Consider the following 72,089-nt stretch of genomic DNA (forward strand, 5'->3'; position numbering starts at 1 on the left):
TATACAGCAGCAAACTGGGAAAGCAATGGGCTCTAAAGTTAATGGTGCTAGGTATAAATCAATAAAACTGAAATAAAATAATAATAATAAAAAAGCACAGTTAATATGTATTCATCTGGAAACCGCTTTTATCCAAAGCAAAAAAAAACCCCCAAAAAAACATGTGTTACAATTCAGAAGTGATGTACAAGTCAGGAAACATTTAGCCTCCGTGACCATTAGCCTATATCTCATTGCATAACATTTAGTCATTTGGCAGATGCTTTTATCCAAGTAAGGTTTGACACAGTGCAGACAGACCTTTTTAAGAGTGCAGAGCTCCCTGGGTAAATAACTCATGACCTTGTCCTGGGGTTGTTGTGGCCTACTGGTTAAGGCTTCGGGCTTGGAACCGTAGGGTTGCCGGTTCAATCCCCAACCAGTGGGAAAGGCTGAAGTGCCCTTGAGCCAGACACCTAACCCCTCACTGCTTCCCGAGCACCGCTGCAGCAAGGCAGCTCACTGCTCCGGGTTAGTGTGTGCTTCACTTCACTGTGTGCTCTGTGTGTTCACTAATTCACAGATGAGATAAATGCAGAGACCAAATTCCTTGTATATACGCAAGTGTACTTGGCCTACATACCTGATTTACATTTACATTTATATTGCTGTAGGGAACTCAATGCTCCAGCTGTATTTTTTCTGAGATGTTTCCAACATGGGGGACATTAGGACATTCTCAGACCAAAGCATCAGTACCCAGACATCTTGTTTCTCACCACAAATCAGGGACAGGGTAACCACATCTTACGTCCGCTACTGCTGACTCACCATGGCAACAAATGCTTGGCATTATGATGAGAGTAAGTCAGACTCAGATGCAGATTGTAAAGACAGAAGTTTCACTTCACATAATCACAGGCAAATCCAGCAACGAAATGTTAACTAAGTCAAACAGCTGTAGGCAAACATGGATATGCAGAGTTCACAGTTACAGGCAAACCATTAACCCAAGCCATCCTAAGTCAGGGTACAAAACAGAAGATCAAGAATGTCATCTCACCTGTTTCTCCTAAAGGTTACAAAAGTAACTCGACACTCAAAGCTCTTCACAGTGAAGGGGGAACCTCACTAACCGCCACCAATGTGTAGAACCCACCTGGCTGATGCACGGCAGCCATTATGTGCCAGAACGCTCACCACACACCAGCTTGAGGTGGAGAGCGAGGGAGTGAATGAGCCAATTACACTAGGGGATGATTAGGGGGCCAGACTGAATGCGTCAGCTTGGGAATTTAGCCAGGACACCGGGGAACCCACTACTCTTTGCGATAGGTAGATAGATATGAACTAAAAAGCCAAACAAACGACAGATTCTGGAGTCACACACTGTATAAGCAGAACACTGATGAGATTTGAGTGTGGAACGACTCTGGCCCGGATCCTAGCCAGAAGTGGCCCTGGATCAGGTGCTATATGTGAGATGACGGCTCGTTCAGAAATAGAACAACCTTCTTGTGGGCGCAGTGGCATGACTGGTGCGCAACACAGTGCTTTTACCCAGTGGTTAAAATGGGATTTGGCAGGTGGGGGAACCCTAAAATCCAATGTCGGTGCAACGGGGAAAAATGACTCACCGTTGGACGAAATATTGAGTATTGTGGTGTAGCAATACTTTTTGGACAAGAATTGCTAGCTTCTTGGTCACCTCTGTACACGCGGAAAATTAACTCACTATTTATTTTAACAATATCATTGCGCTATATCGTTGGTATGAAAGAATATATTTATTATTAATTTATCTGAGGTGGCGGAACTGCGTCCCCCCCCACCCTGCCTGTAACCTATTTGGGTCCAAATACCCACTCCCTCCACTGTCCTCCAAATAAGTTGACGGTCATATTTAAATTGGCAGTGGTCTCTTAATTTTGAATATGACGGTCAAAGAAAGTAGGAAGCTGCTGCACACTGTCTTCATTTGCAATTGTACTGTTTTTTTTTATTGCAACGTTTCAGTCAGATGACTAGGCAATTTATGACGGTCAACTCATTTGAATATCACTCAGCAACTGTAGGAAAACATCAGAAAAATGTGCAGTGGACTCTTCATTTTATCCAGAGCTGTGTATATATATATATATATACACATATATATATAATAGAATAACTATCCAAAAGACACAAGTAGGCAAAGACTACTGAAGCTAGTTCCTTAACTCAATTTCAATGGTTGCCACTGGAATTAATTCACATGGCTTTGAAGTGTCTGTTTGCACCCCTTCATATAGGTCTACCGAAATATATCAAAACAGAGGAAGTTTAGCAGACAATTCTTCTTTTTCTGTTGTATGCTCACTTTGCCCTGCACCTGGCCTGAAGGAAAGGTGGGATGTGTACACAACCACTCTAGCAAAGGTCCACCGAAATACCCAACCAATTGGTGGCCTTCCACACATTCAATTTCAGTTCATCTTTAAACAGTATAGCTTCATCTAAAGGAGCTATAAATTACCATAGGCTTTAGGCAACCATACATCTTGTAACAACTTGTCAGTATATTTCACACATTTACCACACACTGAGCCATAAGTGCACATATGTTGTAATCTTCGAAACTCGCAACTTGTTCAGCCATGTGCAGTAAATGGAGGACACAGGTGAGCATATAGAACAAGAGGGATACCAGTCAGTGCATCACCTGATGTTTGGCCTACTCACCTGGTCTACAAATCCAAAATATGTGGATGTGAAGCAAGGAGTCTGACTAAGAGGGAGTCATAGGAAGGAGCCACACCCAATGAGCCATCTGAATTTGAGGATTACCATTTTTTTCATTTTAAAAAAAGGAAGAGAGAGAGATATGTGTGTAACTTACCTTAGTTAGGTTAGGCAGCTGTGAAGAAAGAAGACCTTTAAATTCATCTCTTTTCAGTGTGGGGGAATTGTTGCCAGCTGCTGAATGGAAGTTTGTCACCAGGGACTGGATGGCCTTCTCCAGATCTGAGCACTGAGAGAGAGAGAGAGAGAGAGAGAGAGAGAGAGAAAAGATCTATTTTAGTTCACTATGTTATTGTAATCTGACAGAGCAGGTTACAATTAACCTGTGGCAGTGCCACAGGCTGGTGTGCTTGCAAAACAACGTTTAACAAGGTCTATAAAAATACTTCACTAGCGTTTAATGTGAGCTCTCCCACGACACACATTTAAAAATGAAAAAGTCGTGTGAGACACAACTAATGACATTAACACTAAGTAGCAGCAATGTCCATATCAGTAACTCTGGAATGATTACTTTACTCCTAAAAACCGCTAATATTTTTTGACGTGACACAGGCGTCTCCATCATATGGCTTCATGATTGAGTCCCTTGCTTTTAATCGCGACCCTGTGTCGACTAAACGCAATTGTTAGTATGGTGTGCATCTGTGTTGATATGACCTGAATTAACTCGTCATTAGTCGTTTCTTCAGAACTATTAAACGTTTCCTTGCGTCGCCGGGGATACATGGGAGGTCTGGATTCAAAGGCTATAAAGAATGGCATGCACGTACAGATAAAAAGACGATAAACCCACAACGGAGGACGGACACAGGACTGGGGAAGCTGTTTAGAGCGCAAACTGACGAGACCTCTAAGTTTCCTCTCAACTCTTATTGAAAGCACCGATTTACTCACAATCAGCTATGGAAACTAAAACAACTGCCCAACTGACAAAAATGTGCAAACAGTCCAATGAGGGGATCATACTGTATCTCTGTTAAGTGTTAGCCATACCTGTTCCGCCATTTGGATTACTTTCTTTGACCCTTTTCTTGTTGTAAGCAGTTTCCTTTTCAGCGACGTCTAGTATTAGTTACTCTTCTTGCTCAGCGTTTCATTGCTTCTGTCACCCTTTGGCTGTGGTCCCGAATCCACCCACTCGCTGAAGGAAAAAAAAAAGTCCACCTTCCAAGTCAGTCAAACCAACGGAAAAATAACCTTGTATTCTTGTAATTTGATGCGTTGGGACTCTAAATGCAAAGGGCGGGGAGAGATGTACACAGTTGCATACATCCCATTGCAAATTATTCTTTCGCATTTTTGTTCACTTACAAGTTCAAAGACACCGCAGTATTCTCCGACAGTAAGAAAAGGGATGCGCGCGCATCACTCACATCTGGAAGCTTTTAAGGCGATGGCTGGAACACGTCGGTTTTACGCAATAACGAAATGCAAGTCCAGGCTGGTCTGTGTCGTCTTTCTCTATTTATTTGAGAGATTATGCTTACTTTCTGTCGCCTCTTGTTCTTCCAAAGGTGAGGTTAAATTGTGGATTATACCTAATACACTCTTCACAGCTGGATTGTGCGACCACACAATCACGCACAGAGTGCAAAGTCCACAATTGTTGGCGCTCAAATAAGGCAGTGACTAGCAGTTTATTTAAAAGGAATTGTCTGAAAGCTGTCCTAGTTTGGCGTGGGTACGTAAACATACGCAGAACTGGTGCAACTGCATTCTAGTAAGCCGGATGAGTGAGTCCGAGTAGCTCTCCAAAACGGACAGTAATTAACTTCACAAAAAAACACATTATGGCTATTTTGTTTTCAGTTACACACAGAAGAAGATGGCAAACTTGTGCTATTGGTTGGAGACTTTCCAAAGCAGTCAGACTTGTCATGTCACATTCAGTCATACCCAGGAACCTACTTTGGCTACAGCCACCATACTGACACTTAACTATACTACAAACAAAATAAAACAACATCAGCAAAGGGCCACCATCTTGAGCATTTCACTGAAGTTGTCAATTGGGCAGGAAAAGTTGGCTCATATGAAGAGGATTTTCTTGTTTTGCACATCATTCTGAAAGACCTGACGGGCGTGGCTGAGACAACTCAATCCCATGGGAATCGGGTGTGGCACTGAATCCCCATTTATCTGCAGTCAGTGAGCATGCATGTTGCGGCGACTATAGGTACACTGTAGCTCTCAATGTTAGATTTACAGCCATGAGCCTGACTGCATGGAAATGTAAGCCACCAATTGGTACAATGCCAGTTGCATTCTTTCCCATGATGATTCATGCTCATAATGACAGACATTATGACATTGTGGATAGACAAGCACATGCACGCACGCACGCACGCACACACACACACACACACACACACACACACACACACACACACACACACACACACACACACACACCACTCAGTTGTACTAGTTTTGTTTTGTTTTTAACTCAAACAATTACATTATACACCGTGTTGATGCACACAGACTTGAATGCCCATTCCAAGATCTATAGTCACACATCTGAAATGTCTGAAAACCCTGACAACTTTGAAAAGTAACAAGTGTCTTTCAGTGCTATTAAAAAAACGGTTAGTGAGGTGTGACAGGTTAATAAGGGGACTACCATTACAGTTACTTAGATGTGCAAAGTTCAACTCAGTCCCATTGTTATCTCTCTTACCATAGGTGTCCTATCAAGTCGAGGCTTGTCTCGCTTATCTCAGCATATCCAAGCAACCCCTTCTCATGTTTACATTCCTCTTTAGTGATGCAACAAAGCATTCATTCAGTTTGCATTGTCTTTGCACATTCTTTGATATTCTGTGGAGTTGTGTGGAGGTTGTGTTAAGTGCAGTGGATCAGGTCCTCAGAGGCCTAAGAAAAGTCTCCCAAGTAGCACTTTACTCTGACCCTGATCAAGAAGCTTCCAGAAAATACATAATATGTACTGCGCCACATGGGCGGATTATGAATTTTCAGGCCCCTGGGCTCAGATGTATTAAGGGCCCCCCATTAATTGTCGTATATGTGTAAAAAAATTTTTAATTTGTTTGATGTGATTTCCTGTATTCTGGTGCATTTTGGGGATGGCCAATACTAAACTCAATCAGATTCATAGCCTACATCCTGATTTGTTGATATTGAGGCAATGATTCCATGCAAAGGCTTGGGCTTCAGGGCCCCCTGACCCCTTGGGCCCCTGGGCCTGGGCCCGGTAGGCCCGTGCAGTAATCCATCCCTGCTGCACCATAGCTATTAATGCTGCACCAAAACGATGAAATTCACAGCGGTGTACCTCTGATAAGAGAGTTAACCATCGCTAGCACGAGTCAGTGGAGATGCTTGCTGACAGTGCAGAAACTCGATGACTGACTGTGTGACTGCATGCATGCATGGTGACGCATGGTGGCATGCGCTCTGAAGAGATTAATCCAACATTCGTTGCCTATATTGGTGACTTTTTTGCCAGGGTCTGTACAGCAAGTGCTTTTTGGAGTCACCATAGTTATCGTTATGGTTATGATTCTTGGCAGACGCTTATTGACGCTAACGTGACCGTACAACAATAAACAATATCATGAAAATGAACAGTTCAAGAAGACATATAGCCTACATTTATGAATAATAGCCATTCTTAGCCATCATCACCGCATTTTCACCTTCCATAATCTCTGCAGTTCTATCCTTTCTCCTCAATCCATAACCAAATAATAGATGTTATAAAATAGGTAAATCTGATTATTTAGACATGGTTGCTGCTGCACATGCCTCTGTGTGTGATGCTGTTAAGACTAACACACTCTAAATCAAACAGGTAACTTGCTTGGATGATAATGAGATGAATTTGAAAACATTCAGTGTTTCATGGAGAAGAATAGGTCAGTTGCTGTTCTGCTTTACTTAGCGGAAAAAAAGAGAGGATGCTTTTTATCAGATTCCTTCTCTCGGCTGAACGACAGGAAATGACCCCTGTGGTTTATAGTAGGACACCAGACATGCACGGGCCAGAACTGAAACACACACACAAGCCACAAGTGTGAAGGAAAGCAAGTCAGTCTGCAGTGTCCATAGTTATTGGCATCAATTTATTTTTTTTCCGTCAGCATTCAGTGATGACACTATTAGTAGTTTGTATATATGTAGGCCTATCATATACATACAAATGTATTACATTAACTAACTATGTATTATATACAACTATGCATTACATTATAGTGCAGCCGGAAAGTTTTCAGACCCTTTTGTTTTCCACATTTTGTTATGTTTCAGACTGTTTCAGAAATGTTTCATCAATCTACACACAATAGTCCAATACTCCACAAAAAAGCAGGTGTTTGGAGTGTTTTGTAAATTTATAATGGGTGTATTATATGGGTCCATCATTGTGGGTATGTCCTTTGGTAAAGAGAAAACCCATCCCCTCAATAAAGGTACTGTGGCTTGAGCCTGGGGTGGTACACTTACAGCTGGGCTGCCAACATGCATGTTTGCTTTGCGATTTTAGGGCTGGCTTGTTTTCTTATCAAAGGTAGTTTTTAATTTAACAATTTTTTATTCATGAAATATTTGTATTTTAAGTGTTTCATATGACCAAAATATGACACTTAAAATAATTTAAACTATGCAATGTACTATAGCATGTGACACCTTAAAAAATAGTAGCTGATTTCTTTTTTTACCTAGAAATGTCATTCATGTCATGGAAAAAACTAACAACAACTAAAACAAATTATTGCTAAACATATGGGCTTAATTTGTGGATGTTGTCTTTTTTACAGCAAACCTTTCATCGCTTCTGACTCAAACTCCTGGGACAGTAGAGGTGGCAGGCGGCAGCAACGTGACCCTCACCTGTAACCACCGTGAGGTGCTAACCTACTGCAATGCCATCGACTGGGTGAAGGTAGAACCCCTGAGGGGTGAGGTGAGAACAGGAACCCGTATCAGAGCCATCTCGAACAAACAGAAGGAGACGTGTACAGGGACACTTACTGATGTGTCCAGTGATGATGCTGGCATGTACTACTGTTTGGCTGTGCACAGCTCTGTCTCTTACTTTGGAAATGGATCCAAGGTATTTGTCGCAGGTAAGAAAGCCTGTTGTGAATATAATATTATAATAATAATAATTGTAATTATAATTATAATATATTATAACATAACATAACATAATATAGTATAATATAAAAGAGAATATTGAGAAACATAACAGATGCAATGATTTATATAGAAAACAAGTCTGTCACAGTAAGCTGGACAGTTTTTACAGCTTAATTAGCAGGGCAATGTGCTAACAACAGCAAAACATTGGTCTGATACCCACAGTGTTGACATACTAAAAGCAGTCTGTCCATAGATGGTTACAAGAAAGTCTTGATGTAACGTTAGACTAGAGCAAGACCTTTGGATTTTATGATTGTTTCTGTTGTAGGGACCATCAGCACCTCTCCAACGGTCGGAATCTTGTTACCGTCGGATGATGTTAACTCCAGCGGTGACATCAGCATCCCTCTAGTCTGTTTGGTGTCGGGGGCTGACCGACATAGGGTCCGCCTGCACTGGTGGATCAATGGGGAAGTCTGGGACGGATGGACAAATTCTTTTTGGGTGTCGGAACACGGTTCTGTGACAGAACTGACCCAAAACCATATCATGATTCCAGTGTCAAAGTGGGAAAGTGAAGTGAACTGCACATGCGTACTGACGTATGCAGGGAAATACGCAGACCACAAAACAGTGCAACGAAATGGTGAAAATATTTCATGATTGTTTATTTTTTGAAAGACAGTATGCTAGATTGATTTGGTTAATACAATTGAATATTTCTACCCGTAAAAAATATGATTTTGTGATATATGAATCTTCATTGTTTGCTTATACTGTCCTTCAATGCCCTGTCAGGCATCATTAATGTTTCTCCTAGCCTATAATGCATCATTATAAAACGGATAGTTCCGGTCCTTGATTATGATTGGTTGAATCACGTTCAATGCCGTAGTATATTTTCCCGATATAGCATGGCTGAGACCGCATTTCGTTCTATATGCACTCGAAGTTGCTGAACAACAATAAGAATTCCGATAAGAATCTACTAGCGGTGGAACTATTCTATGGGGACTCAGTAGAAGAATGGATATTTGTAGATGAAATAGCTTTTAAATTTCATGATTATTTGTTTATTTTGTATCAATTTTTAATGTCCTATAGCCGTTTTATAAAAGCAATAAGCCCCTTGAGGCCGTTCTATATCGTGAATATAGCACAGTTGAGGGTTTAACAGCACTTAGCTTCGCTTCGCTCGCTTTGTGCCTGACAACACCCCTCAGCTGTGATATATTCACGATATAAAACGGCCTCTCAGGGTTTATTGCTTAATTATACACCATTTGAAAACTTGGGCTCTTGGGAATCCATACATGACAGCCTTTTTCATGTACAATCTATATAGTGATTTACATTGTCAAATTAATCTTATATGTCTCAGTTAAATTGAATAAACAATGCCCACCTCCCCCTCCTCCGCCTTTGGTGCTTCCCTACCTTCTAACCATAGAGTATCCTTAGCAATGTGTAGGTGCAGCATATTGGGTGTTGAAATATCTAAGAATCCATAGAAATAGAATATTAATGTTGTTTTATCCAATATAAGTTGTGCAGATGTATAGTCTGTCTTGTATACACCCATTGAACCAGCAACAAAAAAAAGACAAATATATTGTGAGACTTGTGCTTCTATTCCATTATTTCATAAGAATCTACAGGGTCTGAGCATTCTAAAGAGGTCACGCATTTGATGGTAGGCCGAAATAGGTGGGAACAGTGCCCTGTAAAGTAGGCACAGTGCAATGTCGGAGGAAAAGCCTAGAAATGGCATAAACCAGATGAAGTTAATTAAGATATGCCTTTCTTTCCCAGGTTTCTCGGCACAGAGGGTGTGTTATGCTACTCTGTGGCTCTCCAGGCTTGTGGGAATAAGTTCAAGCCTCCTTATTCTAGTGGCGTTGACTGTGTTGGCAACATGTGCTGGAAAATATTTAAAATCAGGTAGCGTGAGTTTCTTGGATTGTTTTTCTGGTATTCTCCTTTAAAAAAGGTTTTGAGTGTTCATGAAATTTCAGGATAAGTGAGAAGATAGCTGTGAAACTATTTATATTGTTTATAGTGTTTGCACATGTTCAGTATTCATGTTTTCCCACAGGTCTTTGAAGACAACAAATATAGCTGGAAAAGTCCCTGTGTTGATAAAGTTTTCATCTTCATCTGCAAGTGATTAATCTGCTGTCTTATGTGGATATACATACTAATATTGCTGTTGTTTATATTTTTGCATATCCTGATAAATTATTTCCACTATCTTTCAATTTGCAAAATTAAATGAATTAATATAGATGGAATATTTCATCATGTAAAAAGTGTAACCGATGTACCTCTGCTACTTTCATATATTTATTTATGAATTGAACATTGCTGGGGAAACAACTAATTTCATTATTGAATTATTAACATTATTTCATAGATTTTTTTGTTTGTTTGTTTTAAATTATTTACAAGTCTTGATTGACCTACTGTAGGCCTATGTGAATGGCCTCAAGGCATGCATATATGAATTATAGTGATTTTATTTTTATAGGCTCAAGCTGCATTGTGAATTCACCCCAATAAACTCTGTTTTGCTGCATTGTTGATGTCATTGGAAGCTTCACATGTTTTTTTCTTCTTCTACAGTAAGTGGGTTAAAGTCTTAGTAAATGGTAGCTAACGCTCCATGTTGCATGCTACTGTGCTGGTGTGGTCTTGTGGGCTAGAATGCTAGGGCAGCACAAATGCCAGAGAAATGGGTCAGGTTATTATGTGGTATGGTTTTAAACACATATACTGTAGGGCCAGCCAGACCAGGGGCTTACAACACATTGGGGCATTTCAACAAAGGATGCCAAGCAGTTCTGAGAAAAGAAGCCCTTATGCATCTCAAAAACTTCAGTTCAGATGTTTCAATAGATACCACAATACAATAGATGAGTAACACTTTACTTGACAGTATCGACATAAGAGTCATGACACATGAAACTTAACCATAACCCTAATCCTAACCTCTAACCCTAATCCTATAACCTCAACCCTAACTCTATACCTAACCCTAATCCTAACCCTAACTTGTTATGACAAAAACCGAATGTCACTTAATAGCAGAAGCGTTATGTCATAAACGTTTATGACCTCTTTATGACACGTTCATGACAGTGTCATGTCACTCTTATGTCGACACTGTCAAGTAAAGTGTAACCAGATGTTTTTTTTACTTGTGTTCAAATTATATTTCCCCCATTCTCTAGCATACAGTATACACTACATACATAAAGTATTTGGATCCCTGTCATTACATCCACAGGAACTCCACTGACATCCTGTTCTAAATCCATAGTATAGATATTAATATGGAGTTGATCCCCCTTAACAGCTGCGACAGCACTCTCTTGGGAAGGATCCCAATCCATTCAGAAGGTTATTTGTGAGGTCCTGTTCTTTGTGGGCCAGTCAAATTCCTTCACACTATAATCTCGGCCAACGACATCTATGGATCTTGTTTTGTGCACTGGGCACAGCAGTTATAGAGCTTCAAAAGGGGGTACAGTACAATTCCATTTGGCCTATGGATTTAGAATTGGATTCCTGTGGGTGTAATGGCAATATACTATATATATGTACCCGACCTGGCAAAATTGAAGTTGTGCATTCTAATTTTGAGATGCAGGCTGATTACTTTAAAAACCATTGAAAATATCGGAAAAAATATTAATTTTTGCTTTTATATATAAGAAGAGGCATTCACAATGAATCTCCCTACTTTTCATAGTCAAGATAAGAATGTTAAGTTGCAAAAAACCCGTAACCTGTCATTTCAAATGTGATTTTCTCAGTTTCTCAAGGTCACTGTGACTCATTTTGCCAGATCAGGTCACACATGTATAAGTACAGAGCCATTAGTCAAACTGTTTTTCTAATGAATTGCTTCTTCTGAGCTTTGACCAGTCTGGGCAGGAGACTAATGATCATAGTTCATAGTTCATAGTGCTCTATGCTGAAAACCGTTTACATGTGTATTTGTATTGCCTTTTTTAAAAAAAAAAAAAAACATCACAAAAGTTTTGGGTGTCTTTCACGGTGTTATATCACATAAAGCAAGACCTTTGTTGTGTCTCACTCAGATTATCTGAGCACAATGTAATATGACTGAAAAATGACACCCCATAGTTCTAAAGTATCCAGAGGGGCTGTTCATATTTATGTATTTGGTGAGTAGTACACACTATGCATGATCAAGGTGATTCGACCTACCACAGAACAGCAGGGCTTACTCAGGGGGATGGGGCCCTGTGGTCACAGCACTAGGCTACTTCTCAGGGGTACTTCTCAGGGGCAAGTCACAGGGGCATATTCAGGATGCATCTTCGACCGTCACTACTACTGGCATTAGTGTCTTCTGTCACCAGAGGTAACTCGATGATGTACGAAACTTTAATTTGAATTTAAAGTATTCAGCTGATGCTTTTTTTTTTAATTTTCAAAATGAATAGATCATAACAAGATGTAGAACTGTAACAATCACAGATAATTATAGAGAAAATATTGGCAACACTTAAGAGGCCACAATAAATAGCAAAGTATACATTACCAAATAGGTTGTTGATGATCGTTGAGAATTACCAATATATCTTATTGTATTACTGCATTACTGTAATAGAACTACAACAACGTTCTGATCACGACTTTGCTTATTGTCCTTTCCTAATCATATTTAGTGATCTATTTATATAATGTATTAATATAATCATATAGTGATGTAATAATATAATATCTGTTTTGTTTTAATGTAAATTGTTTTGTTGTTGTATTTGTTGAGCCCTTGATATAAAGCTGCACCTGTTGCAATTCTTGATAAATCATTAAGATGTCAGATAATGTTGCTATGGATAATGAAAATAATACTATTCAGTAATACCAATAAGCTACATAAGTATTACCAACAATTATTCTCAAACCTTCAGGTTTGGCTACTTTGCTATTAATTATGGCCTGTTATAATAGTGTCAGAAAAAAAACATTTCTTCAAAGAAGGGGTGTAAAAAAGCTTGAAAAGTAACTTTCTCCTCACTCAGACACACCAAAAAGGTACATGGTGCATTTAACTTCACAAATGTTTAAGTATAAGTATAGTATAAGTATATATACTTTTTGGATCCCGTGAGGGAAATTTGTTCTCTGCATTTAACCCAATCGGTGAATTAGTGAAACACAAACAGCACACAGTGAACACACAGTGAGGTGAAACACACAGTGAGGTGAAGCACACACTAATCCCGGTGCAGTGAGCTGCCTGCTTTAACGGCGGCGCTCGGGGAGCAGTGAGGGGTTAGGTGCCTTGCTCAAGGGCACTTCAGCCGCGGCCCACTGGTCGGGGCTCGAACCGGCAACCCTCCGGTTACAAGGTTACAACATTGTGTGCATGTATGTGACCTCATTTCTGTTTCCTCTATATTTTCCACAGTGGTCTGTACAGCCACCCTAACCCTGTCTCCAAGCAGTGTTCTGGTCAGAAGTGGAGACTCCTCGACTCTAACGTGCAGCCTTCAGGCCGCTAAGACCTTTTGCTACACAATCACCTGGTTCAGGGTCCACCCAAGGACCGGAGAGATAGATACATCCATCAACATCTTGGGAGGCCATGATGATGACTATGCGAACGAGTGTAAAGGAACTATCACTAGCGCAAAGCCAGGGGACTCTGGAGTGTACTACTGTTCTCTAGTGCACAGTGCACTTTCTTTTTTCAGCAGTGGAGCCACTGTTACTGTGATAGGTAAATGAATGCTAAGTTTGGTACTGAAGTCTTGAATTACACTGACCAAATCCAACATAGTGCATTTGCTGTTCAATAGGTTATGATCAGCTTTCAATATTGATCAGTGTTGTTTGAAATAGTTTAGTTTCAAAGCAAATAACTGCACATAATCATTTATTTGTATCTTATCATAATTTAACTGTAATTGCAGTGTGTTTTATTAAACGTATTGGTAACACTCCATAATCAGGTGCCATAATAAATAGCAAACTAGTAATTACCTAACCCTTTGTTAATATTTGTTAATTGTTACTAACATATCTATTTGGCACAAGTTAATAGTTTTTTAATCATTAATTAAATATCAGTTGTTTGCATAAAATCTGTATGTTAATGTTTTAGCAAATCTATTGCTAATCTAACTAATATTGTATTAATATGTGTTAATGGTTAACTAAATGTCTTTTTGGCACTAATTAAGTTATTTCTTTTATCATTTATATGTTAAATGTTTATTTACAAACTATATGTTAATAGAAAAGTTAATGACTTATTATTATTTAACTAATTGTTATTAAACTGTGCTTCTGCCTATCCCAATATGAACCACTCCCCATAGGACCCTTACAATAGATAGACAGATACTTTATTGATCCCCAAGGGGAAATTCAAGAAAAAAACACGGAGCTACCTTGACATGCTGCCACTGTTGTCGGCACCGGAACCGTTCACATTTATTCCTTTAGGAAAAGTTCAAACTAATATGAATGCTTAGCATTCATATTATTACTTCACATTCTGTTGCTAATTCTCTGTAATTTTTGACGTTTTCAACAACAACAACAACAACAGCAACAACAAAAAACTACACATTTTTCCTTTAAAAGTAACACAAGAAAATTGTTGTCTGCAGGTGCCATAGCTGTTCGTCCATCAGTACAAATCTTCTCACCTCTGGACAGCAGCAGACACAACTCCGATGTCCAACTCTTGTGCTGGGTGATGCAGGTCGTCCCGTCCCAGGTCCACGTCAGCTGGACGATAGATGGAGAGAGGGCAGACGGGTGGACGGGGTCGGCCTGGACGAACGGCGGCAATTCGGCCGTGGAGTTCACCCGGAGTTGGGTCAGGGTGCGAGCGGAGCGGTGGGAGAGAGGGGCTGAGTGTGTGTGTGAGGTGGAGTACGCAGGGGAGACCATCAGGAAAACCGCCCAGCGCAGGGCCCAGAATGGTAAATATGAACTGGAATCGTCAGTTTGTACTGGTCTGGGCCAGTTTATTAGACGCAACTTTTGTTTACATCAACATCATTCGTGTGCATGTAGATAAAAATAAATATTTGAAGTTTCAATATGTTTACTGTTTATTTCAATACGCATATTTCTCTTTTACTGTATTGTATATGATGAAATGTGTAATTAAATTTAGAGCTGTAAAAGTATAATCCAATCGTGCATATCTGAGGGCAAACAAATTGTCATAGACACATATAAATATGGTCCATCTTCTCTGCCTGGTGGTGAGTATTCTGGTTTCCACTTACATGTATGTGTTGTTTTTGTCTCCACAGATCTGTCTGGTTCGTGCCACGCAGTGATGTGGGTTTACAGGTGGCTGGGAATCATTTCCTCTGTGCTGTTTGTTTTACTGATTTTTGCATTGATAGTTTACTGTGCAGCTAACATAAAATAATGTGGAATTGCAGTGTTTATGGGCCACCTAGGTTTATTGACTTTAAGTCAAAACCCCCCTTTTTTTTTTTAAAGATAAATCCCGAACCGTAGAGGTGGTTTATATGATGGTGAAGACATACTTTAGTATCCTTCATTTGTACAAAAGGGAATATTTTGATTTCACTCTTGCAGTGACTCTTGTACAAAGGGGAATATTTTGATTTCACTCTTGATCATGGACCCTATTAAAATGCTTACATACTGTTTACATTGTTTCATTTTTTGTAGATTCACATTCAAATTCGCATCAAAACATCAACAGCTACAAAATGGATGTTCAAATGCATGTTGAAGCCCAATGCCTCTTGGTGGCACTGTTGTAACACTGTAACAAAATCACTGCTGTGCCCTTGCACCTATATAGGCCTACACACTGATTGAAGCACTTAAGATGAACAAACTATGAAAAAAAAAATATCTGTGAAAAATTGGGTACTGGACTAAATACAGTAATGCTCAGTCTCACTTTCTATCCAAGGAAGTGACATTTGAAGAGGTTAATGGAATATTATAATGATTTGTTTTTCAGTTATGTGTATAAATAATTCCAACATTTAATTATTAGGTTATTGTTTGTTAGTATTTTGTTCCTAATACAGAGTTGGGCATGATCCAGTCCTTGCTATCGCTATCTTTCACAAACACAGCAGTAACTCAGTCAGAGAGGAGTGACCGGAAGGTGTTATTCAGTCACTATAGGGAGACATGACCATTAAGAAATGTTAAGAAGATTTTGTTCACAGATTTAGGTGTCATGCATACATCGGCCGCCACTGCCAGGATGACAGGACACTGGGTCACTGCATTCTCTAATTTTTGGGGTCTCTCATGCAAACCTTATATTTCATACTAGTGTTTTGGCAAATTAAGATGAATCTGTATTTCAAGAGTGATCTTTCTTACATATTTGTCATGTCGAGTTCTGCTGCTTTGTCAAGAGCCTTTCAAGACCATTTAAAGCACATAAAAGGGCGTTCTCTTTCAAGCCTGTGCTTTAGTCGCGTGCCAGATTCTCAGTAGTGTAGTGATGTTAAGTGTCAGCATGCTCCACGCCACTGTGTGTGAAGGCAGGAAGTGAGCGGCTGGGCAGGAAGTGAGCGACCAGGTAAGCAGTGAGCTCGGAGCGCCAGCTGGGCATTTCCCCACGCAGCGTATTTGCATGGGCAGACGACGGGCAACGCCCCATCTGCGGGCTGCTCTGGTTTGCTTGTGTGTTGTTGTGACAGAGGCACGGGTGGGTGCCTGTGAGGGGAACACACACACACACACACACACACACACACACACATACACACACACACATATACCACCCACTGAAACATTTAGAGCCACAGTTTCCTGTCTGTATCAGGAAGCGATATGCAATCTGACATTTTCTTTAGAAGACAGGAGCGTGGTATTGTCTTCTTGGCCTTTTAGCTGCAGCATGTGAGAGAGTTTGGTAACACTTTACGGTGTTCGGTTTTTGTCATGGCAAGTTATGACAGTGTCATGTCACTCTACTACATAAGAGTGACATGACACTGTCATAACTTGCCATGACAAAAACCGAATGACACTAACCCTAGACCTAACCCTAACTTGTCATGACAAAAACCAAATGACACTTGACAGAAGCGAGTGACGGAAGCGTTATGTTATAAATGTTTATGAATTGTTTATAATGTTTATGACACGTTCATGACAGTGTCATGTCACTCCTCTGTAGATACCGTCACCGAGAGTTTTTATGACTTCTCTGTGACTGCTCAATATTACCCCATCTTTCAAGAAAACCATGAAAATCTGTTTACAAGTCCTTAAACTGAAAATAAATACAGGTCACAATAGTTATTCCTGTTGCCTACATATTTCTTATTTTAAAGACATCTGTAACAGTATTTTGACCCTTAACATCATTTAACCCTTGACCCTTAATCATTTGACCTTTAAAATCATTTTGATGGCATATAACCTCCCAACATGATGAACGGCACTATTGCAAGTGTCTGAGCGGCCCTCTGTAGGTGATTCCCGATCTAGCGACTTTCTAGGTTCAAGTAGGAAACTGCCCTAAAGAGGACTGAATTACAAGAACTTTTTCTACAGACTGCCGTTGGTGCATTCCCTCTATATTATATAGGAGTTATGTTCATACTTCTTTGCAAAAGATGCATATTTAGTTTGTTTATTATTGTGCTTCTCGACCAGAGGGGAACCCTGAGAACAAATCTTGTTAAAGGTGCCTTTAAAGGCCAGCACCTTCGCCACTAATTATGATGCCATAGTCAAGTATAATTGCTGGATATTGATCAAGCATTAAGAATAACACAAACCTGAAGCTTATATGCACAGTGCACCAACAATTAATATGATTTCCCATAGTATACGGCTCGGCACATGAAGTTGGTCATCCAGAGGAAATGAATTCTCAGTAGTGTCTCTGGTGATGTGTAGAGTGTGGGCTGAGTGATGAGATAAGCATTTTGTTCTCAGGCCACCATCAGTGAGTGAAAATGATGTCCTGTCGACTGATGATGCTGTTTTTCTCTCTGATTCAAGGTACTGAACAGTGCATTTTATTTAACCTTATTTAACTTTAAATGTATGTTTGTTGTGTTTTAAGCACCTCAATGCATGCAAAATAACAGCAAAAGACTGTTTATAGAAACAACATATTTTGTAACATATCGCTGAACTCATTATTCTAGTATGTTTAGTATGTTATGCTTTGAAAGCCTTGACATAAGTGACCAAATAAATGTGCATAATACTTTGTCTAGCAAGACCACATGGCAGACCGTCAGTAGGCCTTCCTTTTTCTACCCTGGCCGTATAGAATAGAATTTCTCCACCATTTTACAGTAAAACTTATTTATGGCTATGGTTATGGAATTTAGCAGACACTTTTGTCCAAAGCGACTTACAAATAAAACAATATAATAGTTAACAATGAACAGTAAACAAGTTTCAAAAAGAAGGTAAGACTACATTAAGGAAAATATCAATAGAAATAAAAAGAATAATGAAAACTAGACTGCATTTCCGGCGGGAACTGCGAAAGTGTGCTTGCCCTGGTCCGGTCACCAACGTGAGCAGACAGTGACATACGCTATGCTGAACCTGGCAAGCATTCTAACAGTGCCTTTCAGTGTTGGAGCAGTGGCAATACCTCAAAAACTCTTTTCAACTATTGCCTTGCGGGGTGAATGCGGTTCGTTGGATTTCACCTGTGGCCTGCCTTCGAATTTAGCTTCTATGACTAAAATCAAATCAATAAAATAAAACAACAGCAGTGATTGGCTGAAAAAATAAATAACGTCACGCGTCTTGCACCTCTCAAACTGGGGTCAGGTAACCTAGAGAAAATGTTGAAATTATGAAATATGACTAAGGCATTAAAATGCTGCTTGTTTGTCAGGATACTTTTTCACTGATTTATTTTAAAAATATGAGCTATGAGTGTGAATGTTATATATTCCATCCCCTAATTCTGTTTTACTGGTTTATTTGACAAATAATCTATATGGATTTGCTCTATAAAGACCTTATGTCTGTTTGGGATTGTTTTGAGAGCCTATTGATGTATCTCAGAATAAAGGAATGTCCACAACATTAGTGATGTTTTTTTTGTGTGTGTGAATGTATTTTACTTAACTCATTGAATGTAGCTGGATACTCATGAACGCATGTCTCTAATAGCCACAATAGGAGTAATTTTAGCAACACCGTATTTTGTGTGGCCCATAACGACCCAGTGGATCATGGAAATGTGCCAAAATTCACATTCCTTGCTTGTTGTTGGTACATTAATTCCATTCAGATTGCCAATTATCTGAGATGTAAGAGTTCAGTATAGGTTTAAGGTCTGGGGCAGGGATTTGACATTCTGTGACTTCTTCATTGAGGGCTTGCTTAGCAGCACTGTCCGCTTTCTCCTTTCCCCTCAGACCAACATGGCCTGGGACCCAGCAAAAAACTACACTCAAGTTCTGGTTCTTTAGACGTTCTAGTTGATCAAGCTCAGCTTTGGTTGTACTTTTTGCGTGACATTAAAGCCTACTGGAAAGATTTTTCATTGCAATTTAATTGAATGCAATTTACTTTTACGATTAAATAAAATTAATTTATCCCTCTCACCCATAGTTTTCTATATATTTACAAATGTACATAGGCCTACTGTAATTCCATTTATACATAGTTATTCTACTGATCTTTATACTATTCATCTTGCACATAGACTTATTCTTCCTACTCTTATAATGTTGTTTCTGCACTACAATGACACTGTTTCTACACTGCACATAGCTGTATGTTATGTACATATCTGTTATATATTTGTCATATTGAATATCCATATTTATTCTGTTTTATTATATTCTGTTAATACACTGCATATATATATATATTATTATTTCTACTATTATAATGTTACTGCTACATCTACATACATTATTCTACTTATTGTATGAGATAACTGCTAATACACTGCACATATTTATATTTAATTCATATTACTCTAAACCACCTTCTGTAAATCAACTGTATACTACTGTCTACATTGCACTATATTTATTGACCTGTCTCTGTATATTTCATCACCTTTCTATACTTTGCATCACATTGAATGCATACTGTACATGAATCACAGCTAAGATCTTTGGTTGCTATGAAGGTCAGTCGTTCTAAATGGATGGTTGCTATCTCTGCCGTTGTCAAGCGGGCATATCCTAACCTTATCTTATTTGAGGCATCTCTATTTTACTTAGCCTACTTCCATACAGCGAGTCCCATTAAGAAGTGGCCACTTCATTCACACTTACCATGATCCACGCAGCAACATTATTAAATTAATACTTTAATTATTAAATTAATCTGTCACCATATGCCTATGCCAACGTTTGCAAGGAGGATTTGATTCACAATGAAATGTAATGTACGTTGACAATGAGTAGGCTAGTTTTGGCTGTTGTTGGTGGGGTTACTGCATCCCTTAGTTATGCCTACAATGCAAAATTGTTCCCTCGCGATTGTTAGTTCCTGCAGACGCATTTCAAAACATCGCGATGTGAAATACCACCACAAAAAAAGTGTTCGGCCTTAGTGAGTTAGGAGTCTTCGCGACTTCTTTTAAGCTGTCACAGACTCAGGCGATACTTTTAGGGCTAAAATGCTTCCTGAATTACTCTTAGTAAAAAAAAAAATAGGAGTCCTAAAGTTACGAGTACAAGCATCTCATATCAAATGACCATGGCATCACGCTAAGCAACATAAATCCCATACAGCAACATCTCCTCCCTAGCTTCTAGCCACACAAGAAATGATGTTAAATCTCTGCTTAGCATGCTTCTCCGCTTAGCATTCTAATAACAGAAGGGGCACATTTATGTTGACCACTAGAAGCTACCATATGACTCATTATATATCTGTAACTGTATAAAACACTTACTTTCATAAAGGACGCACACCATCCAGCCCATACACATGGAAACCGATATTTTAGGCACTTGGCCACGAACTCAAAACGTGTCTCTCTGAAGCTCTGTTCTAGAATCTTTGCTCTGTTGGTCCCAGAGTTGCTAGGCAACAACAAATAAACGAAACGACAGTCTTTGATACCAATGGTATCAAAAGTGTACGAGTGATTACGAAAGGATGTGTGTGGTTTGCAATTAGAATAAACAAGAAATAACATTTCCAATAATTTCCCATGATAAATTACATATTTGCACCTTCCTTACTTATGAAGCTCACTAATGCCACCTTATTTAGTAAAATGTAATACAACGTTGCCACCTAGCGTTCAGATGTATTTAACATTAGCATTGACATTGCTTGCTTATTCTTTCGTCAACTCCATGCTTTTAGGAAAACAATCTTTTTTATCATAGTTCCCTCTTCAATGGCGATTACCAGCTCGTTTTTGTAACAGAGATAGCTGTTTATTGTCCCTAGGTTTACAGAAACACCTATTCATATTAATCACATTAACCTATGGGTGCTGCCGACCACGTAGCCTATGGAGTGCTGCCGACCACTGTTCATTACGGCCCAGAATGCCTTGCATGTCTTTACAACAAAACAACACAGTAAAACCTAAATGCCCGTAAACATACATGCATTTGCATACTTGTAACATTTTTAATAATACTCTCCCATCATGATATTTAACAATAATGAAAAATTTAATTTGAATACCGTCAATGTGAAAACAACTCTACTATGTAAGCTATATATGGCTACTGTTCTCCCTAATTCCAGTTCGTCCACTTAAACTGTCATATGCATTGGCGAAGAAGTTGTATCCCATGGGACCTACTACAGTAACTTAAGGTGCAGCCATAATGAAATGATTGTTTGGATACTTCACGCCTACAAGGATTTCATGATTGGGCTAGGTTTCCTGGAGACATTGTAACTGCCCAGAGACATTGAGCACACTTGGAAGGCATTGTGATAGAAGGTGATTGGTGAGAATATTTATTTTGGCTTTTCTTTTAATCCTAGTTACCAAATACATGTAGATGTTTTGCCAAATGATGGAAACTTTTGGAATGTTTTCTTTTTTTTTTTAGCTTATGCACCCTCACATTGGAGTCCCGAGTTCAAATACAAAATTTGGTATCGATATGTGACAGTGTTCCTGAGATATGGATAGTAACGACTTCCTGTTTTGGAGCTTCGTCGCCGATTTCGTTTGGCTGTGACGGTTCTCGCAAACGCTTTCGAAAAATCAAAAATCCTTCTGGTAACTTTTGTGAGGCTTGGTCCAAAAAAAAAAAAAAATAATATCGTCAAGTTTCGTGGCGTTCGGACCAAATTGTGACCTGTGAAAATTTAGTTTCGCTTTCTGTTCAATCCAATATGGCGGACGAACGACACGCCCACCTGACGTCATCTTCGCGACCAACTTACACCGGTACTGACCGGACGTTTTAAAGTTGGAACGGTGTCTCTGTCTCAAAGGGCCTAGGCGCTAGAGCTGACAAAAAATTAGGGAGACGGGAAAAATAAAACTTAAGAAGAACAATAAGTGTGCTGCTTTGCAGCAAGCACACTTAATAAACAAATACTATGAATATACAAACCATAACTAATAAAAACTCATAATCAATTAAGTGTAAGCGGAACAGATACGTCTTTTGTTTGCAGTGGACCCGTCGTTCATCGTGACCCAGTCGCCGGACGTGGCAGTGGTGGCGTCCGGGGGCTCTGCAACCCTGCAGTGCGACATAGCGGAGCTCTACTCCTGGTGTTCGCATGTGGTATGGCTGAAGCTGGACCGGAGGAGGCCCATGATGTTACAGGTGACCGACAGAATCAAAATGGTCAACCCAAACGATGGCATGGACGGCTCGTGGGTCAACGTTTGTCGGGCGACCTTGCCAGAGGTCACAATTGATGATGCAGGCATCTATTACTGTGTGTTGTCACAAGGTCGCTTCGCACACGTTGGGAATGGAACACGACTCATGGTAACAGGTAAGTAGTTTAAAGTAACACAAGGAATTCCTCTTTTTATAGATTTTTTTTGTAGGAATTCATCTTTTGATTTTACTTTTTTTTTACTTAATGGATATCTATTTAGTGCTAAGGGGGCTACCCAATTAGTCTAAAATCTACAAAAAAGGATATGCTAATACCTGCGACAACAACTTTACATAGCGCAAAACCAAGAGATCTGGCCATGCATCGGCAAAGTGAGGGACTCTCCTTACACTCTCCTTACTGTAAGACAGTGATCTGGCCATGCATCGGTGGAGTGAGGGACTCTCCTTACACTCTCCTTACTGTAAGACAGTGATCTGGCCATGCAACGGTGGAGTGAGGGACTCTCCTTACACTCTCCTTACTGTAAGACAGTGTGGCATCAAAATGAGTTACAAGCCGTTATTTTAAGTGAAAGGACTGCATTGTGTTGCTTTAAATATTCTAGAATTCTCCCTTTGTTTTTGACAGCAATGTACAAGATAACTTATCACTAATACAGGATCAATGGAGCAGTGCTACTGTTAGTTTACACAGGGCAGAGGAGAGTGTGTTGTCAGCCGTGTGTAAAGGTAGATGTCCAGTGACTTGTGTTTCTTGTGTTTGATGGATGACAGGTTGATGTCTTAATTTAGAGGGATGCAAGGAGTCGTATGGATTGCTGTTTTACTAAGTAAACAAGTACATGTAAACAAATGCACTTATCTGACATAAAATAATCAGAAGAAATCAACCTCTATAGAATGAATAATAAATATACCTTAAATATACCATCTTGCCACAATTTATTCAGAAGGAAAGCATGGTTGTTCAGGAAAATGTGTCATTTGACAATATCATACTGTTCCTTCAAGACTCAAGGGGTGTGTACTGTATGTTTAACAAATGCTTTCTTCCCCTAATGGATACACAGAAGTCAGGTGTTTGTGTTATCAGTTGCTCTTCTCCCTGAGAGTCTAGCTCATGATGTTGTGTAATTTAACACTTTGTATATAAGTTTAAATAAGTACAGTATATACTCTTTTGATCCCATGAGGGAAATTTGGTCTCTGCATTTATCCCAATCTGTGAATTAGTGAAACACACTAAGCACACAGTGAGGGTGAAGCACACACTAATCCCGGCGCAGTGAGCTGCCTGCTACAACAGCGGCGTTCGGGGAGCAGTGAGGGGCTAGGTGCCCTGCTCAAGGGCACTTCAGCCATACTGGTTGGGGTTCGAACCGGCAACCCTCCAGTTACAAGTCCGAAGCGCTAACCAGTAGGCCACGACTGGCCCTCAATAGCAAACTGTGAAATAATGGTGGTGTTGTGACTCTGACATGGTCTGCCCCAAGCAGATAGACCCTCCATATGAGGTGCATAGGTTCTGTTCAACAGTTCTCTTGATAAGGACATTTTTGACCCGGTCACCTTGATGCTTGCTTTAGGGCATGGGTGTAGATTGTCTACAATTGTCCCCACCTATATTTTAGAAAAACCGAGGGGGAGGGGAGGGGGAAGTTATCTGACACGCACGCTACACGCAGAGTGAGAGGCGGAGAGTGTCATGTTAATTGGGCTACCAATCTTGCAGTCGCAATAAACAATGGATCCGAGACATTTTCCTGTTCCTATATTCTGTGTATGCAGGCTAATGTATTTGTGAATGTAGCCTGCATGCACATTGCAAAGAAATAAAAGATAGGCCTAAACTATGGTGCATTTCCATACTCATAGAAACATTGCGAGACACCAGATATCTCTTCTATGATCTCATCCAGAAAGATTTTCTTTGACTTGTTAGTTTTTTGAACATGTATTTTATCTAATGACATAGCAAACATGATGAGTTGAATCCACATATCCTTACACTTGCGAAAACTATTTTTCATAGCCTTAAACCGTGAGACTGAAATCTAATTTATAGTGCGTTCACGTTCTACTTAAAGTGACAGGCACTCAATTAGATTTAGCCTACACAACACAAATGTGATGATATTAAAGACAAGTGTAGCCTAATAATTTAAATATCAATGTGATATATTCAAATTACTAAATATGTTTAGCTATTAGTAATTATGCAGATCATAAAATACTATAAATAATTAACAATATAAAGTTTATATGAATTCCAAAATACTAGAAACCTATGACAAGCATCACTTTCTATGTGTGTGTGTGTGTGGAGGGTCAATCAAATTCTATGATTGATTGCCACTGATGTGAATGATCTCAAATCACACAAACCAAATCACATTTTAAAAAATCGCAAAAGTATTGAAATCGAGATTATTCACCTATTGAAACAATAATGTTGGTATTGTGACAATAGGAGTTGGGAATGTGTCCCCACCAAAGTTGAGACCAAACCTACGCCCTTGCTTTAGGGGATCAGGTTCAAGCTCTGAGCTCTGTAAATGGTTATGATGAGGGGATTTAACAAAGCATTGTCCAAAGTGACATACAAAATAAAACAATACAATAGTTAAAAATGAACAGTAAACAGTTTTAAAAAGTTGGCAAGACTACATTAAGGACAATAGCAATATTAACAATCATGTCAATGTAATAATAGTTAATGAATGATAAAAAATAATTGTATGAAGCCAGGTTCAACTAATGTGTTACCTAAATGGTTTAGGGAGTCTTTCAGTAAGGGCATCATACTCACTGATGTTGTGTGAACTGAACTAGTGTGATGCCTTATGAAGTGGTGATGTTGTGTAATGACTTATGAAGTGGTGATGTTGTGTCGTGTGATGCCTTATGAAGTGGTGATGAGTGGTGTGATGCCTTATGAAGTGGTGATTGTGATGTGTGATGCCTTATGAAGTGGTGATGTTGTGTGGTGTGATGCCTTATGAAGTGGTGATTGTGATGTGTGATGCCTTATGAAGTGGTGATGTTGTGTGGTGTGATGCCTTATGAAGTGGTGATTGTGTGTGATTCCTTATGAAGTGGAGATGTTGTGTGATGCCTTATCAAGTGGTGATTGTGTTGTGTGATGCCTTATGAAGTGGTGATTGTGTTGTGTGATGCCTTATGAAGTGGTGATGTGTTGTGGTGTGATGCCTTATGAAGTGGTGATTGTGTTGTGTGATGCCTTATAAAGTGGTGATGTTGTGTGGTGTGATGCCTTATGAAGTGGTGATGTGTTGTGTGATGCCTTATGGAGTGGTGATTGTGTTGTGTGATGCCTTATGGAGTGGTGATGTGTTGTGGTGTGATGCCTTATGAAGTGGTGATTGTGTTGTGTGATGCCTTATAAAGTGGTGATGTTGTGTGGTGTGATGCCTTATGAAGTGGTGATTGTGTTGTGTGATGCTTTATGGAGTGGTGATGTTGTGTGGTGTGATGCCTTATGAAGTGGTGATTGTGTTGTGTGATGCCTTATGGAGTGGTGATGTTGTGTGATGCCTTATGAAGTGGTGATGTTATGTGGTGTGATGCCTTATGAAGTGGTGATTGTGTTGTGTGATGCCTTATGGAGTGGTGATGTTGTGTGATGCCTTATGAAGTGGTGTTGTGTGATGCCTTATGGAGTGGTGATGTTATGTGGTGTGATGCCTTATGAAGTGGTGATGTGTGATGCCTTATGGAGTGGTGATGTTATGTGGTGTGATGCCTTATGAAGTGGTGATTGTGTGTGATTCCTTATGAAGTGGAGATGTTGTGTGATGCCTTATGAAGTGGTGATTGTGGTGTGATGCCTTATGAAGTGGTGATGTTGTGTGATGCCTTATGAAGTGGTGTTGTGTGATGCCTTATGGAGTGGTGATGTTATGTGGTGTGATGCCTTATGAAGTGGTGATTGTGTGTGATTCCTTATGAAGTGGAGATGTTGTGTGATGCCTTATCAAGTGGTGATTGTGTTGTGTGATGCCTTATGAAGTGGTGATTGTGTTGTGTGGTGTGATGCCTTATGAAGTGGTGATGTTGTGTGGTGTGATGCCTTATGAAGTGGTGATGTGTTGTGTGATGACTTATGAAGTGGTGATGTTGTGTTGTGTGATGCCTTATGAAGTGGTGACAATGTGTGAACTGTATTGTGATGTGGTGTTGTCGTACTGTGTGTGTATCTGACTTAAGATTATAGATATACAGTATTCTGTTATCATGCTATGTCAATAAAATAGGATTGAATTGAATTGCTTACAGAGTCAAACAGCACCTTCCCATCTCCCTCCATTGAGATCATCCCACCCATGGCCTACACCTCCACAGTGCCTCTTCTGTGCCTGGTGTCTGGCATCAGCCCGTCCCAGGCCCACGTCTTCTGGGTGATCAGCGGACGCGTGGAGAGTGGATGGACAGATTCTGACCTGGAGGATGCCGGTGAATGTGAACCACTGAAAAGGCTCACCCGGAACCAGGTCCTGGTTCCCTTGGAGGAGTGGGAGAGGGGGGTTCAGTGTGCCTGCGTGGTGGAAGTTGCTGGACTGAGCTTCAACAAAACACTGCAGAGAGATGGTATCACTGCAGGCGGCTCTCTGGGGTTAAGCAGAGGTGGGGAAGCCTGTACAATATGTGTATAAATATTCTGGGTCCTTTTCTGTTTCTGTTGTCAGAGCAAATAACTCAACAGAACAGAACCTTATTTGTATTGTAAGTTGCAGGGCCTAACTTTTTTTTTTTTTTTCATTTTTGCAGACCATTGCTTTGCTGTATATTACATTTACTCAGTTGTCTGGGTAACCTCTACTCTCATGCTTTTGCTTCTGGGTGGAACCACAGCAGTCTGCCTCTTCAAAAACGCAGCCCAAGGTATTGTATGTCATCCATTGTTTGTCCGAGGTATTAGTCCATATCACCAATACAGGTAGCCTGGCGGGCCATCCTATATCATTGAAATGTATAGTCTGGCATCGAACCATTCACCTCTCTTAATCCAAGGGGCGGGCAGAGAATTGTCTTTCAAACTGCCTAGGCATGCAATAGGCCAGCGCTACGACCATATCCGAATCCGGTCGGCAAAACGGCAAATACATCCTTCTTCGAAAGGAATGACTTAAGTGCATTGTGTTGCTCAACTTTCAAAGAAAAGCACAAGTCCAACTTCTCCAAAGATGACGCCAACGCCGATTCAAACAACCGCTCTTCGTTCGCCATAGCCACCTTCCTTGTTGTTCACCGTCGCAGGACTGTCGTTATCCTGTTAAGCCCGCCTTAAGACTCTCTAACAAAATAGAGCGCTGTGATTGGATGAGGTCCACGGCGTCAGCCAATAGAAATCCCTATGGTTTGATACTAGACGTACAGGCTGAGCAAATTAATTTGCCGCCGCTAGGGTGCGTCTAGATTTCTAGGCTACAATACAGGTAAACTTTCAGTTCCTTTACATGGCTGCTTTCTATCTCTTATATAAAAGCTTCCATTATATTTGTGTTGTTCTTTTGTAGGCTTCCTTATACCACAGGAGTGAAGATGCAATGGTCCCTCTGCGCTACCACTAAAGACACAGTTTATATGGTTATTACAGGCTTCATTTGAATTATTAATTAATTTAATTATTGAAGAATGAGATGTTACACAGCAACGGCGCCTTCGCTCTACCGTTGAAGATGAAGAATATCCTGGAGACCAAGACCACCCTCTTTTCCAACACCTCCAGCCCCCCAACACTCACACTGTGCACTTATTTCATCTTGTTCTCCTGTAACATTTCCTGTAACCTCTCCTGACTTATCTGGCAAATGAATAAATGCACTGTAGTACAATTTGAAATTTTCATGTTTTTATGTATATATATAATATTCATCATAAAAACCATAATGGTGAAACATTCCAACCTCAACCATGTCTTTTGCTGCAACTTCCGACCTAAATGTTTTGTATTGAGGTCAGCGACAGTGGTTGTGCTAGACTTGCACAAATTGAAGTGACGGACAGGAAATGGTTTGTGTTTCTAACATTCCATTCAGCGTTGTCATGTGGTTTCACCCAAATGCAAACCGAATGTGGTCCTTTGTTGCAAAAGCACTGCGGCTCTCCATGTTGTGTTTAGGTCAGCAAAACCATTTTCTACTGAACATAGGCTATACTCTATATTCAAAGTGTCCTATTTAGATCATGTCTAAATAAGCTGAAGCAGCAACATTATCTTTTTAAACGCTACCTTTTTTTTGTTTAAGTGTTTAAGGAAATTTATTACACGGCTCTTCAGAGTGCTGCAGAGAGTTCCATTCACATGAATCGGCCTTCCCAACGTTCAGAGGTCTGTTAAATCTATGTAATCACCGGCAAGGTATATAATCACCGCTGTCAATGGCAACGGGTTTTGTGCTTCTGATTAACGTCTTTCATATCACTCCGCAAGAAGTCTGTTTGCTTGTTGCAATGGAATTTCTTTGAAAGTGAAAGTCAGCTATAGTAATACGTAGCCACGCAACACCTGAAACTGTCAAACTTGTCTGTGTGGCGGATTATTTATTTTGTCAGCGGAAGCCACGAAACAGTAAGAAAATCATTTTTAAAGACCCATTGCGTTAAGCCATGTAGGGTAGGGTAGGGGAAAACGCCCCCCTTAAGGAATATGTGATATTACTGTGTAACAAAAAGCTAAATATGTGTAGATTTGCTATCCTAGTTTTGAGTGACAATGTCATGAATTATAAACCAAATATGAAAATTGTCCAGAGTTAACAGTTAATTAGTATTTTAACAACAAAAAAAATTGTGCAAAAGGGGCGTTTTGCCCCTGCTGTGGGGTAAAACGCCCCCCAAGGGTGGGGTAAAATGCCCCCACCCTGTCAAAGCAATGCCCCTCATGCATTAATAGGAAAAACCAAAAGTAAACAACTAAAGTAAACAAAATCTATTGTGGAGCAATAAAATATAATCAATAAATTGATTGCAAGCTACTATATTTCATCAATAGCCAACTTTGTTTTAGTGACTGCTGAAAATTAGAACACTTGCCTAAAAATCCATTTTTCTTTTGTTTTCTTGAAGTACAGAGCATGCTTCCATTTTATGGTGGGTACTTGTACATCACCATTGTCAACATAGTGCATAGAAATTATAACAACAACATTTTACTTCATTTAGTGATTAGTTTGTGAAATATAGGAGTGGGGGCGTTTTACCCCAAGGGGCGTTTTCCCCCACTCTACCCTAATAAGCGTGTAAGACCACTCCGCTGCGCGGTGGGGTTCTGTTGTCCCTGTCGAGACTTATTTTCTGATCATTACAGGCGGACAATACATTATCCCTTACATATCATTTAACTTCTGGTTCTTTCAGTTTTTCAGTCCAGTTTTTTGCATGCCACACATTACTGTATATGGCCAAATGCCCATATAGACATGGTAATTACACAGATTCTGTGTTTGACTATGGCCCTCTCTTTTCAAGGTGTAAAAAACTGAAATATCGCAATATGTTGAATAAAACATACGTTAAATTGTTTCTTTCTAGACATTGCACTTCTTTAAGCCTATAGGATATTTTCAGGACAATTTAATTAAAGTGTTCTGTTTGAAACTAATTTCATTTGAGGTACTGTTGCAAACACAACATTCAATAATTCAATTTATTTGATCAATTTGGGATTGAAATTTAAACAAGAATGTCCATGGTAATCTAAACTTTTGTTCACATGTATGTCAAAATGTGAGGGAAGATATGCAGTGTGTGTGTGTGTGTGTGTGTGTGTGTGTGTGTGTGTGTGTGTGTGTGTGTGTGTGTGTGTGTGTGTGTTTGTACAGTATGTGTGTGCGTGTGTGCACGCATAGGCATGTGTGTGTTTGTATGTGTGTTTGTGCGTGTGATTGTGTGTGTGTGTGTGTGTGTGTGTTTGTCTCTCTCTCTCTCTCTCTCTCAGTCTCTCTCTGTGTGCTTGTAGAGGAGGCTAGAAAGGCCAAGTGGGACATGTGTCCATCATCACATTAGCTGCGTCTAAGTTTCACACACTTTCACACACTTGACACTCACCATGCATCCCCTCAGAGTCCTGTCCCTCAGCTGCATGTGGAGCTTGACAGGTAAGCAAACTTTTTTTATCCCATTTGTTCTCATCGCAGCTCCCACACCCTGCACAACACGGCTCACGACTGTACAGAATGAAATTGCGCACTCTGCTAAAAACTCCCGTACATTTATTATGAGCTGCAACGTTTTGACTCGGCTGGGTCTTCCTCAGGTAGGTTTTTTGGTTTCAGGTTTTAGGTTTTTGCCTGAGGAAGACCCAGCTGGGTCGAAACATTGCAGCACATAATAAACGTATGGGAGTTTTTAGCAGAGTGCGGGCATTTCATTCTTTTTGAGTTCTAGTTCCATTTGCCCTGCACCTCACCAGTGGAGATGCGCACACCACTACAACTACTCTCATGCCTGTGTAGACCCATTCAAGTTTCCAGTTGAAATGTTCAAAACCAATGTATAGATACTCTGAAATGAAAATTAATCGGACTTTAGCGTAATACTTTAATTCAAAATGTCAACTTTACAAATCTTTTTTTTGTGTGTCCCCATGTTAACCTTACCTCAATGTTGTTTTCTGTGCCACTGGAAATGCCTGGAAATGTGGGAGAAACATGGAATCATAAAAAGAAGTGTTTTTGTCTTTTTTTAACATTTTTATAAAAAATGGTGTGTCCAAAATTATTCATACCCTTTTTTACAATCACTGGAAACATCTGTATTTGCATTTACAGCTCTCAAAATGGTTCATATAATACCTACCAAGCCTCTCCATGTCTCCAAAATGATTCTAGACTGCGCCTTTTTAGCAGCAACCCGGGTTTTGAGGCAGGAACGATTATTTGCCATCACTCTGGCCTTGTGCTTACTTTTTTGACGGACTGAGGTCTCGACTATGGCTAGCCCACTAATGTTGATATTGTTCTCTGATATGTGTTGCTAAAATGTTGATATTGTTCTCTGTTAACCATTTCTTGCCTTTTTTGGCTGTATGTTTTGGATCATTGTGTGGTTAAATGGTCAAATGCCGCCTATTGTGGCATGTCTCTCGGCACACTGACTGATCTTTTCCTCCAGAATCTTAATGTAGCCTCTTGTTTTAGCGTTTACTCTTGTATTGTCCTGCTTTTCTTTTTGTCTTGAAGGACAATTCACTAATAAATGTTCAGCCCAAAACTACAAAAACTTCAAAGAGAAAAGGAACCGTGTGAGCTGAAAGGAAAAAACGTACCACATCTGTAATTTTGAAGTCTAAATTTGTTTTTTATTGCTAATTGCTAATCCCTAAATGATATGATACTGATGAAAGGGGCCACAAAGTATACAGTAATTTGCCATGTATTAGCCTGCATTGTGTATAAACCACAGGGCAGTCTTTTACGCAAATTGCATTTGTGTATTAACCTGAAGAAATTTAGCAAAATCAGTGTATAAACGTTTGTTAATAAATGTGAAATTACGGTATACATTTCTTATTCTTTTTCTTTCTTACTCCTCTTACTTCAGTAAAATTGTTTCAGAGTAACCATATTAGGCCTACTTTAACTTTGTCTCCAGTAAAAAACAGTTTGCCATTATTATTTATTCATTAAGCAGATGCTTTCATCCAAAGTGACTTACGTATGTCAATTATATTACAAGGCCTAGGGCCAGTCTCCATAGAGCAACTCAGGGTTAGATTCCTTGCTGGAAACTATGGAAACCGGAAATTGAACCCACAACTTTTTAGGCTACATCATGCTAGCCCAGCTCCTTAGCCATTACGGTACCACCACCCCATGTGGTGCTGTAACTTATTGAAACAAACGAATGAATGAATGACACATGGATACTATGAATTTACCTCTGCACTCTACTCTGGGAAATGATAGTTTATTCATCTCCTTATCTCCCAGTTGCCGGGATGGGTCAGAATCTCACCCAGTATCCCCCAGCGATAAAGAGCAGGATCAACGAGACAGCGAGCCTCTATTGCCAGGTGCTCGGCATCGTCTCGTTCTGCTACACGGTCGCCTGGATGAAACTACACCCCCAGAGCGACACGATGGAACTCTGCAAGAACATCCAAATGCACATCGATGTCGAGAGACAGTCCTGCCGAGCAGACATCCTTAAGGCAACCACAGAGGATTCTGGGACATATTACTGTGCTGTTGTGTACAAGGAAAGATTGTTCATTGGCAATGGAACAGTGGTTGTTGTTGAAGGTACGAGTAGGAGCGACTGAGAGTTTTTGTTGTTGTTGTCCAAGATATCCCATACACGTTGTTCAACACGTTGTATATTCCCATATACATTCACATTTAATATTGGTCATACTTTACTTTGATAGTCGTTCACAGACTATCTACAGATGCTTACATTATCAATAAACTACCTGTTGACACTCTGTTGACTAAAATGTATGATTAAAGTAAAGGTTATGGGTTGGATTTGGTTAAGGTGTTCAGTAATTCTTCAACAGCAAATACTACATACAAAAAGTATTCTGTGGATAAATACTGTGTATGCTCTTACGTATTTTTACAGGCCAAGACAGTCCCTCAGTTGAAATTGCATTGACTGTCCGCCACAGAAACGATTCGCTTGCTGTTCTTACTTGTGTGGTCACTGGCGTCCACCCATCCCAAGCGCGTGTGTTCTGGGTCCTTGAAGACGTGAGCGAGGAGAGGGGCCAATCTGAGTCTGTCTGGACCAATGGCAGCTCCCCACCCTCTGTATTCACGCGTAACCAAGTTGTAGTGTCTCTCCCGGAGTTCGGATCGGGAGAGAAGCACACTTGTGTGGTGGAGAGCAGAGGGATGAGACTCAATAGAAGCCTCACGTTAAGTGGTAAGCCAAAGCTCCAATCAGTTAAAATCAAGCAGGACTAAATATACATTGAATATTCCAATTATGTCTTGGTTATCTTTTATTACATTATTATTGATTCTCAGAATGTCATACATGAAAATATGTGTGCACCCAGTCCTGAGTTGAGCACAGCTGAAAGACAGATAAAAGGGAACTTGTCTGATTTTTGTCAGATCAGGCAATATTTGTCTTCATCATTATTTAGTTAGTGAGCATACTGTACTGTATAGTATCTATCTAAGCCAAATTCCAGGCGATGTTCCATCGTACTGGCAATAAAGCATTGACTTGACTGATTGAGAAACTAAGTGAGTGGATGATTGATTGGTTGATAGATTGGTTGGTTCAGTGACTGGTCAATTGGTTAATTGATTGATTGGTAAATTGATTGAGTGTGTGAGTGAGTGAGTGATTTTACAATTGATTGATTGACTGATGCATTTTCTTATTTAGATACTCAAGACATATGCCATACTGCCAGTGTACATAGAATGCTGGGGATTGCATCAGCTCTTTTGCTGCAAATGATGATGGTTGCCATGGCACAGCATATCAGGAAGATCCTAACAGGAAGCAGGTCAGTGCTTTTCAGAGGAAAGACATTTATCCTGTGTGCATCAACTATGAATTCACATTGCTATTTTGCTTCAACAGCTGGTCAGTGAGAAGTATGTCACATAGAACTGGATGAAGAATGAAAAAAATGCTTGATCATCAAATCTGAAGTTCACATAGAAGTTGTGTTTTGATCACATTATATATCATACAAAGCATTTCAACATCTGACTCAACCATAGGCCTTGTGACAAAGTGATTAGCATGTTAATTCTTGTGTGTCCAGCAGACGTCAGTGTTTTTTGCAAACATTCCCACCAACTTCACAAGTCAAACTTGTTTTCTTTCTACTTTTGGCAGTAATGTGTTTTGTTATGTTATACCACTGTATTGAGCCTAATTCAATTAAACAGCAACATGAAAGAAGGTGCCTGCTCGACAACCTCAGTGAAATGTTCTTCAAAGCTGTTTTGTTGGTGATGTTTTTTGCCCACAAAGGTTGATTTGTTAATGATTTTGTTTCTGACCATGAATAGGTTTGGTTGTTGATTGGCTACTGTGTGAAATCTGTCTATAGGACTAGGAATTTAACATCTTTCATGTGTTTGAAAAAAAAAATGCCACTGACATTACCTCTGTCCATAATCGTGACACTTTTTGATTTTCATACTGGAACTCATCAACTAGAATTCACATTCAAAATGTCTGGCTCTTGATTTATGTGACATTTGAACGTCAGTTTATGTAAAGACTACAGTGCAATAATAGGCAACAAAATAAATCTTTGATACTTTTAATACAGGTGTTCGGGTCTCTGATGTGTCTAACTTTCAAATCTATCTAGTTTGTTGTTGTGTTGTTAAGCATACAAAACACTGAGGCAGACCGGCAAGTATTATGATTTATCCAAATATTACGGCATACAACATATAAAGCGCAAATTTTAAAAAGCAAGCTAAAACACAAATGTTTTGGGGTCCAAAAATAAAAATGGGGGGGTTTAGACTCGACTCCTTCTTTAAAAGCACATTAGGTCATTCCCCCGCCTCTAATGTTAGTCCAGTTTTTTGCTCCATTTCTCACATCACTAAATCATTTTGTTGTTGTTGTTTTGTTGTTGTTGTTGTTGTTGTTGTTCCGTCTTCCCATCTCATATGAGCAAATATATGTGTATGTAGATGTGCACATTCAGGCAACCTGCAGGTAGAGTCGTGTTCAGAACTGAATGTAATATCCGAGGTGGAATATATTCAGTGAAGACGTTTTCTCCCTACGTCAAGCAGTTGAGACATACATTTATTGGAGAGTCTCAAACTTGACATACGTGTGCTCACAGGCATCTTTTGTGACTGACAGAAGCAAAACTACACCTACCAATTACCATTTTACTATGTGTTTTAACCAAAGACTTTGAATTCTGCATACGTTCGAAAATGGCTTTTGGTTGGTTAACAATGGTATCAATGCTGCAAGCTTTGCTAGATACACCTATACCTCATTCCTCATGCCTCATCATAGTTGTCATCACACAGATATGATAACTCTATGCTAACCCTCAATGCTGTACACACATCAGTCAGCATAGGTATTGGTAGTACCATAGCAAGGACCAAGACTCTTCTGCACTCAAAAAAGGCAAAACTGTTGGTCTATAACAGGTATCAAAGTTTGCTTTCCGGATAACAGGAAAAAGAGTCACATATTCATCTGATCCACTCCATTCATCTGAACTTTGCATTGGCTGAGGTGAGTTCTTGCAGACCTACTGAACTCTCGCTCTGGATGCCTGTTCCAAATGGATTTGATCCAAAGTAGCATACTGCACCTCCTATGGATACAATCACACAGAAATGAAAAATATTTTTATTATCATCATGTTTTTCACAATAAGTTGAACTGGACAAAAACATTTCAAATTATACAATATTATTCCATATTGATTATTAAGTGTAGTCATTCCATATGAGAACCCCTGACATACAAACCAGTCACGAGCATGACACTTCAGAGTGTTATCTTTCATTTGTGACCATGATTATGCTTCTACACCAAGGGGCATGCATTGTGGGTAACCAAAGGTATTATGGGGAGTCTTCATAGTGCTTTTTGCAAAACATATGGACATACCTACAAATAATTGTGTGAACTATTTATCTCTTCTTCTATATTGATCTACTTTTACACACAGCTTCAAAAGACCTAGTGCTAGGACTCATTTGTGTTTTTCAAGTGCCTCAAGTGACTTAGAGGGCTGAAATGTGGTTAGTTGATTGATGTTTGTAACCCGGTAGAAAGAAAAAACAATATTCTAGCCTCTGTAACTCAAGTACTTCACACAAATGTTCTGCTTGTTTTCCAAGACACTACAGGGTCTCAGCTTTCTAAAGAGGTCAAGCATTTGATGGTAGGCCTAAATAGGTGGAAACTGTGCCCTTTGAAGTAGGCACAGTGCGATTTCGGAGGAAAAAGCGTATCTCATATGAAGTTAATCTCATTGTCAACTAAAGTTTCAGGGTCCTCTATCCCTTGTGTGATGTTTACTTACCATTTCGGACGATCTTATGTCATATCTTCCACGATTGCCTTGGGGAAAACACAGAGTAGGTGGTTCTTTTACATACTGTACATGAGATATGAGCACATATGCCCTCTTATGCTGATACCAACAACCTAACTGCATGTCTCACATTTGCATTCAAGGAGTAACATATCATCCAAACATTTACATCCAAAACAACCAGCTTTTTCTAAAATGTTATATGCCATCAATTCGATATAGCGCTTAGTGTAATTGAACTCAATCAAGTTGTCATGTAAATGATTCTACAATACAACTATGCATAACTCATAATAACCCCTTGCCGTATCACACTATTTTACAGAAGACTTCTTACCATGATCTGGCCCTCTGTTTTCAGCCCGCCGACCTTTACCCCTAACCTTCCGACCTGTGAACAAAAAGGATGTCATTACTGTCAGCATCAAAGTCAGAGATTTCACAAGAAGGCTGCAGAATGTGTTAACATGATATTGTAATGAACCGAGCCTAGCTGGTTCAGGACTGTGAACTCCCATAATGCTGTGCAATGCGTTCATAAATGTAGGTCTTTGATTACTTGCAATGTTGGTTATGTTGACGCATTGTCTTGACTTGTCTTGTGGCTGTGTGCTAGTTGCTAGAGTGCTTGGTACCAGGGTCAACCAGTGTGTGCTGCCAGCACAGCCTGAAGCAGAGGTTCAGTGACAAAAGCATTCTATGAATTGTAATTATATTGTTACATTGTGACGATATCATTTTAAAAGGCTAGCCTTTTAAATAGCTCTTCAACAATTTCTCAGAATTATTTTTTAAAATTAAAAATCATGCAAAAGGTATTTTTAAAACATTATTGTCTATGAGACAGAGTTGGTTTGATGTCATGAAGTAGGATTGTGGCTGACCCCTCCCACCCTGGACACAATTTCTTTGAACCACTCCCCTCCACCAGGTCCATCAGGACCAGAATCTCATGGCACAAACTCAGTTTCTTCCCGACTGCAGTTGACTTTATCAACAAAGCGCAGGTCCCCCACTGTCACTGACGCTGACTCTTAGGCCTGTTTCACACGGGTCCTTGGCGTGAACGTCTGTTGCATGTTAGTTGTGTGGCACCTGCATGGAGTTTTCTATGTCTTTGCCTACCAGAAGTGTGTCTGATGCGGTGCTGCGACGGCCTCTCTGCCCATTACAATGTCTCTTGTTCTCACGTCATATTTTTCTTTACTATTTTGAATGGAAACGCTTCCAACGCGCTTGCATGTAGCGTGAAAAATAGGCTTGGCATGTTGCACAATTGGTTTCATGTGACTTGGTCAATTTGTCAGAGAGTGTAATGGATTTAAATTTTGAGAAAAAAAAAGCTAGACAATCTTTTTTTTTCTTTAAAGGCAAAATTGGATGTAAAAGTCAAACCTTGAAGGCTTCAATATGAGGGAAGGAAGTCTCCATGCTTTACAGTTGATTTACTGTAAGTTTGAATGTTAAATGCATGTTAAACGTTAAACTAACTTGACCATGGTATATTACAACTCATGTCATAGACTTGTAAGATCTGATTATAAAGTCAACATCATTGATTATAAAGTCAAGTAGTATTGACTATCTATATTCTTGGGCACCCCTGAGTGAGTGTTGCCATTGCCTTCCTCTGTATGTCAACAAATGACAATTGCCAACGACTTGGCAACCAACATTTATCATAATACCCAATCTTTCTGTAAAATAATTGTTGCAATGAAAACAGAAACTAAATAAAGGAATACTGCTACTTGTGAGGTGATATCAAAATGTGATGAGTAGCACTACTGCTAAACTTACTTTGACAGAAAATCACTGCAGAGAAGATGGCCATGGCAATGGCAAAGAGTACTGAACCGGAGACTCCATAGAGCAGGTATGAGGAGCACAAAGACGAGTCTATATCTATATAGGAGAAAACATGAGAGGATACATGCCATTAAACTCTTCTTCTTCGTGACATTTTCCTTTAAAATGCTTTTAGTGACTGAAGTGTATTTTAAATGTGTAACCTGCTGTATTTATTCTATAAACTCCACGTGGGGCAGCCGTGGCCTACTGGTTAGCGCTTCGGACTTGTAACTGGAGGGTTGCCGGGTCGAAACCCGACCAGTAGGCACGGTTGAGGTGCCCTTGAGCAAGGCACCTAACCCCTCATTGCTCCCCGAGCGCCGCTGTTGTTGCAGGCAGCTCACTGCGCCGGGATTAGTGTGTGCTTCACCTCGCTGAGTGTGTTTCACTAATTCACGGATTGGGATAAATGCAAAAAACAAATTTCCCTCACGGGATCAAAAGAGTATTTATACTTATACATAATTCTGTTACTTTAGTGTAACACAGATTATGCGAGCCGTGTGATATGGCTAACCAGGCATTTCTATATTTCTAAAACGACTCAAAGATATTGAGTTGTCACATATGGAGCCAGGGAAGTGTCATTGCAAAATGTTATTTTTTATATTGAGAGAATGAGCACTTATTATGACCGCCGCGCAGCGAAGTCAGATTTTTAAAATGTATTATTTATTTATTTTTTCTTTTTCGCATGCCCAAATTTCCGTCAATGATTCCCGGGACGCTGAAAGACCGGGGTACACGAAACTTGGTGGGCATGTAACCCCACATGGATAGCATGGAACCATCGTTTTTCGTTTTGATCTGTAGCCCCCCCCGCTGGACTGGACCCCGAAAGGAGGGTAGGGCAGACACAGTTTTCTGTGAATATCTCGAAAACCGTAGGGTTTAGGAGGACCATTTTTTTTTGTATGTTGATCTCAAGGGGCCATGTCAACCCATTCCATAACCACTCATATCATGTATAGCGCCACCTAGTTAAACACAAAAAAGTAAAAATGAGGTGTTGTAATTGATGGTATCTGTGACCTAACATAGTCAAAACTGCACGAAATTGGAAGTGTAGGATCATTATGACACCCTCTGTATGCACGCCAAGTTTTGTGGAATTCCGTTCATGGGGGGGCCACACAATAAATTAATTTATGTTACTATACACCAACTGGCCTGTAGGTGTCCGGAGACAGTTTTCTGTGAATATCTCGAGAACCATAGGGCCTAGGAGGTCCACCTTTTTTATGTATGTTGGTCTTAAGGGGGCATGCAACCCATCCCATTACCACTTATTTCATGTATAGCGCCACCTAGTTAAAAATTAAAAAGCAAAAAATTAGGTGTTTTCATCACAATATCTCTGGCTGACAAGGTCAAAACTGCACGAAATGAAAAGTGTAGGATCATTATGACACCCTCCGAATGCATGCCAAGTTTTGTGTACTTTCGTTCATGGGGGGCCTTACAATAAAATAATTTATGTGTACATTTAGTGACGTACACCAACAAGGATTCCCGGGACACTGAAAGACCGGGGTACACAAAACTTGGTGGGCATGTACGCACACATGCACACAATTCAAGAATTTTTCCCGTCATCTACTTCCTGAATTTTTGGTCATTGATACCCGGGACACCGAACCACCAGGGTACATGAAATTTGGTGGGTATGTAGCCCCACTAGACTTTAACGGAAAAATGTCATTTCGTCCCCGGGGACCATTTACCGCTGCGAACATCTAATAAGGATAGGACGATGTTCACATGAAGTGTAATTCCCATTTCTTCTTGAAGCCGAAATAAATCTGAGGATGTTTATCGGACATGCTTGGTTTTTACTGCAGGTACGTTAATCTTGTAATATCAATAAGGACCTAGGTAATGTTACCGTTAGCGTTGGTTGAGTGATGGAGGCCCATTTGATTGATTGCATTTGTAGAAAACTATAAATGCGGTTATACCAAGCAAATTGATAGCAGCACTGTTTGTATCTTTCGACTGTCATTTATTGCACGTGCTACAAAATCATTCTGTGCAATGGAAGATTTACCAACGTTACACCGGTCTGATACAGTTTTGCCTATACATGCGTGAGACTGAGATGCCTGTTTATTTTGTTTTAAGTGCGTGCAGGGTGTGAGAGGGGAATCGATGTGCTTTGATTCCAGCTTGGTAGTTGTAGTCTGTGAAATTAAAAAGCACGCAGTGTGAAGTATCCAAACAATGACACCTTCATTTCATTATGGCTGCTTTAGCAACACACCTTAAGCTACTGTGTAGTGGGTCCCATTTAGAAGTGGCTACTTCATTCGCGCTTTCCTTGACTCATGGAGCTGCGTGAATGTTATTACTTGTCGCCACGATATGGCAGTTTAAGTCCGCTTGATACTGTAAGGCGTAAGCCATTGGTTTCCAAAGGAGATTTTATTTGTGTCGCCAGCATAGCCTATTGACAATTTATGTTGTAAATAGGCCTACCTTATAATCCTACCTGTAGCTTAGGGAAGCTAACAGCTTTCTATTAGGATCTAGTTTGTTAGTTACCGTTTTGTCATAACTCCCTGATGCATTTTTGCATTTAGAATAGCCAGAGCGTGTATATCTCAATCGGAAAATTAAACAATATCGGGTGCCTATGGACTAGGCTGGGTGAACCCAGCCTGATCTGCCCGCTATTTATTTTTTGATTTCTTAAAAGATTGAGCTTGGTCTGATGAAAGCCAGACTAGCCATGGACCTCAGTTACACAATGCAAGGGAACATGAATCAGCCTATATTTGCACGAACAATAACCGACAAAAGCTCTTCAACTTTGGCCCGTTAAAATGTGTATGAACAGTCTAGCGACGCATTTCATCAAGGCCCAATTGGACATGTCAGTTATTTGCACCACTGGTTAGATGTAAAACAGCATTTCGTTTCAGACTACTGTTACTTAATTTGTGCATTGACAATAAAGTATTACATCAACTAAAGATGACTAAAATCTTATGTAGAAGAAGAAACATTCACAAAAAATCCATCCATCCAAAAATGACCTTTGTTTTTGATAGCTGTTGAAAACGGCATGCAACTGACAGACATGTTTTTGTTTATAAATACATAAAAAAAAAAATAAATAAATAAATAAATAACATTATGCTGATACCTTTTGCTTTTCCCAAATACAATGTAACCTACAGGTGTAAGTGACCTTTCATCAATCCAGTTGCAATGGATGAACTGTGATGAACTGCCCTACTTGTGATTGTTTAGAGATTTTAAAGGTTTTATAACAATGCTACATCTTCTTTGGCTATTCTACAATCTATTCACCTTTTCAGCACCAGTGGGCTACTTTCTGTGCAGCCGCACACACACACTCAGGCATGCCAAACAAGCATACACAAAAGTTTCAAGAGTGGGGGATGGAGTAAAATATGGAGACAAATTGAAGTGTGATTTTTTTCGCGGAACGGATGTACAGGACTGAGGTCATATTTTGTACCGCTATGCGGTACATCTAGTTTTACTAAATTGTGGTCTTATTTTACTAGATTGTGCGTTCAATGCAGTAAATTGTGTGCTTGTTATGCTAAATTGTGCACTCATTTTACAAAATATAAAATAATAAAACACTCAATCCATCAAACAAGCAATCTATGTCATTTTTGTGTCTTTGTTGATATCCTGTCATGAGCACATGAAGTAAATCCCTAGCAACCTGCACCGAAATGTATGGCAATAAAGTATTCAATCTTGAATCTTGAATCTTGAATTGTGAGGTGAAATTTTTTTCAAACAAGACTGAGGAGGTGTTTTAAACCTTTCAAGAAAGCCCAAGGGGTATGACATGTATTTTTATATTGTTTTTTAAAATTTTGCTGTATTTGCAATTATTGAATAGTGAGCTTACACTGAAGGCTCTTGGAGATGTTTTGGCCTCTGGTTTCCACCGAGCATGTGCACTGGGCTCCAGATTGCCAGGTAGACAGCCAGAGGAGGCCCTGGGTCATCTCCTTCCCCTCCGACCAAACAGATTCCGTCAACCCAGAGTGTTCTTCACCGTTTACAATCCAGGCGATGCGGACCTCTGATGAAGTGACCCCCTCTGCCCTGCAGATGAACAAGGTTGTGCTGCTTCCAGTGTCCAAAGACGAGACGATGAGTTCCACGGAGACATTAAGGTTTTCTACAACAGATGTAGGAAATAGTTGTAAATGAAGTAACTCTCTGGTGAAATGTTGTAACTTTATGACATTATCCTAATGTTAAATTAATTTAAATTAATCTATGGTTTAAACACACGTCATTTTACCTCTTTAAGCATAATTACCTATTTAAAAAACAATGGGTGGGTTGCACCAACAAGGATTAAATTAATATTGGTTTAGGCCTAATCAAGGATTTGTAGATCTAGGTTTACTGTAAATTTAATTTGAGCTCTGTACTTATTTTTAAGCATATTTAACAAATCCACGCTTAAAACCATATCCTGTGATTAAAACCTTGACTGGTGGGTTGTACCAACAAGGATTAAGTTTTAACCTGGATTATCTATTAAACCTAGTAATCAGGTCACTGCCACGTTTAATTGCGTATGATATTTTTAATTTAATCCTGTTATAGATTCATTGTTGAATCGGTACCTCCTACCTCCCTCAAAAATTCCTAAAATATGAGTTTAAAACAGTTGAGCAACAGGATTAAAATAAAATCAGGTTTATGTGAACATTTAAACCATAATTAAAAGGATGGTTTAATTGTAAACCCGATAATTTTTAAACTACGTTTAAAGTTTGGTGCAACTGATTAATGGATCACACTTGATTTATTCCAGGTTAAAACGTAATCCTTGTTGGTGCAACCCACCCAATAACTTACCAGTAACAATGACACTGGATCCATTGCCATGCAGTGCATACCGATCTGGTTTCACCAAACAATAATACATGCCAGAATCTTTCTGAGTTGCACTGGTAATCGTTACTTCACATGCTTCGTCAATATCATTGGCGTTATCAAAGCTGATGGTTTCCATTTTCCCAGTTGCTGGATGCACTTTTAGCCAGCTGACAGAATGGCAGTAAATACGTTCACCGTCACTATAACTAGCAACACCTTTGATATGGCACTTCAGTATTACAGGTTGACCCACCATCACCTCTACTTTGCCAGGGGTCTGCGTAAATATCTCAGACGAAACATGGGATGCTGAAATTTAGAAATGACATGATGTGATGATATGGTTACTGTCAAGAATGGCTTGTGATGAAATAACTACTATCATATCTCCTTACTTGGTAATTGTCTTTGTAAAACTGACTCACAGAAATAACATACAGTACATAAAAATCAGGTCTTTCACTAGGCCTTTACCATATGTAAATGTAACTATAAAAATGTGAAAAAATTATGTGCAGACCTCTTTAGCATTAGAGATTTAAAACAGAATAACATGAAAGAAAACTTGCTTTTTGCAGAGAGAAGAAAAAGCAGCATCCAGATGCACAAGGTCGTTTTGCCAGGTAGCATCATGTGTCCCATTTTTTGTCCCGTTTGTGCTGACACAGTCAAGCTGTGCCCTTTGTGTTCTCGCCACAAGACGACTGATGTTTACAGGAAACCGTGTCTTGATTTTCAACTATGATATTTCCATTGCACATGAATGACCTACATTGAACAGACGCCCAATCCAACTGGAGTTTAGGCATCCCAATGACACAGAGTGCAGTATATTTGGAAGATTATCTTAAACATTTTCAACTCATTTTCTTTGGGCGCTGAAGGTGATTACATGTAAGATATGGTTTGCTGGCCAACTACATGCCAGCACAGTTTTAGAATAGGTTTATTTTCTCAAAACCATGTCAAATATAGCCTACAGTGAATCAGACTGATTTTAGGCATTCACAATCTTCACCCACAAGGAAATGTGTTGGCTTACACAGCATATTTTCCAGTGCATGGTTTCAAAGAAGAATGCACAAACCAGGTCAGATTTGAATGTTACATAGCCCTGTGCCTCAATCAGGTAAAAGCCATGCTCGTTTAAGGTCATATTTGGGGGTCAACAAAGTAGCCTTTTCTGATCATGTTCTTCTTTGATTTTATAGACTTATTTATATATAAAATATAAGTATATACTTATAGACTTAAACATATGTAGGGTTGGTGTGTATGTATTCATTCAACCTCTTCATTAAATATATGGTTTATTATTTTTTTGTATGGTGATCTAGTAATGACAAGCATAGAGCATCTCTTATTTGGGAGGAAAGTTGTTGTTTAAAGATAAGTTTTGGGTTTCACTTGAATTGTGAGTGTTGTATCACTGCATATGGTGCAGGTGTAAAGGTCAAGTAGGTGGGTCCTCTTCTCATAAACGGCTCATGAAGAGCTCCGTCTCACTTTGATTGCTCTAGTTTTGGTCTAACCACGCAGAGTAGAGACGTGTGAGAAACAGGTGAGCGCGAGGGGCCTTGGTCACACCTCTGTGAAAGCGGACGGCCATAACACCCCGCACACACCATAATACACTCACACACACACACCATAACACACACACACACACACACACACACACACACACACACACACACACACACAAAACAAGCACACACAGGTACATCCCACCCCCCGCCCACACCCACCCTATCTATAAACAGTCAACAGTACAGTCAACACAGCGCCTCATTTGCAAGCCACAGCAACTGCACTGTTAACAACAAGAGGAAATGCATTTATCTGTGCTCTATCAGTGACCTGCGGCAAGAGGAAATGCATTTATCTGTGCTCTATCAGTGACCTGCTCTTCAGCTATTCTTCTGTGGAGGTGTTTGGCTGCTCATCCCTGCAGCTCTTACTATGGTGCTCACCGATGCATTGCTACTCCTCTCATCATCTCTCTGCCTTCTGCATCTTCTCCCACGGGTGTTAGAGTAACAGAGGAGGAATTCCCCTTCGTATCCACTTTCAGTTGTACCGGGTATATTTACTTGGTATATTTAGTGCTATGGTGGGCAGTTGAACAGGGTATATTTAGTGCTAAGGTGGCCAGTTGAACAGGGTATATTTAGTGCTAAGGTGGCCAGTTGAACAGGGTATATTTAGTGCTAAGGTGGCCAGTTGAACAGGGTATATTTAGTGCTAAGGTGGCCAGTTTGTCAACTAAGCTACATAAGCAATACCAGGTCCGAGTGTCATCAATATGAGTTTGTAGGAAAAAAACACACATTGTGTTGCTTTCAGCAGTTTCAGTCTGAGTGGACTGGAACTATAAAGGGCAGTGTGAAAGTTTATACTATGCATTTTGCTTGCGTGGGTTAACAGGATGTATCTTCATGACATCCGTCATTAAAGGTTCTTTCTTTTTATTTGAAGTCAGTCATGTGGGCCAACTGAGGTCAAGACATTTCCCCTCTGCAGCCTTAAGGATCAAAACTTTACTGCAGAGTCTGTGTGTCAGGAGAAAGGTATTTTAATATTTTAGGTATTTTATTTTTTAGATATTTTAATATTTCATTGTGTATGGCTTTATTAGAGACTGTTTGTTTACTTCCCATTTGTAGTCTGCATTGTGTACAAACAACTGTGTTTTTTGTTTTGTGTGCACACACTGGTATATTTCTTTGAGTGCACATACAGTACAACTAGAGAACCTGAGGAGCAATTTGCAGCAACCAGACTAATTAATTTAGCCATATAGATGTAGATACTGTGATGCATGTGACCCTCTAGTGGCAGCACTTGGTAATAGCACATATTTTGTCTTGTCCCGTTTGAGAGGAGATGAAACAAGAGATGAACCTCAGACCCGAGTGAATACAGCGGCGGTTAAGTCCAAGGTCGCTGTAGAGACTCCAGACTCCTGGAAAGACTGGCAGGAGGGAGACCAGGTGCCAGCCAGGTTGAAAGGACGGGTGACGAGGGGCCACCTCCTGAGTGCTGAAGAGAGGAAAATGTAATCGCCAGCAGTAAGACGTCACCTACGTGAGTGGAAACGGCTCTACACGTATATGTGTATATCAGGTTTCTAGGCCAAGTATACAAGGAATTTGGTCTCTGCATTTATCCCATAGGTGAATTAGTGAACACACAGAACACACAGTGAACACACAGTGAGGTGAAGCACACACTAACCCGGAGCAGTGAGCTGCCTTGCTACAGTGGTGCTTGGGTAGCAGTGAGGGGTTAGGTGCTTTGCTCAAGGACACTTCAGTCACTCCCACTGATCTGGGCTCAAACCAGCAACCCTTCAGTTCCAAGTCCGAAGGCCTAACCAGTAGGCCACGACTGCCCCAACATTCAGTACATGATGAGGTCCTAATGTGAAAGGCCCAGGAGTGGAACACAGGATTGAACCTTTCCCAGATTGTCGTACCTACAAACAAGACCAGGGCCTGCCAGTTTTCCAAATTAGGCCAGAAGGAAAAGAAGGTCCCGTCCGGACAATCCATCACAACCACCTATGACCTTGTCCCTTCGACCCCCCAGAATTACTGCAACCTGCCCCAGATGTGGAAGAACCAAGCCCTATTGCTCCCAATGTCCCCGGCCACCTGTCTCCCCCTACTGGCGTGGAGGCATAATGGTTGGACTTACTGTGAAGTGAATGATTGAAGTGGGCGTTTCCCTCTGCATACTGAGCCTGTGTTGGACTGTGTAAATACTACTTGAGAAAATCTCTATTTTTTTACAAATTACAAATTACACCTCTGCCTGCCGTAATATATTGCTTTACTGGATGTGTGTATGGCTTCATTAGAGACTATTTGTTTACTTCCAATTTACAGAGTCTGCATTGTGTACAAACAACAGTGGGGGTTTTTTTCCACACACACACAGGTATATTTTTTTCAGTACACATACGGAATGGACAACAACAGCACCTGAGGGGCAGAATTTGACAAAAGCTATACCGGTTAGAAGCACAGATTGTAGACACAGTTCAACAATCAGGAAGTAAGTTCGGCATAAATGGATACAATACAGTGGGTACTGTGATGCATGTGACCCTCTAGTGGTAGCATTTGGTTATAGCACAATATGTTCTCATCCTCATGTGAGCGCTTGCTTGTTGTCTATCCAACTGAGCTGACCAATAACTAAGCCCATGAGAGGATGGAGATGTGGTCGTGTTTGCTATGTATGAGGTCAAGAATGATCTCTCCTTGGTCCTAAAATAAATGCAGACAAAGACATTGTATGTTTTCTTGTAAATGTTGCATTACTTTAATCATCAAGTTCATGGTTACGGGACAGAGGTTGTAAAACAGTTTAAATCTTTCTTCAAACATCATTGTTGTAGTGTTAATTTTGTCACCTATTTTTAATTTAGTCCTAGTCTTAATCTTGTGACGAAATCTCCTTTTTAGTCTTTGTCATATTTAGTCATTCAAATATCATTTTTGTTAGTCAAGTTTTAGTCGACTAAAAGTCTCGTCATTTTAGTCTAGTTTTTAGTCAAAAAAAAACTAAAGGTATCTTAGTCTTAGTCAGTTTTAGTCAACACATTTTAGTCTTTTTTTATAACAAATTATTTCTGATTACCATTTGAGTCAAATAGTGTTTCACACATCTCAATTTTCCAACAATATTGTGTGTCCACAGGGCTACTCGTCAGTTATAATTACTCATTCTGATTTTTTGTCAGTCAGTATGTTTACATGCACAGGTAAGTCGAGCTTCAGTTATAGCTCGGCTGGGATTTGACCATAGACAGTAAAAGATTTGACTGGACCACTGTCATATTCGTAGACCAGTGTTTCTCAAAGTGTGGTCCGGGAATCACTGGTGGTCCATAAAGCTATGACGTGGCAAAATATAATATAGATGAGTTGCTTGCAATATTGAACCAACTTGTATGTAAAAACAGTTCTACAACACTGTCTATGTAAGATATGCCAGTTTAAATCATACAGTATGAATCCACACACAATAAGCAAAGTGCAAAGACAATAAGCAAGGTGGTTCAGTGAGTAGGCCTATAGTGTAGACTAATTATAGGCTACTGTTGAAGTAGGTATAATCTTTTTTTTTTTTTTAGCTAGGGTTAGTTAAGTGGTCCTGAAACTGAAAAAGTTTGAGAAACACTGTCGTGACCAAAGTATTAATGTTTTACTCCGCCTAGCTAGATGGCTTATATGCCAAAACACAACACATTCCCCAAACAGACTCTCCATCTTAGCCATAGCTAACTTGCTAGCTTAACTTTCCATATTAGCTTACTTGCTAGCAAACTTTGCATCATCAGTCTAACTAGTTAAATAGTTGACATTACATGATGAACATTTTCATATGGACATTCTGGGGGATGTTAATTTGTATGAGAGAAGCTTCAACTTCTAGGTATGTAGCATTGTGGCATAAAGCTTAGGTAGTTATCTTGCTAACTCTAGCAGAAATCTCCAGTGTTCTTGTTCCATGTAGTTTCGTGTTGCAGCCACAGGGTTGCAGCAACAGCACGTAGACTAGCCTACAGGAAAGCTGTTGCGTATGAACTCATTCGGAATATTTTGAAAACGTAACAGCTAGATATTCTGTCTTCTCATTTTGTAGACGAAAATGAAGAGAGATTTTATCTTAGTTTTTATTTCATGCAAAACATTTTAGTCTCGTCTTTTTTCGTCAACAATAATGCATCTTAAGATAGTCTTAGTCAGTGTTTCAGGACATTACTGCCGTCTCGTCATCGTCTCGTCTTAGTCATGAAAAAAAAGGTTGTTGACGAACATATTTCCTCTTGTCTCGTCTGACGAAATTAACACTACATTGTTGAAATTATTGCTAAGACATCAGGACAATACATTTGAGAAAAAAAAAAACTAAAAACTCATAGCTTATATGTGGCCATGATATATACTGTACATTGTTAGTGGGAAATATAAATAAAACAAACAAGCAATGAAGACAAAAGGAAACATTAAATTGGTGTCAATAATAAAAATGTACTTCTACTCTACATTTATCGCATTTCATGTAGTTTGGTTTTCCACCTTGTAAGCCTTTTGTCCATCTCTCCTTGGCTTTCTTAAATGAAGGTTGTCCAGACATATTGCACCTCCTGCAAGAAGCACACATAAAAGGTTTATGAATGCTGCTCAAATTGCTGTACAAAGTAGAATATAGGCATCAAGATGTTTAGATGTGACATGTTTACATTACACACTGTGTAAGATGACTCTGTCAAAGTGTCCGCTTCATGTTTACCTACAAGAAAAAAAAAACATAAAAACATTGTTGTGTCTGGTTCATCTGCATGATTATCCTGTGCATGTTGGGGTAACATTTTAATCCCAAGACATTTACCTGACAAGAGATGTTACACATTGACTAAATATACCTTAAACATTCGTCAATTTAATACAAGAGTTACTATTCTAAAGTACGATGAGAGAGAGAGAGAAAAAAGTCCGCAACACCAGTATATGCTCCCAAGTTATATTTTAATTACCGTGACGTTTCGGGCCAACTCAAGCCATTCATCAGACGTGAGTCAAAAATCTAAGGACACCCATATATGTACAATTAAGTGATCACATGATGTTACACACACATTTTCCAGAAACACCTACATACTCTATATACAAATATTACAGGAATCCAACAACTACAAAAACATGTAAACATGACCTCATTCTCTGTCCACAGGATACACAACGGCCAGATGTCAAAACAGACTGTGCAAAATTGTGTAAAATGTGCAGATTGGCGTCCACTGTCAAAATGTGCAAATTAGCATGTCAGCATTAATCTCATGTTCACTTATAGTAACTATCCATAGAATAAGCAAGTATACACAAATCACATATCACAAATCACCAGCTAGATGTCAAACAGTCTGTGCAAAATTGTGGAAATTGGCGTCTATCATCACATTGTGCAAATGTGCATTACTGAACATGTGTTGGCACTTGCTGTGATTGACTAATTACTTGCCTGTGTAACACCACTGTGTGATCATGTGATCACTTAATTATACATATATGGGTGTCCTTTGATTTTTGACTCACGTCTGAAGAAGGGCTGGAGTTGGCCCGAAACGTCAAGGTAAATAAAATATAACTTGGGAGCATATAGTGGTGTTGAGGACTTTTTTCTCTCTCTCTCATCGTAAGGGTTTTGTCCAGCACCCAGGATCAGATTTGGGTGTGCGTGCGTATTATCCTCTCTACACTATTCTAAAGTACACAAGTTCAAGTTTCACAAATGCTCGGAATCAGGATTTTTGTCCTCATTATCTCTCACTTGCATCAACATGAATCAACATGCATCACTCTCTATGGTAACAGTCCTACTTACTCTGGTGTGAACCTACAGCCATTGCTACAGCGATTATGAAAATCCCAACGCCAGTAGTTCCGTAAAGCAGAATCCAACATGAAAACATGCTGCTCCTTGAATCTGCGCAAGGACAAACAGGAAATGACTATGGCAAGCGATTTTAACATTTACCCGCTAAGTTTGACTATCTGGAATTAACATTGTAGATATCAACAACGTCTTTCTGACTAGTCGCAATTACATTTTGGATAGTTGGAATTGTCATTCAAGATATCTGTAACGTAATTGTAACTAACGAAACGTCAGATAGAGATATCTGTAATTTAGTTATAGGCAAAACTGAATTACAGATATCTGGCATCACGTTATTGAAAACAACATTCAACTCGTCACACATATTAAATTACAATTGCAGATATCTTTAATTCAGTTTTGACTAGGCAGAATGAAAGGTGAAGATATCTCAAACGTCATTATGACTAGTGCAAATTATTGTGCAAGACGTTGCTCTTTAGATCCGTAGCAGAGCCCGTCTACTTATTAGACATTCTCTGTCCATAGGCTAATTTCCCCTCCCCAACATAATCAAAGAAGAAGTGGGCTTATTTCCTTATTTCTATGAATGGAAGAAGCAGTCATGGCTGTAATGTCTTGTTGACATCTAAAATAACTAAAACTTAGGGACACGTGTGCTTTATTAGACTCTCATGTTATCAACTGATCTCTTTCTTAGCCTACATAAATTAGTAGGCCTAGGCTAGCCTAATAAATGCACCAGCACCATCTACAGGAAACCCCATTCATAATGGTGTTGGCTGTAGGCTAATCGAAAAAATCAAAGCAACATTGAATCATCAATTCTTGCTGCCAGCTCCTGTCTTGCATAGGCTGCAGCATTAAAAAGACGATTAAAAACTTCGCCCTCTGGCTGCTCTGACATGATGCTAATTAGTGCTAATTACAAAGTTAACAGTTAACAGGTGCTATGTGATTTGATGATTTGAACAACACGCTCTGCTCCCGCCTAAAGTGGGATGCGGGCCTAATTTGCCTAGCAATACAGATATCTCTAACGTCATTTCGCCTAGTCAAAACTCTAATTCAAGATATCTATAATTACATTTTGACTAGGCAGAATGAAAGTTATAGATATCTCCAATTTCAGATATCTCTAATCAAAACTCATTCAAGATATCTACAACTTGATAATAGATATCTACAATCAAATTATGACTATCCCTAACTCCAGTTTGAGATATCTACAACGTCATTTTGACTAGTCATAATTCCATTTACAGATATCTACAATGTAATTTCGCCTAGTCAAAACTTAATTCAAGATATCTGAAAAGGAACATGTAGATATCTTGAATTGAGGTGAATTAAAGATATCTTCAACTGGAGTTATGACTAGTCAGAATCAAATTGTAGATATCTCTAACTGGAATTACAGATATCTACAATTCAATTGCAGATATCCGTAATTCACATAGTGGATATCTGCAACTGAATTGTAGATATCCGTAATGACAAACCCCATAGAAATGAATGGCAAATGTGACGTCATTTGTCCTAGGAAGAATGTCTTTGTGGATATCTGAAATGACAATTATGGATAGGAAGAATTCAATTGCGGATATCTAAAATGTTCGTTTTGACTAGTAGGCGGGTCAATATAGGGTTCAACGTCAAAAAAATGTATACAAAAGTTTTTTTTTATGGATTCTGGTACTGTTGGACATGCTAAATAACATACTAAAAATCTAGTAAAATCTGACCTTGGGAAAGGGGTCATTTTCAAAATGGCTGTCAACAGGTTAGAATGGCTATATCTCAATTACTATTCAGCCTACAGGGGTGAAATTGATATCAAATGATGGTCAAATTAAACAAGAATAGGATTTTAAATGTTAAAATTGAAAATGTCTCAATGCTCTACCTTTTTCAGCCATAAATTAAAATCAATGCGTTTTAATACAGAGCAAATGCAATACAGGATTATTAACCATCTCCATGGCATGGAGGAAGATAAGACATGTCTTAACTGGTGTTATATCTCATCTAGAGGTTATATGCTTTTATGAAAAAATATATGGTTTGGGATGTTTAATCTGTTTTCCCTGGACAAAAAATGAGGCCAACATGTATCCATGGCTTTGGGACACTAGATTTATTTCTCATCTATACAGAATAGTTTAGGGCATTGTATTGTGCATTCATGGAGGAAGATGGGACATATTTTAAATGGTGTTATATCTTATCTACAGATTATATGCTTTCAGAAAATATATATTTTAGGGTGTTTAATTTGTTTTCCCTGGACTTAACATGCCAACATATATCCCCTTTACACTAGATTCGCCTATACATTATAAAGGGCATTGTATTGTGCATGCATGGAGGAAGATAAGACATGTCTTAACTGGTGTTATATCTCATCTAGAGGTTATATGCTTTTAGAAAATATATGGTTTTGGGTGTTTAATCTGTTTTGCCTAGACAATATAGGCTAAAATGTATCCCCTTTACACTAGATTTGCCTATACAGAATCGAGGGCAATGCATTGTTCATGGCATGGAGGAAGATGGGACATGTTTTAAATGGTGCTATATCTTATCTACAGATTATATGCTTTCAGAAAATATATATTTTAGGGTGTTTGATTTGTTTTCCCTGGACTGTATATGCCAAAATGTATCGGCTTTACACTATATTTGCCTATACAGAATAGAGTATGTATTATGCTTGGTGTGGAGGAAGATGGAAATGTTATTTTGTTGATTAATGTTATATTTTATGTACAGGGTATATGCTTTTACAATATGTAGAGTAGAGTTTGCGAGTAAGTGGCTGTTTTATGACTTTAATGAACCATGACCCATGTACTGTATAGGCATGCATTGTATATATGTGTAGATCAATAATTGTTGGCATCTATCATTAGGGGGGAGCTAATTAAACTGAATCTTAAACTATATGCATTTAGATCAGAAATAATTATTATATCATTATTCATCATCCTCTGACTCCTCTGAAAGGAACTTGTGTGGATTGTCACATTGTTCATTTTGACATGTTCCACATGCAGCAGTGCAAGGTAATCCATATCTTCTACACGAACAGCGGAGTGTCTTGCAGAAATGCACACAATTAAGAACAGTTGACTGTCTCTGTACTTGGATCTAACATGAAAGAGTATTTGATTGAGGTTGATTCCATTCCATTCGGTAATCAGTATCTGAAAGCTAAACTGAGGGAGCGGTACGGGAATGACATACTGTATGTTTCACATAAGGGAAAGGTTTTGAAGGCATGGTGACACTGAGAGAGAAAACATCATGCATCCTCAGGTCCTACTATAAGAACACTAAAAAAGGTGGAGATGAAGAGTAATCAGTGACCTCTTAATCTGATAAAACATGAAAAACACTTTCCTAGGCTGAATAATGCTTCAGATATAGCCAAAATTAGCCTCTGGTGGCCATCTTGGACGCCATCTTGAAAATGACAAGTCTTTGAAAATGATGAACTGATACTTTAGTCTGACATATATGAATCAGTGACCTTTAAATCTGATTAAACACGACAAACACTTTCCTAGGCTGAATAATGCGTCAGATATAGCCAAAATTAGCTTCTGGTGGCCATCTTGGACGTCGTCTTGAAAATTATAAGTCTTTGAAAATTATGAACTGATACTTTAGTGTGACATATATGAATCAGTGACCTCTAAATCTGATTAAACACGAAAAACACTTTCCTAGGCTGATTAATGCTTCAGATATCCCAAATTAGCTTCTGGTGGCCATCTTGGACGCCATCTTGAAAATGACCCCTTTACTGGGGTCAGATTTTACTTGATTTTTAATATGTTATTAAGTACATCTAAAGGTATCATAATCAGTTGAAAAACCTTTTGTATCAATTTTTTTGAGGTTAGGTGTTTTTTTTTTTCATATATTGACCCGCCTATAGGCAAAACTGAATTACAGATATCCGCAATACATATCCAGTCTAGCGGGTAAATGTTAAAATGGCTTGCCAAAATTTGACACAAAATCATGTCAAATATTTCTGTTAGTGTAGATGAAGTCAGTGGTTCATGCCTTAACTGTCGTAGGTTGTAAAGTATATGAAGTCAGTGTTCCTTCTATATGCATTCAGCAGCTGTGCATCGCCACAGAAGATGCCTTGATATTGATTTGTAAGTCTGACAGCCATGTTCATTGATGATAGTTGAAGCTAATTGTTGCGGCAAACGCTACACAACGGGAATGCTTCAGTTACTTGCCCGGTGTAACCTCCCTGTGAATATATCCATTTCTTTCCATAAAACTTGCCAGAAGTCATCATTTAAGGGGTTGTTTTTCAAAATGTTCTTACCAGGGAGCAGGCCCCTGGACCTCCCTAGCTTATCTGGGTTAACAACTTTCTACAAGGAACAGCACAGCTGCTGGAAACATTTCTGGGGAAAATACTAATGAAGTATTTTGAATTTAAAAGACCTGTCAAACCGAAAAGAAGGAGCAGCCATGGGGCCTACTGGTTAGGGCTTCGGGCTTAAAACCGAAAGAGTTTCCGGTTCCATCCCCGACCAGTAGGAAATATGTGGGTGGGGTAAGTGGTTGAGCACTGCTCTCTCATGCCCACATCCACGGCTGAAGTGCGCTTGAGCAGCAAGGCACTGCTCCCCGAGCGCCGCTGTAGCAGGCACCTCACTGCTACGGGTTAGTGTGTTCACCTCACTGTGTGCTCTGTGTGTTTCACTAGTTCACGGATGGGATAAATGCAGAGACCAAATTTCCCTCACAGGATCAAAAGAGTAACTATACTTAGACTATGTTTTCATTTTTAAGTAAACTCTATGGAGAAAAAGCTTTTTGCACATATTTTATGAAACTCTAAAGTATGCTTACACTGAAGGCACTTGGAGATGTTTTGGCCTCTGGTTTCCACCAAGCATGTGCACTGGGCTCCAGATTGCCAGTCAAACTCAGACAGCCAGAGGAGGCCCTGGGTCATCTCCTTCCCCTCCGACCAAACAGATTCCGTCAACCCAGAGTGTTCTTCACCATTTACAATCCAGGCGATGCGGACCTCTGATGAAGTGACCCCCTCTGCCCTGCAGATGAACAAGGCTGTGCTGCTTCCAGTGTCCAAAGACGAGACGATGAGTTCCACGGAGACATTAAGGTTTTCTACAACAGATGTAGGAAATAGTTGTAAATGAAGTAACTCTCTGGTGAAAAGTTGTAACTTTATGACATTATCCTAATGTTAAATTAATTTAAATGAATATATGGTTTAACCACACCTCACTTTACCTCTTTAAGCCTAATTATGTATTTAAAAAACAATAACTTACCAGTAACAATGACACTGGATCCATTGCCGTGCAGTGTGTCCTGATCTGGTTTCACCAAACAATAATACATGCCAGAATCTTTCTGAGTTGCACTGGTAATCCTTCACATGCTTCGTCAATTTCATTGGCGTTATCAAAGCTGATGGTTTCCATTTTCCCAGTTGCTGGATGCACTTTTAGCCAGCTGACAGAATAGCGGTAAATACGTTCACCGTCACTATAACTAGCAACACCTCTGATATGGCATTTCAGTGTTACAGGTTCACAGAAATAAAAATCAGGTCTTTCACCAAGTCTATACCATACATATGAATGTGAAAATGAGAAATAAATAAACAATATAAAAATAAACAATATAAAAATGTGAAATAAAATGATGGTCCAGAAGATACAAAAGAATACAAAAGAAAAGTGCTGACCTCTTCAGCGTTAGAGATTTAATACAGGACAACATGAAAGAAAACTTACTTTTTGATGCAGAGAAAAGAAAAAACAGCGTCCAGATGCACGCGGTCATTTTGCCATGTAGCTTGATGTGGCCCATTCTCTGTCCTGTTCGTGCTGACAAAGTCCCCTCAGCACTCAGCGCTCTCAACACATGACCTATGTGTACAGGAAATCATGTCATTATGATTCATTAACTGTCATATTTCATTTTTATTTTTTTAAATCAGAAATGCAAGAAAAGTTAATGAATTCAGTATATATTGTATACACTTGTACATACAAATATTTTCTATTTCAACATTTGGTTGAGTGAAGTTGATTTCAAATCCGCCCTAAAAATAAAACTAAATTGTGATTGTCTGGATTGTGAAAGCATGCATGATTGTGTAATACCTTATCGCACAGATTTACAAAGTTGCTCAGCCTCTCTTTGATCTTTGCTCGCATGCTTTGCACGCCTAAACCACACTGCGTAGCCTAGAGAACAGCGAGGGGCCTGCTTCACACATCTGTTAAACCGGACGGCTCCACACCCTGCACAGAGTTGGTGTCTTCACCGGATGCCCACTCGATGTGTTGACTGTTCCACCCACGGCTCTGGCCAAGTTTGAATTTCTAAAGATGCAACTTCAAAACATTGAAATCTGTCCTTGCTGAGCTCAGTACAATGCCTTGAGAATCTCAGGCTACATTTACACGGTGACGATGAAAAGAGAAGACGCAGAAGTGGCGTCTCGTCTTCATTTTTTTATTCGCGTTTAGACGAGCATTCTCAGGGGGAAATCTTTGTTTATATGAAGACGCAAGAGTATGTGATATTCGATTGGATATGCATTCCAGACCACTGGGTGGTGGTGTGATAGAACCCCGGTACGTCACGCACAGACATTCTAATTTGACAGTTTAGCCAGAGAGGTAATCAAGGATCTTTGGTTTAGCCGTTTAGACGGAGACACAACCCGGGTCGTCTTCAATACTCTACACTCTGGAAGGAGTCTTCAGATTTTTGCGTCTCCAAGCCCCGATGGCGGGGTCGCCGTGTAAACGAAAGGCACTTATGATAAAATATTTTGTCGTCTTCCTTCGCAATCGTTCTCGTATAAACACACACATTACAACTTGTACAATTTTACAGTCTCCAATAAAGTTGCAAGAAATGATTATGATAAACATAAAGGAAATGATCAAAAGGAAGAACACATATTGAAAAGGAATTGGTGAAAAGGAACGCTACCTTTTTACACCTACTCATAGTGCTTGATGCGTGTGTCTTTGTCTTTGTCCTTGGTGGCCCACACTTTGGGAAACACAGTGCGCTAGAAATGGTAGAATTGTTTTCCACATCCTCCCTTATGCCAAGTTAGTCCAGCGAAGGTTGTCTGACCCGTCCAGACCTGGAGAGTATCTGGAGCATAGGTAGTGAGCTGGTCCCCTTAATGTGCCTTTAATTATCTTTAATTACGCTCCCAGGGAAACGTTGTGCTAATGAGACCAGGTTGCAAAACAGAGTTGCATTGTGTTCATGTCTAGACGTTTGCTACCACAACCACATATTTACAGTAGAAGGACATCTTGATAATGTGCTTTGCTCCAACCTGACCAAGTTACAGGCTTTGTATGTATGTGCAATGTCTGGTAGTCTTAAAGATAAACAGACACTCAAGGTCATTTATTGATAGACCCCTATTTACCATAATGGTATATGACGTCCCCGTTGGTTAGATAGATTTATTATTTGTCCTTTCGGAAAATTGTTCTTTGCCATACAGTACGTCTGATACATTTATACAAAAGACAATAGGACAGTTAGACAAGACAGAATACAAGACAGAATATACAACAGAATTTCCCTCACCCCAAATGCCCCCACCCTACCAAACCCCCACATATACACAGCATCAGGACAGAAGACACAGACCCCAGTACACATTAATAGGATGATAAAGTGCAGTTGTGCATACTGTGACAGTCCAGCTGGAAAGAAAGTGCTGTCCTGCAGGTAACTTCTTGTTCATCAATGTAATACTAGTTGGAATGAATGACCTACTGGCTCAATTTGTTTGGAAAGAAGGTAGCCTGAACCTCCCTGATGGCAACACCTCATTTGCCTGGTGTATGGGATGTGACATATCTTCATTAATTGCTTGACCTTTCTTCAACACCCTTCTTTCACAGGTCGTAGCCATACTGTCTAGTTTTTGCCCCGCAACCTTGCTGGCCATGTTAACTATCTTGGCTTACCTCAGATAGAAAAGTAACATCATATCTCTATCCACTCTAAATTGTCTTAGTTTGCAGCCTCTGCAGCCCTTTTCATAGATGGTGTCGGTCAGGGTCAGACTGGGAAAAAAATTCGGCCCTGGCAATTTTCTCCTGGACGACACCCCCCATAAATAACAAACACACAGTATCATGCTGTAGCAACACTTCATAAACTGAACCCAAACATTTAGATTTGGACCTATAGGTTATTATATAATCAGTATTGTAATTTCTGTCAACTATGACGATCTCCATGCATGTTCAGTAGCCTATATTTTTCCTTTAGTCAAGCAGTGACATGTGGTTTAATCAGTGTTGGGCAAGTTACTTCAAAATCGTCATATATATTACATAATATACATAATATGTATTACTTTTAAGTTACCAAAATATCTGGAAATATGGATTTGGAATTCTAAATGCAGTTTATTATGCTCAATGCAGCTCATTGCACTTCTAATGGAGGGTGATGTGGTACAACATAATGACTGAGCTAGGCTTAAGGCTAACAACAGTAGAATGCAATAGGTGCAGTGATGGCTCATGATGCAATACAAGGAACAATCATAGCCAGAATTTTGTTAAAAGAAGACAAAAGGTCAAAGTCTGGTCAATTGTGATAGAAATGCTGTAACTTTAGGCTTAGGCCTACTCATTAAAATCAACAGAGAGCCCACTACCTGTATATTGTAACCCAAAACTTAAAGACATGTCAAGATAGGCTACACAGTGCAGCTACTTGCCATTTTTGTGCCCTAACTGGTGAAATACAGTATTAACCTAAGTATGTCTGCATGTTCCCAGGGATGGGTAGTATTTCTGAAACATGTAATATGTGTTTCAAATGCAAAATAGTATTTTGTCATTTGTATTTTATTGGGTTGAAGGAAATATCTCTGTATTTTGTATCAAAATACTTTATTGGTGTGTATTTTTGTATTTTAAAAATAGAATCTTTGCTCCTAATGCGATGTTTTGAAATGCGTCTACTATTGTCTACAGGAGCTTCCAATCTCGAGGGAACTTGCATTGTAGGCATAACTAAGGGATGCAATAACACCACCAACAACCAAAACTAGCCTACTCATTGTCAACATGTACATTAAATGTAACGTTTCATGTGAATCAAATTAAAATGTTTTCTTAAGATGTTTTCTTTCTGTGGCCACTTCTTAATGGGACTCAGTATGGAAGTAGGCTAAGTAAAATAGAGATTTTTCAAATAAGATAAGGTTAGGATATGCCCGCTTGACAACGGCAGAGATAACTGGCCTTTGGGCATAGCAACCCTCCATTTAGAACGACTGGCCTTCATAGCAACCAAGGATCTTAGCTGTGATTCATGTAGCTACAGTATGCATGCAATGTGATGCAAAGTATAGAAAGGTGATGAAATCCGGCATCTTTTGTGTTTGTTATTTTTTAAATGTATTTGTCATGTCTTGATGTCACGGGCACGCTGGCGACTACGCCGCTCCACCCCGCATATTTGTTTGTGTGTCTTGTTTGTGGAGCGCTTTGGGTTGCACTCTGTGCATGTTAAATGCGCTTTAAAAATAAAACTGACTTGACTTGACTTGAAATATACAGAGACAGGTCAAGAAATATAGTGCAATGTAGACAGTAGTATACAGTTGATTTACAGAAGGTGGTTTAGATTAATATGAATTAAATATAAATATGTGCAGTGTATTGGCAGTTATCTCATACAATAAGTAGAATAATGTATGTAGATGTAGCAGTAACATTATAATAGTAGAAATAATAATATAGATATATGCAGTGTATTAACAGAATATAATAAAACAGAATAAATATGGATATTCAATATGACAAATATATAACAGATATGTACATAACATACAGCTATGTGCAGTGTGGAAACAGTGTCATTGTAGTGCAGAAACAACATTATAAGAGTAGTAAGAATAAGTCTATGTGCAGGATGAATAGTATGAAGATCAGTAGAATAACTGTAATTACAGTAGGCCTATGTACATTTGTAAATAAATAGAAAACTATGGGTGAGAGGGATAAATTAATTTTATTTAATCGTAAAAGTAAATTGCATTCAATTAAATTAAAAAAATCTTTCCAGTAGGTTTTAATGTCACAAAAAAGTACAACCAAAGCTGAGCTTGATCAACTAGAACGTCTAAAGAACCAGAACTTGAGTGTAGTTTTTTGCTGGGTCCCAGGCCATGTTGGTCTGAGGGAAATGAGAAGCGGACAGTGCTGCTAAGCAAGCCCTCAATGAAGAAGTCACAGAATGTCAAATCCCTGCCCCAGACCTTAAACCTATACTGAACTCTTACATCACAGATAAGTGGCAATCTGAATAGGATTAATGTACCAACAACAAGCAAGGAATGTGAATTTTGGCACGTTTTCATGATCCACTGGGTCGTTATGGGCCACACAAAACGTTCATGAGTATCCAGCTACATTCAATGAGTTAAGTAAAATACATTCACACACACAAAAAAAACATCACTAATGTTGTGGACATTCCTTTATTCTGAGATACATCAATAGGCTCTCAAAACAATCCCAAACAGACATAAGGTCTTTATAGAGCAAATCCATATAGATTATTTGTCAAATAAACCAGTAAAACAGAATTAGGGGATGGAATATATAACATTCACACTCATAGCTCATATTTTTTAAATAAATCAGTGAAAAAGTATCCTGACAAACAAGCAGCATTTTAATGCCTTAGTCATATTTCATAATTTCAAATTTTTGTGTTCTCTCCGTCAGAAAGGACTCAACCCACATGATTATGTTAGGATTTAGCCCCTAACTGCCCCAGCCTCTCCACCATAATGTGGGGCCTGATGTTGTTGAAGGCAGAGGAAAAGTCTACGAAGAGAACCCGGGCATATTGTTTGGGCTTATATCAGATGGCAATAGATATTATGGAGCATATACAGAAGGGCATCATCTGTGCTCCGCTTGTTTCTATAGGCAAAATGTAAAGGGTCAATATTACATTGCACATCATTTAGAATATGTCTCAGGACAATTCTTTCTACGCTCTTAATCACGATTGATGTTAGGACTGGACGATAATCATTTAAATCAGCTGGTCTTGATACCTTAGGTACTTTTAGGAATGTAATGTGTATCTAGGGACTTTTCAAAAAGCTGACAGAAAATGAGGCTGTTCACTACACTTCAGCAGAACCCTTCCACTGATTTGATCAGGACCTGGTACTTTTTTGGAATCAAGTAGTTTAGGCTACTTTATGATACAAAGGCAAATAGGCATATGAAGAGTTATTATTAGGCAAAGTAATAATATTTTTTGTAAAATTTCACTGGCATGATAATATGGTAAGCCTGTATCATGTTAGACAGCCTAATAAGTGTGTGCAAATGGCCTTTTTTAGTCCTCCGAGTTCAGGGTTGTCATGAAGGCAGTAGTCTTGACTGTCTCATTATGTTTGATTAGTGTCTTGCTCCATATTCACTTGTGTCTCCTAGCTTTTGTCCAATGGTTTGGGTTTCCTGGTCACTTTACTGAGTATTTGAGATCTTGTGTTTGTCTTGGTCTTTGCTTTGTCATCTACTGTAACGATCTTGAACGTGGCTTCAATGAGACCAGGTTGCTATTGCATGATTGTGTTCATAAGTTCATTCAGTAGAACGAACAGATATGTCTGATTACAGTTACAAATATTGACATATTGACAGGTTTCGCACAGTGGAGCGATAAGTCTACTGGGAAGCAGGCTACCGAGAGCCAGTGGATCACCGTCGCCCTGCCCCCTGAAGATTGGACTGTGCTAAGGACACTGGTTGGTGGGGCTGGGGTTGTGATATTGACTGTGCTGGATTTGGCTTATTTTGGGTCGCGTGGGGGCGCCATGTGATAATTTTGATTAACTTTTCCCTCTATCTGGTCTGACAGTACACTCACTCAGAGGGGTGGGCTGGGACCTCGCAAGCACCTCTGATTATGACCAGCGAAGGGAGCGGTCATATAGGTTTAGTCAGAATTTTTTTTCTTTTTTTTTCTTCTTTTTTTCGCATGTCCAAATTTCCGTCAAGGATTCCCGGGACACTGTGAGACCGGGGTACACGAAACTTGGTGGGCATGTAACCCCACATGGATAGCATGGAACCATCGTTTTTCGTTTTGATCTGTAGTCCCCCCGTTGGACTGGGGTCAGGGTAGGGCAGACACAATTTTCTATGAATATCTCGAGAACTGTAGGGTTTAGGAGGACCTTTTTTTTTTGTATGTTGATCTCAAGGGGTCATCTTAACCCATTCCAGTGCACACAAGTGCATAAACAGATACACACGCACACACATACATTCACAGTAATCATACGTATGACACATACTCACACAGTAGACATATGTACGCATGCATGCACATGCACAAACACAGGCACATACGCAGGCACACACACACACACACACATAAACATAAACATGTACACGCACACATGCACACAAGAATTTCTCAGAATTATGAACAGGCAAGATGGGGGTAGGGTTGTATAAAATTTATTTTACATGTGAAATCTATGAACTAATCATATTTTGGTACTTGTTGTCTAGCAGATACCAGTGAGAATTGAGTGTGGATAATGCAATTTAGTGAGACAGAATCATATAGGCCTTTCAGCGCGATTTATTTTTGTGGAAAAAATGTGCTGGACTGGGCGGCGGTCATATTTTGTACCGCTCGGTGGTACATCTAGTTAATGTATGGTTTTGGTTGGGTGGGGCTGTAGCCTAAGCTTAGTAGTTAGGAGGGCATGTATGTGCAGGACAGGAAAGTGTTAAAGTTCATTTAAAAGTGTGTCATTGTGTGGAACTGTTGTATAACTGCTGATTCTCTCATTTTCACCTGTGTGAATATCCTTGTAGTTACTGTTTATATAGCAGGGTTCTGGGATTTGGTATCCCCTGAGTGGTGTTACAGCATTTCCTTTTACTTTTGTTTTGATTTGAGTTGTGGTTTTTATGTGGATGTGTGAACATTTCTGACTGCATTTCATGTGTGTCTCCTAAGTGACTAGTGGGGGCTGGTAACACTAACCTCTTCGTTTGGATGTAAGCCTGGGTGGCCGGGGTCCTCCGGCCAAAAACTGAGTGGGTGGATCCCTTCCTACCTGCCTGGCTACTCTGCTTCAGAGGGCCAATGGGCTGATGCCTCCCCAGTCCGGCCAGCTTCGGGGTGTGCTCGAGCGTTGGCAGAAGGTGTTTGCCCAAAGTGAGGAGGACCACGGCCGTACGGATGCTGTTTATCACACCATTCCCACAGGAGACGCTGCAACGATTCGCCAGCGCTACCGACCTGTGCCACCCAATCTCTACAACGAACTGAGGACGCTACTGCGTGATATGTTAGAGGGAGGGGTTATCCTTGAAAGCGCCAGTCCGTGGGCAAGTCCAGTAGTCTTGGTAAAAAAGAAAGACCAGTCATGGAGGTTCTGTGTTGACTACCGGAAGTTAAATGCGGTCACACATAAAGACACCTATCCTCTCCCCAGGCTGGAGGAGTCCCTGACCAGCTTGAAAAAGGCTGAATGGTACTCCACGCTTGACCTTGCCAGTGGGTACTGGCAGGTGGAGGTCGTGCCTGCTGACAAAGAGAAAACTGCCTTTGTGACTCCACTCGGTCTGCATGAGTTTGAGAGAATGCCTTTCAGTTTATGTAATGCACCAGCGACCTTCCAGCGATTGATGCAGCATTGTCTTGGGGGGCAAGTGCATGAGTTTTTGTTGATTTATTTAGACGACATCATTCTATACTCACCAGACTTCTCTTCTCATGTAGGTCACCTGGAGCAGGTCTTCGCCAAGATGCATGAGCACGGCTCAAAGCTACAACCTGACAAATGCCAGCTATTCCAGAGTTCAGTACAGTACCTTGGCCATGTGGTGACTCCAGGGGGGGGTGGCCACCGACCTGGAGAAAACGGAAGCAGTGCGGAAGTGAGCCACACCCACAAACATCCGGGAGGTTCGCTCATTCCTTGGATTCGTCGGTTACTACCGCCGGTTCATTCCGGCATTTGCGCGGAGGGCTGGGCCGCTGCATGCACTGCTGAGAGGAACCGGAGGGGGTAAAACTCGATCTATCGACTGGAGTCCGGAGTGTGAGAAGGCCTTCCAGGACCTTAAAGAGTCATTACTGAGGGCCCCTGTCCTGGCTTATGCAGACTTTTCTCTTCCGTTTCGCCTCTACACTGATGCCAGCTTGCACGGACTGGGGGCAGTGTTGGCTCAGGTCCAGGAGGGCCGCGAGTGTGTGATTGCCTATGCCAGCCGTGGACTCCATGATGCTGAGAGAAATGACCAGAACTAGAGCGCTTTTAAGCTGGAACTCTTGGCGTTAAAGTGGTCAGTAACTGATACATTTAGAGACTATTTGTGGGGCTCGACTTTCCAAGTTTTCACTGACCACAGGCCTCTGCTCCACTTGCAGACAGCTGAGTGTCATCAGTGTGTCCTCGGCCGAGCGGACGCCGGCCCAAGGGCTCCCTTGTGTTCCATTGAGAGTGGTTACCCCTGGGAGACCCTTGCTCTGGACTATCTATCCCTTCGGCGCCCTGGGGATAGCCATCCGTATATACTGGTGATGGTTGATCTCTTTTCCAGATTTGCCTTTGCTGTGGCCACAACCGACCAGACGGCGGCTACCACTGCAAGGGTGCTTTGGAGGACTGTCTTGCAGCCCTTTAGATGTCCGGAACACATTCTGACTGACCGGGGTCCATCGTTTGAAGCGGACTTAATCCAGCAAATGTGTGCGCTGTATGGGTGCCGGAAGGTGCGGACGACGCCTTACCATCCGCAGGGTAACGGCGCTTGCGAGCGGATGAACCAGACGATTATTAAGTTGTTGAACACTCTGCACACAAGAGAACATTCTCGATGGACGGAACATCTTCCAGGGCTTGTGCATGCATACAACAACACACCACACAGTGTGACCAGTCTGGCTCCCTTCTTTGTGGTGTTCGGGCATCATGCTTGCCTTCCGGTAAACCTAACAGCAGGGTTGGTCAGGCCGGAGCAGCGAGCCACCCTGCAGGACTGGGTCCAACAGCACCATGACTGCCTCCTGAACACGTACCAGCTGGTAAAGGAGCGAACACAGCAGCGGCAACAGCAGGATCAAGGCCGACGGGCACCACCCCTGTTGCCTGGAGAGAGAGTCTTGGTGCGGGATTTCCGTCGGAGGGCACGAGGCAAGTTGGGCTATCACTGGGATCCACATCTATTTGTGGTCCAGAGCCAACCCAGGAAGGATCGTCCGGTCTATGTGATCTGTCCGGAAGGACAAGACGGACCCCTACACACCATCCACCGGAACAACCTGTGTGTTCAACCCAGCGGCTGGCCACATGGGGCTCATGGGGGCATAGGTAAGTTGGCAGGGGGTCAGACTGCAGTGCGGAACGAACCAGGGGGAGAAGCGGAGAGGGGGTGGTGGCCAGTTGGTTTCCCGGCTAGACTAGGTTCCCAGGAGGCAGATAGTCCAAGTTGGACTGGGGAAATTGGGGGAAGGTTACCGGAGGTGAGGGTGGGGAAACCTGGTGGTGGGGCTGCAGCAGCCAGGCTCGAGTCACGGCGGTCCCAGCGAGCTAATTTGGGGTTTCCATCAGCTAGGTACGGGGATTAGTGGTCAGGACGATCACTGACAAAGTGGGGGGGAATGTCGTATGATGACTGGGGCATAGGGATGTTTTATGTATGTGTGGGTAAATTGGTGGAGGGGAATATGTCCAGTGTAATCTGTACAGTAATGAATATTGTGTGATTGCTGGCTGGCTGTGTGGACTCCGTTTGGAACTCCTTGAATGGACAAATCGCGCACAGCTGGTTAATTGAAAGATTGGGGCGGTGGCGGGAACTACCCTTTTATCTGGGGCGTCTCTGACCGGGGAGAACTTCGGTTTCCCAGGTGGCTCGGGAGGAGTGGCTTCATCACGCCAAGCACGGAGCAGGAGTAGCGATATGACAGCAATCCATCAGCAGCCCGATCGGTGTGGGAGAAGAGCATGTTTACATGCCGACTAAAGGGAAGTGCTTTCTCCTGCTTCTGTATGCTTGTGTGGATGGGCCATCACGGGTTATTTCGGTGTGTGAGAGTGTGTTTTGTCTCCTGGAGGTACGGACCTGAAAGCAGTAGCCGACGCAAACCCGGAAGAGGAAGAGAGAGTGCAACGCGAGTGATCGCCTACTTACAGGAAACGTCTGAGTGTGCAGTGGAGCGATAGGCTACTGGGAAGCAGGCTACCGAGAGCCAGTGGATTGCCGTCGCCCCACCCCCTGAAGACTAGACTGTGCTAAGGACATTGGTTGGTGGGGCTGGGGTTGTGTTATTGACTGTGCTGGTTTTGGCTTATTTTGGTCAGCGTGGGGGACGGCCGCCGACCAAATTTGATTAACTTTTCCCTCTATCTGGTCAGACAGTACACTCACTCAGAGGGGTGGGCTGGGACCTCGCAAGCACCTCTTATTAATGTATGGTTTTGGTTGGGTGGGGCTGTAGCCTAAGCTTAGTAGTTAAGAGGGCATGTATGTGCAGGACAGGAAAGTGTGACCATTTAAAAGTGTGTCATTGTGTGGAACTGTTGTATAACTGCTGATTCTCTCATTTTCACCTGCGTGAATATCCTTGTAGTTACTGTTTATATAGCAGGGTTCTGGGATTTGGTATCCCCTGAGTGGTGTTGCAGCATTTCCTTTTTCTTTTGTTTGGATTTGAGTTGTGGTTTTTATGTGGATGTGTGAACATTTCTGACTGCATTTTATGTGTGTCTCCTAAGTGACTAGTGGGGGCTGGTAACACTAACCTCTTCGTTTGGATGTAAGCCTGGGTGGCCGGGGCTCATGTTGGTGTATTGCTGAGGTGCTGCTCATTTTGCTGAATGTGTGTGTGGCTGCTGACCCTTGTAATAAAATGTGTAAATAGTAATCTGACTCAGTCTGGTGTTGTGTGTCTCAGAGGGGATTGCACCTGTGTTAGATAGACAGCACGACACCTACTGGTCGGGGTTTGAACCGGCAACCCTCCGGTTACAAGTCCGAAGCGCTAACCAGTAGGCCACTTTCAATTCTGATCTGAGAAATGCACCAAAGCGACTGAGAAACTGTATATCTGAATCCTGTCTGATCTATATTCTCCTGTGTAAAGCAATGTGAAGTTATTTTCATAAGAAAATAACACTACTTTAGGTTTCTACATAAGAGTGACATGCCACTGTCATAACACTAACCCTAACCCTAATAACAGTTTGTTATTTATTTAAGGGGCTACCAGAGGAGTTTTGGGAGCGTTCGTCAAAAAAGACGTGACCTTCCCTCCCTCGCTAGCAAGACATTTTTCTATGACCCTCCAAAGTGATTGAGAAAAAACACATGACCCTCCCCAACAATTTATTCATGCTTTCTGTACTGGGTCAATTTGGGAGCTTGTATGCTACCACTCCTTCCTATATGCCTTGTTTTCTCAGAAGTGGGTGTAGTAAAGGAGTAGGTTAAATCACCAAACAACAATATAGCCTACCCATGCAAAAAGCATGTAGCTTATACATTAGTTCAATGCGGTACATCTAGTTATTTTTTGATTTCTTAAAAGATTGAGCTTGGTCTGGTGAAAGCCAGACTAGCCATGGACCTCAGTTACACAATGCAAGGGAACATGAATCAGCCTATATTTGCACAAACAATAACGGACAACAGCTCTTCAACTTTGGCCCATTAAAATGTGTATGAACAGTCTAGCGACGCATTTAATCAAGGCCCATTTGGACATGTCAGTTATTTGCACCACTGGTTAGATGTAAAACAGCATTTCGTTTCAGACTACTGTTACTTAATTTGTGCTTGTATGCTACCACTCCTTCCTATATGCCTTGTTTTCTCAGAAGAGGGTGTAGTAAAGGAGTAGGTTAAATCACCAAACAACAATATAGCCTACCCATGCAAAAAGCATGTCGCTTATACATTAGTTCAATATGCCTCTTTGTGGAAGTGTGGGATAGGCTACATTTCAAAGACTTTCTTTCTTTTTTCTTTCTGTTTTTGTTAACTTGTGGAATATTGGAATATTTTTTGTTAACTTCTCAGTTGAAGTGAGTTATTATATAACCTTTACACATTTGTTGAACCATGGTACTAATAAAAACTACAGGATAGTAAGAGCTGAATTGTTGCTTAATTTATCCAATTTCCACCACTATGTAAAACGTGGGCCGGGCTTGGTCCTGAAACTCCCAGGCACTGAATTCTGGCAACTTTGAAAACCAGCTTCTTTTGAAGATGAACAGACACCTTTTCAGTTTCAACTAATGACTGGCATATTAGTAGCTGCTGGACATAGGTGACCTGTGTGTGTGTGTGTGTGTGAGAGAGTGAGATGGTGACCTGGGGAGTAAGCCCTAGAAATGCTCATACCACATGACCAAAATGTTCTCCCTACCAGCAGGTCATTTTTTTAAAAGAAATAAGTTATTTACTTTTCATTTTAAGTGACATTTCTGTTTCGTTTTTTTCTTTGATGTCAGCTCTAAAAATATGCTGTTTGTTCTTTGAACTTAAGACAATTGTGCCTGAAAAGTCCTAGAAAATAATGTGATTTTGATTTGATGAGTGAGATTAAGAAGATATGGGAACCCTGAATATGTTTTATGCTTTAATATAAGAAAGCCAAAATAAAGTTCACAATAAAAGTTCAAAATAAAACCGCTTGCTTTTTACTTTTACTTCAAATACTTAAGTACATTAAATATCAGAAAATTACTTTTGATACTTAAGTACAGTATATATCACATACTTTAAGACTTTTACTTAAGTAATATTCTAAAAGGTAACTTTCACTTCTACCAAAGTCTTTTTCTAGTACGATACTTGTACTTTTACTCAAGTATTGCTTTCTAGTTCTTTATACAACACTGGTCTTGACTGTCTCATTATGTTTGATTAGCGTCTTGTTCCATATTCACCTGTGTGTCCTGGCTTTTGTCCAATGGTTTGGGTTTCCTGGTCACTTTCATAAATATTTGAGATCTTGTGTTTGTCTTGGTCTTTGCTTTGTCCTCTACTGTAACGATGGTTGAACGTGGCTCCAATGAGACCAGGTTGCTATTGCATGCTTGTGTTCATAAGTTCATTCAGTAGAACAAACAGATATGTCTGATTACAGTTACAAATATTGACATCCTTGTTGTGCATCAAGACAAGTGTATCAAGTTTCTGCTACTGAAAAAAAGTGACATTTGTCATTAACCCTTCATAATATGAGAGACAACGAGAGAGAGAGAGAGTAGGTCTGGCAATGTGTAGCCATTATTGGTAATAATATTCAACTATGAATGAACTATGTCTAAGTGTGTAATTGACCTCTACTATGGAGTAAAACTTGTGTCACTTCAAGATATTTGAAAGATATTTGCATTTGGATGGCTGAATTTGAGTAATTGAAAAACCCATTTTTTACAGTATATTTAGAAATAGAATTCAGAAGTTTGGAATTGAATCCCAGTAAACCCGAAACCAAATGTAATATTTGGAAATGTAATTCCTTTGCTCTGACATAATCAGTTGCATGGATGTATTAAAGCATTTGCTGTTTGTTCGAAGCAATGATAATTGTGTTTTATGATGTGATGTGCACAAGTGAGAGTTTAAACAAGCAGTTTTGAGAAGTATAAGTATATATACTCTTTTGATCCTGTGAGGGAAATTTGGTCTCAGCATTTATGCCAATCCGTGAATTAGTGAAACACACTCAGCACACAGTGAAGTGAAGCACACACTGATTCCGGCGCAGTGAGCTGCCTGCAACAACAGCGGCGCTCGGGGAGCAGTGAGGGGTTAGGTGCCTTGCACACTTACATTTTTGCTAGCCCAGAGCTAACTTGCAATGCAACTTGCCATAGGTAGTAAGCTTCAATTAACAACCGGATCTCCTTATATGGGCAAAGATTGCCGTTTGGTTCTTTTTAGAGGTCTATACAGGACATGAGAGAGCACCATGAATATAGCCATACAGGACATGATATAGCATCATTTATATCATGGTCTAGGTTAAAAAGGGTGTCGTTTAAAAAGTGATATACTACACCTATGAAGTAGATCTGGTAAAAAAAGCAGAAAAAAAGTTTAATCGCCATTCCATATCAATGCTTATGAATGGTAACTAAATAGGCCTACCTTATAAGCCTACCTGTAGCTTAGGGAAGCTAACAGCTTTCTATTAGGATCTAGTTTGTTAGTTACAGTTTTGTCATAACTCTTAAACGACTTAAACTTTGTCTGGGATTGCACTTCTACAGCCAGGTTGTTGAATAAAAAAAATAATAAGACACTTATGTGTAAAAAATTTTTTACCCCCCTTGTGTTTGTAGCCTAGCTTATGTTTATCAGTTGAGCTGTTGGGAAAACGTTACGAACTTTAGCCTGGGTGAACCTATAACGAACCTGTTAGCAAATGTGTAGCAAACAGATTTTTCAGGATAATTAGCCCTAATTACCAATCACATTTCACATGTCAAATAAAGCCGGCTGATGTCTGATAAACGGGTCCGTACCACACACAATAATCGGACCTGTATTGCATATGATAAACAGATCTGGAACACGTCAGTAACACAGACTACCATACGGAACTGGGCCAGTCTTAGCCCTGATTGGTACCAGATCCGTCAAACGGATCCAGACCAATTTTGGACCGATGTGCGTTTGGACGCCGGATCAGGTCCATTATGCAGATCCGTGCCGGACGTTGTGGTAGGTGTGGCCCAGTTCCGTCCCAGTGTATGTTTGCTATCTGGGTACATTGAGGTTTGGCTAAAAATAAAGAAAGCACTTCATAAGCATATATTTTGACAGATAAGTATTGACATACTGTGCTGAGAATAGCCAGTCTGTCTCTACAATATATCTCCATACGATACGGGAAGCCACCACCGCATATCATCTACGCACTCCGTAGAGGTGAATAGCCTTAGGTGGCGAAGTACAATCTTGCCAGCATTCTTCATTTCCTCCGAAGTTAGCCTCTCAATCCTCTTCTGTCGCGTTGACCCAATGAAGCTAACTAGCCGACCAGAAAATTGGACACATAAGGCAGAGGAAAATACATTTCTAAAATGGGTGTGGCGGAATAAGGTGAATAGACCCTTTCAACAATAAAAACAAAAATAATGCTTGAACGTTCTATTTGGTTCCCGATCTACTTCCTCTGCATTAAGATAACAT

General features: G+C 40.2%; 4 protein-coding genes and 1 long non-coding RNA gene across 5 annotated transcripts in view; 3 read left to right on the top strand and 2 right to left on the bottom strand.

The window, feature by feature from the left end:
- Positions 1-4,316, bottom strand: part of LOC125285798 (protein S100-A14-like) — a 6,214-nt gene extending 1,898 nt beyond the window's left edge. Inside the window, exons 1-3 of the mRNA XM_048230422.1 lie at positions 4,072-4,316; positions 3,754-3,901; positions 2,855-2,986 (exon numbers count right to left, since the gene is read on the bottom strand). Coding sequence (XP_048086379.1) covers positions 2,855-2,986; positions 3,754-3,765 — 144 coding nt within the window. The 5' untranslated portion in view covers positions 3,766-3,901; positions 4,072-4,316. The remainder of the gene's footprint in view (positions 1-2,854; positions 2,987-3,753; positions 3,902-4,071) is intronic.
- A 7,885-nt stretch (positions 4,317-12,201) lies between these two features.
- LOC125285627 (immunoglobulin kappa light chain-like) lies at positions 12,202-15,494 on the top strand. Its single transcript, XM_048230158.1, has 4 exons — positions 12,202-12,253; positions 13,307-13,618; positions 14,514-14,831; positions 15,171-15,494. The coding sequence occupies exons 1-4, from the start codon at positions 12,202-12,204 to the stop codon at positions 15,290-15,292; spliced, it is 804 nt and encodes a 267-aa protein (XP_048086115.1). The 3' UTR covers positions 15,293-15,494.
- Positions 15,495-21,962: 6,468 nt separating this feature from the next.
- Positions 21,963-27,390, top strand: LOC125285628. The gene is made up of 4 exons (XM_048230159.1): positions 21,963-21,969; positions 22,465-22,794; positions 26,940-27,251; positions 27,350-27,390. Exons 1-4 carry the CDS (start codon positions 21,963-21,965, stop codon positions 27,388-27,390), a joined length of 690 nt encoding a protein of 229 aa, XP_048086116.1.
- Positions 27,391-30,580: 3,190 nt separating this feature from the next.
- LOC125285472 lies at positions 30,581-35,220 on the top strand. The gene is made up of 5 exons (XM_048229929.1): positions 30,581-30,763; positions 32,597-32,908; positions 33,231-33,533; positions 34,008-34,131; positions 34,209-35,220. The coding sequence occupies exons 1-5, from the start codon at positions 30,715-30,717 to the stop codon at positions 34,243-34,245; spliced, it is 825 nt and encodes a 274-aa protein (XP_048085886.1). The 5' UTR covers positions 30,581-30,714; the 3' UTR covers positions 34,246-35,220.
- A 550-nt stretch (positions 35,221-35,770) lies between these two features.
- Positions 35,771-37,048, bottom strand: LOC125285473. Its single transcript, XR_007192030.1, has 3 exons — positions 37,004-37,048; positions 36,655-36,692; positions 35,771-35,937 (listed from the first exon to the last, which is right to left on the bottom strand). It is a non-coding gene; the product is annotated as an uncharacterized LOC125285473 (long non-coding RNA).
- Between the last annotated feature and the right edge of the window lie 35,041 nt (positions 37,049-72,089).

This window comes from Alosa alosa, chromosome 20 (genome assembly GCF_017589495.1).
Source record: "Alosa alosa isolate M-15738 ecotype Scorff River chromosome 20, AALO_Geno_1.1, whole genome shotgun sequence".
Lineage (NCBI taxonomy): Eukaryota > Metazoa > Chordata > Actinopteri > Clupeiformes > Clupeidae > Alosa > Alosa alosa.

What these genes read in the sequence shown, in the direction of transcription:
- LOC125285628 (XM_048230159.1), top strand. An exon ending in AACACGACTCATGGTAACAG is followed by an intron (nt 22,795 to 26,939) that starts GTAAGTAGTTTA and finishes AATTGCTTACAG; the next exon opens with AGTCAAACAGCACCTTCCCA. An exon ending in CAAAACACTGCAGAGAGATG is followed by an intron (nt 27,252 to 27,349) that starts GTATCACTGCAG and finishes TTCTGTTGTCAG; the next exon opens with AGCAAATAACTCAACAGAAC.
- LOC125285627 (XM_048230158.1), top strand. Translation starts at nt 12,202, where the DNA reads ATGCATCTTCGACCGTCACTACTACTGGCATTAGTGTCTTCTGTCACC. An exon ending in AGTGTCTTCTGTCACCAGAG is followed by an intron (nt 12,254 to 13,306) that starts GTAACTCGATGA and finishes TATTTTCCACAG; the next exon opens with TGGTCTGTACAGCCACCCTA. An exon ending in AGCCACTGTTACTGTGATAG is followed by an intron (nt 13,619 to 14,513) that starts GTAAATGAATGC and finishes TGTTGTCTGCAG; the next exon opens with GTGCCATAGCTGTTCGTCCA.
- LOC125285472 (XM_048229929.1), top strand. Translation starts at nt 30,715, where the DNA reads ATGCATCCCCTCAGAGTCCTGTCCCTCAGCTGCATGTGGAGCTTGACA. An exon ending in AACAGTGGTTGTTGTTGAAG is followed by an intron (nt 32,909 to 33,230) that starts GTACGAGTAGGA and finishes GTATTTTTACAG; the next exon opens with GCCAAGACAGTCCCTCAGTT. An exon ending in AAGATCCTAACAGGAAGCAG is followed by an intron (nt 34,132 to 34,208) that starts GTCAGTGCTTTT and finishes TTGCTTCAACAG; the next exon opens with CTGGTCAGTGAGAAGTATGT.